Source organism: Papio anubis, chromosome 14, assembly GCF_008728515.1.
Source record: "Papio anubis isolate 15944 chromosome 14, Panubis1.0, whole genome shotgun sequence".
Taxonomy (NCBI): Eukaryota; Metazoa; Chordata; class Mammalia; order Primates; family Cercopithecidae; genus Papio; species Papio anubis.
In genome coordinates, this window is record NC_044989.1 from 12,469,697 (window position 1) to 12,541,546 (window position 71,850).

Consider the following 71,850-nt stretch of genomic DNA (forward strand, 5'->3'; position numbering starts at 1 on the left):
ACACAAGAGGTCCCCCCAAAGATGTTATGTGTGACTGTTAAGTATGCACAGAGAAAGGATGCTTAGCTGAAAGTGGGTGTCCAGGAAGACTTCCTCAAGGTCATGATGCTAGAGCAGAATTCTAAAAGCTCACAAAAGTCAAATAGTGGAAAAAAGAATTGGCACACACTGGATAAATACGTATTGAATTAATTGAAAAAATAATGAATGACTGAATGGATGAATAAGTAAATGGATGGAGGAATTCAAAATATCTTAACAAAGTTTCTGGACTCTAGGCTTTTAATGACCCGCTGGAGAGAAGAGTCAGAAACATAAGAACTCAATTATTTCCCCAGAAGAAATCTGAAAATAGGTTTTTAGTTGGCATGCTTTTGGCTGCACGAAATAGAATACATGACTACATGTGGCCTAAACAATCAATGTTTGTAAATGAATCTCTAAACACAAAAATTCTCAAGATACGAATCTGGTATTTCGTAGCTCAATTACACCAGACTTCTGGGCAACAGTTCTTCAGTACTCCTGGCTTCTCTTTGTGGTCTCAAGATGCTGCCGAAAGCTTAGGCATCATATCCTTCCACGATAATATACAGAGCAGGAATGGGGCTTCTCCCTACAAACCCCTCACTTCTACAGGAGAGGAAAATCTTACCCAGATTGAATTTACCAGATTGAAAACATTTCCCAGATTGAATTTCCCTAAGTTCCATTGGTCAGGATTGACTCATATTGCCTTGCTTATTTGCATGGAAGGCCAGAAACATAAGTATCTGGCATTTCAGCTTCTATGGAGAGAATTGGCTTTGACCATTCATAGGTGGGAGAATGGCTGCTGCTTATGCAAACAGCACTGCCTGCCATATAAGCTAGGTGAATACTGAAGAGAAGAATTATTGACATATACATATGGTGCTCCTCCACATGCTAAGGCAACACAAGTGAACATCAGTTCCTACATATGAAACAAGGAGAGTTTCGATGTGTTCTATAACTTTCACCATTTCTTGTGCTTCTGTCATGCAGAGATTCTCCTCTAGCAAAAGAAGTGACTGTTTTTACACCCTATATCAATTCTGAGAAAATCAGTGACCCCTTTGTCTTACCCCTTATATAAACTCCAAGAAAATCAATGACCCCTTGGTCTTACACCTTATATCAACTCCAAGAAAAACTCCAACCTCACTAGAAAGATGGAACAAAGAGATGGACATCTATGACATGCCAGGTTCTTTACTAAGAGTGTAATACACATCATCTCATTCAGCCCTTACGTGGATCCTGACACAGGGATTAAAAGGAAACTAAGGTTCACAGGGTCAAGTACTTTTCTCAAGTCAGAACGCTGAGAGATCCTATAGCTAGATGTGCATTCCTGGCCTGCCTGATGGTAAACAGCATCCCTCTGTTAGTACATCCACATGTCAGAGGTGATTTCATGTATGTCTGAATATGCTGAACATTCTACTTTTGTGAGCACTCCTGCTTGTAAAACTTCTGAACAGTGACAACAGGTAGAAAATGTCTCTTTTAAGTCCCTCCTTGCTTATTTATTCCTTAACACTTTAGATCCCATTTTCATAGTCCAAAAAATTTACACATTGTGCAATGACAACTATAAATCATATTCAAAATGACTTCTAGAACTAAAATACCAAGTATTTGTCTGAGGTTTACAGAAGTTTTCATTTGAAAGATTTACATAATTTGTTTTGACTCTTACACATTATTTGTTCAACAGATTTTCACTTCACATGTACCATGCATCATGCTCTATACACATGTAGATGTTTATAAATGTTGATTTGTGATCAGCCTCTAATTCAATAAATATTCCCTGATTATCTATCATAGCACCAACATCATGCTAGATTCTCATGGGTTAAACAAGTAAGCAAAACCTTGTCCTTACACTCAGAAATTCTGTTAGTTGAGAGTCATTCTTCAGCTATTCCAGAAAAAATATTTGTTCTGCTTTTTTCCCTAACTCAGAAATGAAATTTATAAAAGCATAAAACGTGTGCTGGTTTTTCTGTTTTCACCCACTCTAGATCCCACTCTCCACCCTTCTTCTTTGCTCTTCTCTGTGCCACATGAGGCCAACTCCTGTGGACAGCCTACTTCCCTTCCTGAATGGTGTCCAGTTGGATTCATTCAAAGAGCAGCACCAGGGAAATATGATAACCTTCAGGTCACTTCTTCTTGGCTCCGTTCTTGCTTAAGACTGTGTTTCTGGCAGGGGCTTCCTCCTCCCAGGAAGATGGCTCCTTCCGGGGTCGGGGGTGGAGGAAGGCTCTCCTCCAGAGATCTGGTTCTCACTGGGTTCCAGTAACACCATTTTCCCTGGGTGTCTTGACCATGGAGATGTAATAGCAGAAGCTTTTACTCATCTCTGGGTGCCTTACTCTTCCTTGTTTGTTCTCTTAACTAGCATACACATCTGTGGAGTCCCTTTATTAAAATATCTTCATCCAAACCACCCAGGGCAAATTCTGTTTCTTGCTGGGACTTGAAGTAATCAGAATATCAGAGCTGATGAAAAGTTAGAAATCCAATCTCTGTTTTTTATTTTACAGGAATGGAAACTCGGGCTCAGAGAAAGTTTCACTTGCCAGAGGTCACTCAGTCCCTGGGAAGGATGCGAACCAGCTCACCTGGCTCTCCAGCACATGCACCCCAGACCACCCCCAAGGATGTGACCCATTCCTTCTGTGGAATCTGATCTTCCAAACTTTAGACAATGGCTCCTTCTGCAAGCTTTCGAGCCTGCAAGCTAAGGACATGAATGAACTGAGTCATCCCCACAGAGCTTCATTAATTTTAAGGCAATTTAAGATTTCTGAGTCATAGGTTTCAGTCATTTAGATTTTCCCAGCTGGTACTGTACTTGCCCACACACACTTTTCTTTAAAGATTGCATCTGTCTAGATGTGTGGCTCTGCCCACCCTTCCTCAGTTTCTGAGAAGAAACCCGACCTCGTAGAGTGCTACATGCAGGGCTAAGGCATTTCCATTTGCCACGTGCATTAGAGTCTTTGCCTGAGGGATTAACGGGATTAGCAGTCTGCAGCTTGATCCAGACTCTATCCACCAGAGACATGCACAATTCCAAATTCTATATCCAACACAATATTTTACCCAGTCTCCCAAGAAAATTCAGTTATGCCATATGGTGACTCCACTCACTGAATAATATTTAGCAACTTGATGAACAAGGACTGAATCATATCTTAACCACCTTGGCCAAATATTGTTTTATATAGCAACAGTATTAGTAATATATATGTTTTATTTTTTACACTAGTACTTCCTGCTACGCCCACTGAAAATTAAGAGCTAGACCTCACTGGAAGTAGACTACACAATAAAAGAGTTCTTGCTCATTAGCAACCTCCAATTCAATATTGCATTGTATGTATGATACATTCAGAATGTCTGCTTTTTCCTTCCTCCAGAACAGCTGCTGGGATTGAGCAATAGTCTCCCAGGGTAACGCAGCAGGGAATCCTGGGGCATTTCCCAGACACTGAAAACAAAGGACATGTATCCATGGGGAGGATAGGGCTTCGGCTCTCTCCCTCCCACCAAGAAGTTCTCCCTGTCCTCAGTATGTGGGGGAGAAAATTAGCAAGCCTCTGAGTGAGGAGCCCCTGTGACCCAGGGATTTTAAGAAAGTCATTTTCCTCCCTGAGCCTCAATTCAATTGTTCAACAGGGATAATAATGAAAATCCTTTATAAACTGTAATACAACATGCAAATGCTAGGTTGGTCATTTACAATGTGCAGATTCTGTTAAAACTGTACATACATGCAACCATGAGGAAGATGCAATCTGTACCTTCAACCATCTTACAAGTGGAAAATAGAAACTTGTGGAGATAACAGAGATAATTTCAACAAAATACAACTTGGCTAAGATAGAGTTATGAAAAGTAGAGAGACTCTCAGGTCAACATGAAAGTTCCTGAGGTTGCTAGTGCCCAAGAGGAACCTTGAATGATCAGCAAGATTTATAGAGGCTATAAGAATATTTATTCCCAGCAGCCAGGGGCATAAGCATTAGTTACTAGTCAGGATAATGCATGGCCCAAAGTGGCAGGAAATAAAGCCATATTTATAGCAATTAAGAAATATTAGGTATTATTACTGTAGGGCTTTCTGAAAATCAAAAAAAAAACCAAAAAACAAAAAACAAAAAAGGGACTTCTGAGACAGTCTCATGCTAAGGCTTCAGCAACTCTTCTCACCCCACCCTGCGGGGCCCCTATTGTGCCCATCTTCTGGGAAATTGTTGTAAAATGCTCCCTTGATTTATTACTGAGTATAAAACTAACCCGATACTTACTGATGTAAAATAACCCACTTCTTTATATCATGGTTTTGTGCAGCAGGAACTGGGGCAGATGGCACACCCTGGGGTCACTTAGTGATGTTCTGTTGGTTGCTGGTGCTGCTGGAAGTATTGAGATGGTTTCATTATCATGCCTGGAACCTTGTCGGTTGGTTGGAAGCCTGGGCTCTACCAGGCCCATCTCCTTCTTCACATATTCTTGGGGCCTTTCCTGCTCATTTCTCTGGCCAGGTAGCTGGTTAGACTTATTTCCTGCCACCTCGAGGCTTCAAGACACTAAGGCAGAAGTTTCTAGGTCTCTCCAAGGCAAAGCCTTGGACTGGCTATATGTCATATCTGCCATTTTCTATGGGTCCAAGCAGTCTCAGGTCAGTGCAGATTCAAGTGGAAGGAAATAGACTTCGCTTTTTAATGGGACAAGTGTCAAGTATGTATGGCTGTCTTTACTCTGGCACATTTATCTCTCCACTTATGGTCACCCTGTGTATGTAAGAAAGTCTTGTTCATTCCTGTGATAGTAAACAAAAGAAAAAAATGTCCAGTAAGAAAAAACAGTGCAGCATAAAAGAGGCTTCTGTCCTTCTTTTGTGAGTTCCTATATGATCGACTGTCCTGTGTCCAGCACCTAGCACAGTGCTTGGCACACAGAAGGCAATCAATCCACAGAACTTAGCTGACAGGATTTTGCTACTATATTGTTATGTGAGTGAATTTCTCACACTGAACCTTCCAGGAAAGGTGCCAGGGGAATCTTATTGCAAAACTAGCAGTTTATTGGGTTGACAAAGAGAACATTCAATTAAAAAGATTTTCAGAAGACAATGGAATCATTTTAGTTGTGAAATGCGAGCTTAAAAGTTATCATTTTGAAACATCCAACAAGCATTTCAAGACTCCATGGCAAGATCCAGCTCCCTGTACACAGGCACAGATGGAGGGTCCTTGTTGGACACAGAAAAGCAGAGGACCCTGTGTAAATCCCAGGATTCTCTGCCCCAGTAAAAAGCCCAGGCTGTGTCCCTAGTGTCAGGCATCTAAACTAATGCTACATATTGATTTATCTAACAAACAGTGATGACAACCACCATGTGCCTATCACCATCCTAAGCACTGTGAGTATAGAGGGAAATAAGACAGGCTCTACGTCTCAAAGACCTCTTGTCTCCAAATTAGAAAATTTTCTGCCCATTATTAGAGTCCAGGGAAATACTCGGATGTTATGAGGTGGTAGACTAAGATGGTGAGGGGCAGAGAGGCAGAGTCAGCCCACTACCCAGCCACAGAACCACTATGCCAGAGGGAAGAATCTTCACAGTATTAGGGAGATACCAAGTGTCTCAGTGTTATGTCAGTAGCTTTTAGCTTCTGCCTCCTTCCTGTTAAACAGAATAATCTCTACCCCAAAATTAGCCTAGAAGAGGGTGTGGCTTCTATTTTGTTTATACTCTCTCTCTGGTTCTTCTCACATTTGCCCTGGATAAAACAAGCTGCCATGTGTGGGCTGACCTATGGAGAGGCCCATGTGGTCAGGAACTGAGAGTGGTTTTCAGACAACATCCAAGAAGAAAATGAAACCCTCAGTTCAACAACTTTCAAGAATCTGAATTCTGCTAGTAACTACATGAGTGACCTTGGAAGCAGGTCCTTCCCCAGTTGAGCCTTCAGATGAGTGCACAGTCCTGGCCTACATATTGATTACATTCTTTTGAATGATTCTGAGGCAGAAGACTTAGCTAAGCTATGACTGGATCCCTGACCCACAGAGATGATGATTTGTTTTAAGCCACTAAGTTTTGAGGGATAACTTGATATGCAGCAATATATAACTAATACAAGTGTATAAAAGAAGAATACAATTCAACTAGCTCAGCTTCCAGTCTACTGCACTTTCTACCACCCCATGTGATTTCTGGCTCATAAGGATCTTTCATCCAGATACCACGGGAGCATCTGGCTAGAGGAGTGAAGTCCTAGGGTTTTATTTCAAGAACTACATGTTTTCATGGTCTGACTACAGCCTTGTGTTTGTTTTCTGCAGCTTCTGTCTCTACCTCAGACAGACCTAACTGCTGTTTCTTATCTCAGCAGACCTGTGTCTTCCTGCCTCCAGGGCTTGGCACACTGTCTTCTCTTAGAAACGCTCTTCTATCTTGACCTGCTGATAGTCTACTCAAATTTCAAGGCCAGTTCAAAAGTGTTCCTTCTTTGTCTTCCTGGCTGGCAAGATTCTTTTTCTTCTCTGAATTTTCCACATACATATATATATACACACACACACATATATATACACACACACACATATACACACATATATATATACACACTCACACCCATACATATATACACACACACATATGATATATATATATATGCCCTACTCTGTAACAAAGGGTATTCTCAAGGATAAAATGGCAAATAACATTCCCTGCCTTCGTTTATTTTACATTTGATAATTAATTGTAGTGTCTACTGTTGGCTTTGCAGTAGAATTACTTTATGTAAATTTCATGTACTGCAACTCAATTATAAATTCTGAGGGCAGTGATATGCACAGCCTCTGTGATGTCTATAGTAACAGAGTCCCAAAGCAGAGTAACTGTTTGTTATGGACTGAACTGTGAACCACCACAAATTCATATCTCAAAGCCCTAACCCCCAAAATGATTATATTTTTGGAGATAGAGCCTATAAGGAGGCAAGTAAGGTTAAAATAGATCATAAGGGTGGTTCCTAATCCAATAGGACTGGTGTCCTCACAAGAAGAAGAAATACCAGCAATGCTCAGGCACTGACATAAAGACCCTAGGAGGACCTAGCAAGGAGTCAGCCATCTGTAAGCAAAGGACAGAGGCTTCAGGAGAAACCAAACCTGCCGACACCTTGGCCTTGGACTTCCAGCCCTTAAGAACTGTGAGAAAATACGTTTCTCTTTAAACCACCCAGACTATGCCATGTTTTTATGGCAGCAGAAGCAGAATAGTACTGTCATTGACAAGACTGAGCCAAGCAGTGTAGTTGACTAAGTAGATTCACAGTAGCATGACAAAGCTATAGGCCAGAGGTATCCAATCTTTTGGCTTCCCTGGGCCACACTGGGAGAAGAATTGTCTTGGGCCACACATAAAATATACTAACACTAATGATAGCTGATGAACTTTTTAAAAAAAGTTTCATAATGTTTTAAGAAAGTTTACAAATTTGTGTTGGGTTTCATTCAAAGCCATCCTGGGCTGCATGAAGTCCATGGCCACGAGCTGGACAAGTTTGCTATAGGCCATGGGCTCAGACACATCTGAATTTCGATTCTGTCTCTACCCAACAAAAGTTACTCATTCTTGTTGAACCTCAGTTTTTCTTGTCAAAAAATGGGGTTAATCCTCCCTGTCTTTCACTGTTACCACAAGGAAGATATGAGGTAGGGTTTGCAAGTGCTTGTCATAAACTAAATGCAGAAAAATGTATTACCTCTCCCTTCCTTCTTTACTCCTCCCCAGGGAGAGAGATGGAATCAGTAAGATGGCCAGGCCAGACATTTGGAGCCTGTGACAAAAGGAAAATCCATCATATTGATTCACTCTATTTATTTAAAATCTCGATGGGTTTTTCATCAGAGATTTATATTTAATAAATATAAATATTTATTAATATTTATTTTTAATATTTATTTTTAAATATATTTTTATATATTATTATAAAATATTTATTTATTTTTAAAAATATGGTGTGAAAATATTTGTCTTGACTGACGGTTTTTAGCTCTCCCTTTCAATTTTTGTACCTGAAACAAGTGCCTGGCTCTCCATACCCTAGTTGGGATCCTGGATACCTAACTAATCAAGAAAGCCTCTTTTGGTCTGAGTGCAAAGCTAACCAGGATTCTTTTGTAATATCCCTAACTCCAAGAGTCCCTGTATCCCAGATGGTGGCAGACTGTGGATGGAATACTTTGGTCTGCAATGCAGAATGATTTTCTCACCATTTGGGGACTTAGGGCTTTTCTTATAGCATCAGGGTAAAACTTTTTTCTTTTTCATTTTCTTTTTTTTGTCTGAGATGACCTAGCAAGGGACCCTGGCAGGAGGGGAGATGAGCTTCCTACAATGGGATGCTTTCCCAGTCTCATGTGTGCTTTGCCTGTGTTTCCCTGAGGAATTTTAGTGAACTTGGAGAAAAGGAACATGTTAGCAGCACGTGGGGCTGGCCTGGGAGAGGCTCTGCCAGCTCCTGATGAATCTCCATTTTCCGGCTGAGAATCCTTGCCATGCCTTCTGTCTGCCATATCTGTATGTTGAGGTTTCTGCCTCTCCCACCAGGCTGACAGCAGCCAGAAGACACGAGATCATAGCAGATCTTTAACTTTTCTTGCCTTACACAGGATCAGCAAGGAGAAAGAGGCAAGGGGAGAAAGAGAGAAAAGAGGAGAAGGGAGGTGTTAATTAGGATTCTCCAGAACGACAGAATTATTAATAACAGGATATATGTATATATGAAAGGGAGTTTATTAAGGAGAATTGACTCACACTATCACAAGGTAAAGGAAGTCCCATGACAGGTCATCTGCAAGCTGAGGAGGTAGGAAACCTGTGGTGGCTCAGTCTGAGTCCCAAAGCCTCAGAAGTAGGGAAGCCTTCAGTCTGTGGTCAAAGTCCCGAGAGCCCCTGGCAAACCACTGGTGAAAGTCCAAGAGTCCAAAGGTTGAAGCACCTGCAGTCTGATGTCCAAAGGCAGGAAGCATCTAGCACGAGAGAGTGATGAAGGATGGAAGACTCAGACAGCCAGCTCATTCCACTTTCTTTTGTCTGCTTTGTTCTAGCCATGTGGGGCTGGCAGCCAATCGGACGCTGCCCAACTACATTGAGTGTGGGTCTTCCTCTCGCAGTCCACCAATTCAAATGTTCATCTCCTCTGGCAACACCCTCACAGATACACTCAAAGACAATACTTTACCAGTTATCTAGGCATTCTTCAATCTAATCAAGTTGGCATCTAGTATTAACCATCACAGGAGGAGAAAGAGAAGTTTAACTAATGTGTCTATACTAATATTGGCCGTGGTGGTGGTGACAGCCGACACTCACTGCCAACCAGACAGAAAGTGAGCACTTTACCTGTGTGCCACCTAAACCTCACAATCACTCTATGAGGTCTGTAGTATTGTTGTGTCATTTTAAAGAAGCCAAAAATAAGATTTAAGGGTATTATATAGTTTACCTAAGGCCATACAACTACTGAACTTCAGAGGAAGTGCTTAGGCAAATGCTTGGCCTATTTAATGATAGTTGGTTGACTTCTGCATTCAGCTTTTTTCTAGATGTGGTTTCCGCAGGGTCTGTCAGAGATCACACCTTGGAGTCACTGAGCAGCTGCGCTATTTAGAAAGCTGTTTACTTCCTGGAGTCAAAATCCTGTCTAACTCACATTTGTTAGTAAGCTCTTCTATCGAATCATGAGAAATTTGAATGATATCAAATTTCATACTGTCCAGAATGTAGCAATTACATAGTTTTTAATTGCCTAAATGAAAAACAAAATGAAATCTGTTATTTGTCTACATTTTTAGATTTTATTAACCACAAAAGCAGGTGTAAATATTTGTAATGAGAATGTGGAGATATAGGTGAGCCATATTATTTATTCCATCCATAGTCTACTGAGTAGATTACATGGAGCTGAGACTCCATGCTACACTTGTTGTACTACAGTCCACGTGAGGATCCAGGACTCATAATCAGAAACCACTATTCTGTAGATGTCACCTTTTTGTTCAGACATGTTTTCCTGTTTTGCAATGGTTAATGTTGTATTCACATGAAATTCCAGGCACAGGGCCCTGGTGCATGATCCAAAAATTGTCTTAGATTTAGAATGCTATTTGGACACAGAAGGTAATAAAAAGTGGAGGAAAGGGGGCAAAAGGAGAAAGTGCAGGGGAAGAGAACAGGGAGTGCCAGGAAGGAGAACTGTATCATACAAAGATTGCAGGATTTTCCATTAGAATGACCAGGTTGGTGTTCATGGGCTAGTAAATTCCTTGAGACTCAGGTTTCTTCTATTGAGGCTAATAACAAAACCTCTTTTAAGGAATTGTTGTTTGGATTAAATAAGACAAAATGCATAAGGGTGCTTGTTAAATTGGCAAGCCTGGTACACGTATTAATTCTTAACCTTAATCTGAGTTCTCAGGGTCATCCAAAGCCAAGTTGATGATTGATTTGGTGCCCAAATGGGATGGAATCTCAATGCGTTGGTGTTCAGATATTGGTTTACTTGTTACATGCCTGATTTTCCCACACTAAAGGTTATATTGTAAAAGCTGAAGGGAATTTTAAGTGGTAATTTGATTTTGCCTGTTTTCTTCATAAGGAAGATATTATTATCTTCATTCCACCCAAGAGCAATGATGGTCAGGGAAGTTAAATACCATTCAAGACCTCTGAAGTTTGTGAAACCAGCGGTGATCTGGACCCAGGTCTGTCTGCGCCTTTGAGGTCTGTGTGCTAAGTGTGGGAACATGCACCAGACTTACCAGAACACCCTTCAAATGGAATCATTTACAGTAACCTAGCACTCTATATAATATGTAAATTTGTAGCACTTCCTGGACTAGCTGCTTCATTTTACCTGTTTTTACTTTTCTTGATTAGCTGCTCAGCAATACTTAACAGGATGGTAGGCAATTTGCAACACTCAGAAAATTCCCATATGTTGGATTTCCCACCCTACTCTAATTTAAGAACAACAACAAAATTTTCTTGTATCTCATTTCACTTGTGAGCACGCAACAGCTATTTTCCTATGTAAGAAGAAGAGTTACGAAACCAGGGCCTAGAAGGAAGTGGTGCTAATATTGCTATTTCTTCTGTATTTATACACTGGTCATTTCCCAGTGGACAATTTATCCAGAGACAAAAACACATCCCCAGCCTAGCCGTGGTAAAGTAAGCAAGCAAGCAAACAAACAAGCAAAAAGGCATAGGTCACTCAAGTGGAAAATCCTACGATCTTTGTATGATACAGTTCTCCTTCCTGCCACTCTCTATTGTCTCCCCTGCACTTTCTCCTTGTGTCCCTTTTCCTCCTCTATTGCCTACTGTGTCCAAACAGCATTCTAAATCGAAGACAAGTTTTGGATCATGCATTGGGGCCCTGTGCACAGAATTTCATGTAAATACATCAACCACTGCAAAACAGGAAAGTATATCTGCACAAAAAGGTGACATCTAAAAGGTGACCTTTTAACAGGTACTACTAAAAAGCACCTTGTAAATAAGCAGCTGCTTCTCCAACATGAGCTGTTAAAAAAATTGAGAATGAAAATCACCATTATGGAAGGATTTTATGTGGGCCATTCAATCCAAAGGTTCAGTCAACTCTAGAAAGCCTAGTGATAAGCAACGTGATATAGTAAAAAATAATCACATAGTTTCAGAATAAACCTATTCTCCTGCTGCCTTTCTTCTCAATACACACAAACACATACACACACATGCACATACACATGACCTCCAGGGCCACTGAGTAATGGGCTACCATGGAATAAATTAATTCGTCTCTCTGGGTCCTGTTTCCTCAATCCGTAAAGTGGAGTAATAATTCGAAGAGTTGTACAAGAACTAGAGAGAAACAAAGTGGCTGGTCTAGCATTCAAAAGGGATAATTAAAATACAACTATTATTAAAGTTAGTAACAGAGAATATTCTCAAAGTAATGGGGCAATTTATGACAAGCAGTTAATATAGTCAACATAAGTCAAAGCATAGAAGCAAGCCACTGACCCCATCATCACCGAATGCAGCTAGGCAGCATGACTATCTGCAAAGGATCATGTGGATCATGTGGACCAGTGGCTGCATCTATGAAGGTGTGCACCCTCTTCCCTGAACCTCTTCCTTCTTCTCTACCTACACAAATGGATGACAGAACCTCTTCATAAGTTAGCAGAACATTCAAGGAAGGCAGCAAGGGAGTATAAAGTTGAATGCAAAGTAATGCATCACTAACAGTACAACTCAGGCAATGGTGAAGGAGTCAGCTTAAGATATGGCACCTCCTAAAACATTACAGAGCAGGATGTATCCTGATTGGGTTTCCCATACATGGATTGGTTAAATCTTGCATGAAGCAGTAAGTGGGAGCACTTATCTTCTTGGTTACCTTTACTGACTCTGACACTAGGCAATCTGTAGATTCCATCATCAGGAGTATCTAGATGGGAGCTCAGGCATTAACACCACAAACTTCCTCATTATTGGCCAAGCATAACCATGTCACCTGGATTTTGAAGATGTCATTTAAAACCTGAGACATCCACATAGCCAAATAAGAGAACAGGGGAATGTAACCTTGAGCTGAGGGAGTGCAGCAAGGTGAAGGGAATGTCCTGGAAAAGATTCCAGGGAAACATGGAGGCACCAAATACGGAGGAGGAAATGATCCAAGTCCTAAGCACAAAAGTAGGAGCCTGGAGCCCATGGGGTGATGAGCAGCTGGCCGGTATGTCACCAGGAGTGAGAGATGAAGTTGTTGGGAAGTTCTTGAATTTCAGGCCAATGGGTTTACGTCTAAGGCTCTAACAGCTGCTTGGTCAGAATGTTTGTGTCCCCCCAAATTCACATGTTGAAACATAATCACCAATGTGATCGTATTAGGACATGAGGTCTTTGTGAGGTGACAAGGTTATAAGGGCAGAGATCTCAAGAATAAGGTTAGTGTCCAGAGAGTTGTCCTGCCCCTTCCACCACATGAGGACAGTATGAAGGTGCCATCTGTGAACCAGGACTCTGGCTCTTACCAGACACAAAATGGGCCGATGCCTTGACTTGGATTTTCCAGCCTCTAGAACTGTGAGAAATACATTCCTGTTGTTTATGTGACACCAACATATATTTTATTATAGTAGCCCAAACAGACCAGGACAACTGCATTTTGCACAACCTCAGGGTTTCATTCACAGAGCTGTCAATGAGAATGGAATGTTCTGGAGTTCAGCAGGACACAGTCTGAATGCACATCAGCATTAGATGGAACTCTCTACAACTTAACCTAGAAGTTTGTCACAGAGTTTTGAGTCTACACATGACTTGCTGCCAGAGTTGAAAGAGGGGAAATGTTGTCACATATGGTAAAGGTCTTAAAGTGACATAATAGTCTTATGGTTTCTTCTCAAAAACCATTTATTATTATTTGATCAACACACACAGCACTTAGTTTAGGGCTTCACATTTAGCAGAGGCCCACTGTGTGTTTGTAAATGAAGGAACTAATGAGCAATGAAGTGAATAAGTGAGTGAAGGAGCAGCTAAATATATTTCAGAATAAAGAATGTTCTAGAAAACATGCACAACATGCTACTGACCCAAGACAACTGGATTTGTCCTACTGCAGAGTAGACTGGTTTAAATATATCACCTTGTAATTATATGATTCTTTTTTAATTGCCACATATTTTATTATTGCTGCATACTGTATAGAACCATTTCTGTAACTATGTTTAACAACTCCCACACACCTTGCCATTACTGTAAACATGTTATCTGTTACTATTATTTCATGCTGGATTGCTTTCTATGAATGCATTCCAACAACAACAATAATAATAACGGCTGCCTTTTTTTTTTTTTTTTTTTTTGAGATGGAGTCTTACTCTGTTGCCAGGCTGGAGTGCAGTGGTGTGATCTTGGCTCACTGCAACCTCCGCCTCCCAAGTTCAAGAGATTCTCCTGCCTCAGCCTCCCGAGTAAGTGGGACTATAGGCACGCGCCTCCATGCCCAGCTAATTTTTGTACTTTTAGTAGTGACGGGGTTTCACAGTGTTGGCCAGGATGGTCTCGATCTCTTGACCTCGTGATCAGCTCGCCATGGCCTCCCAAAGTGCTGGGATTACAGGCGTGAGCCACTGCACCCAGCCTTTAGTTTTTATTATAGGCAAAACATTGTGCCAGCTGCTTTATAAACATCTTCCATAATTGCTATGCATTAAGGCAAAATTTCTACTTGTAATTTCACTTTATAGATTAAGATATTCTAAATTTGACCAAAGTCATATGGCTAAAAAGTGAATGAATAAAGATCCCCACCCAGATCTTCCTACTACATGTTTTTTTTTTTTTAATTTTTATTATTTTCCAATTTGCTAAGAATTACTGAGTTAACAGACATAAAAAATATTTAAGGCACTCGGTATAAATTATCTAATTTATCCTGCACTGCAATAGCTCCATGAATTTAATCAACAAACATAGCACTGAGCCATGAATTTGGCCTTCAAGGACAGGCAGGAGAATGGCCACTGTGTAATTTCATCAGAAGTCATAAATTCACTATTAATCATGTACAGCATCACTAGAGGTTTATACTATTTCTGCTCTCTCTTTCCTTGGAAGCCCAGTAGTATCGCTCCCTGTGATCTGCAGCAGGATCTAAATCCCACAACCAACCATGTCACTTCCCAATGTCAGCCTTGCTTCGCCATCTCCTCTACTGGGAAGACCACTGTTGCTAGCTGTGTCTATCAACCCCTTCCTGACCTAATCCCAATCAGTCTACTTTACCAGCCACATGCCTGGCCACTGCTCCCAGCTGCCACTGCTGGAACATGGTGCATTACTAGAAATTTCAGAACATCCCACTCCTTTGCTTTTCCACATTCCTTCCCTCTGCCTGAAATGCCAACAACAATCTCTTATTCATTTTATTTTATGACTCATAGGGCTATTTCAAGGTTCATGAAGACAGGAAATATATTTTTTAAATCACTGTATCTTCATATCCAATGTCTGGCACATAGTAGGTTTCAATAAATATTTGCTCTGGATTAGTTCAAGGTAATAAAAATCACATTTTCTGGGAAAACTCCCTGAGGTTCAGGAAAAGTCATTCCTTCCTCCATACTCCCTTGAGGCCTTGATATTCTAATTGCCACATTGTTACACAATGAAATTATTTGTTTCCCAGTCTTTCTGCGGGGCTAGACCCTGCGCTCTGGGGTGGCAGAGACCAGATCTTACTCATATTGGATCCCTAACACTCAGCACAGAGCCCGGCTTATAGTAAGCCTTCATAGATTTCCTGGAATTGAAAATATAATTCTAAAGCAACCACATGAGGTGAGCAGGGTGGGTACTGTGCTTCTCATCTTACAGATGAAGAAACAGGGACCTAGGGAGAAAAAACAATGTCTTCACCCAATTTCCATTTGAAATCAGAGGCCCAGCCAGGGCTAGCATAAAGGTCTCCCAACCCCTAATTATTACAAAGCTCTTTGGCCACTGCATAGAGGAGGCTAGGCACCTCTCTTTCTGACTCAACAGCAGAGGTTGCTTCCTAACACAGGCCACATGACTTCCTGGGGTAAGACTGGATTAGGGGACCCTGCTCGGCCAGTGGTCCTGGTGATCGCCTAGGGAAATAAATCTATTCTCCTGGGATCTGGGATTGAATCCTAGGCAGGTTTGTGGAGAGTATGATAGTGAGATGGGCTGAAAGGCACGGGGGCCACTTCTTAACTTTCCTTTTAACTCTGTGCTGCCGGGTGGCAGCTTGATAGTCAGTGGCCTTTCCATCTCTGGCCACATTCCCAGGACTCCTGATCGTTAGAGTGACTGTTGTCCCAAGTGGACATAATTATAAATAGCTCCCTTCTTTTACTGAAAGTGTCCTACAGTGGGCAATAAATAATGTAGTCCCCTCCTCCAGTGGAAAATATACTACACGCATGCAAAAGCTCAGAGGGCTCTAGGAGTCGTTCCAACTCCCCTTTCTCAGTTCCTTGAGATTTTTTTTTTTTTTTTTTAAGTTTGTCCTCTACTAGATTGCTTCTCATTCACCAGGATATCTTAGATCAAGGCTGGCGTTTGAAGCCTCTGCCTGAGTTCAAGCCCCTTTCCTCCTGTGTTCCTGTCCAAGTCCGCGGACTGGAATCTCCCAAGGAAGTTAAGAATAATTCGGGGGGTGGCGAAGGAGGGGGTGGCGAAGGGGGGTGGTGGTGGCGAGGTGGGGGAGGAGGAACTGCAGCCTTCACCTGGCAAACACAAGAGGACTCAGGATGCCCAGCACCCTGGATGGGACCCAACAGCGCTCCCTGGAGGTGTGGGTGCAAGGTTTTGTCTAGCTTGGCCTCCAAGGCCCTCCAGGCAATGCCTTGGGAAGGGAAGAGTTCGTGATTAAATTTGACCTGAGTCAAAAGATGCCTTCAGTTCCTCTTCTGCTGAAAATATTAGAAATACAAGCCCAAGGTGTGGGGATCGGGGGCAAGCGGTGGCACCAACTAAAAGGAAGCAATGGATTTCCTTTTAAATGGAGAGGAGGATGTCGGAGAGATACCATGAAACGAATTCTCGAAACTCCAAGCAGCAATCCCGATGCAAGCACATTCCTCCAAAACAAAGCTCCTCGTTCAGGGCCACATCTTAGCCTGGGGGCCGAATGCTCAGAGCGTGCCTGGCTTTCTGGGGAAAAGCGCCAGGAGTATGAACGAGCTACGGAGTCGGCGCTGCGGGAGCAGATTGTGGGGGGACGGCTTCGGAGCCGCTGCTGTTGCGGGGCGCGCAGCCGAGACCCAGCGTGCTGCGCCCGGGACCCCGGGCCGCGGAAGGATATTTCACTTTGTTTACCTCCCCGGCCGGGTGAGGGAGTTGCGAGGCCGGTGCTGGCGCCCCCGGCACCGAGCTGCAATGGCAGCGACGCGGGGAGCCGCCCGAGGACTGGCAGCGGCGGGGCTGATTGATGGGCGCCCGGCGCAATGAGGGGGGCCCGGGCGGGGGCGGGGCGGGGCCGGCTCTGGGCTGAGCCAGTCGCGGGGGCGGCGGGGGGGGCGGAGGCTCCGTGGAAATGTGTCGGTGACATTGAATGGGGAGACCGAGCGCGAGCGAGGCGCGCGCGCGCACACGCGCACACACGGCCCCGCTCGCTCCGAGATCCCCGGCCACGTAAGTAACTATTAATACCGCCTCGCCGGGGGATGCGGGCGTGCTGAGCGCGGGGATTGGCCTCGGGCACCGTCGGCCGTCCCCTTTAATTTTTAAATACACGGTCCCCTCTTTTCTCTGGGGGGGGGCAAGCAAGAAATCAAAGAAGGAGGAGACAAGCCGTCAATTTTCTTCAAAACAAACCCCACCGGGCAATTTGGGCTCGGGGTAGTGGGAGACGGAGTGGTTGCAAATTATTCCAAGACGAGATCCAGTTCTCCAGCGGGAGAGGGGCAAAGGAACGCTGCGCGTTGGAAGGGCCGGGGACGCAGCTCCCATTGCAGCGCCCGCAGGACCCCCGCAAGCTCGTGCCGGCGAAATCGGAGACCGCCGATCTGTGCTCATTCTCTCTTGCACGTCTGGCTGCATTCGGAGGAAGACCCAGGGCGCAAGCGAGCGGCGACAGCATGAGCCTGTGCTGACCTCCGCGCGGCGGGCCGAGCCCAGGGCTTTGTCGCGGTACCTGCGCCCAGCCCGCGCCGCAACTCTGTGCCCGGCTTTTGCAATCTTTTGTTGGCAGCGCTGACCGCTCCAAGTTAAATGCTCCCTTGCTATTTTTCTTTTTTTTGTTTGTTTGTTTAATTTTTGGAGAGCTCGCGATCTTGGAAAAGCCTCAGACGCCATCTACAGTTAAAACGTAGGTAACTGCCCTCTCTCGCACCCCCCCTTCCACGCCCCCCACCCTTTCCACCAAAAAAAGGGGGTGCAGCGCGGATTCTGGCTGCCGTGCGTCGCCAGCCGGTAGACCCGTGCTTGTTTCCTTTCTCTTTTTGTTTGACTTCTAACGCGTTGGGACTGAGCCGCCGCCGTGAGCGCCCCGAAGACTGCACAAACTACCGCGGGCTCCTCCGCCCCGTCTGCGATTCGGAAGCCGGCCTGGGGGTCGCGTCGGGAGCCCTGGCGCTGCAGCTCAGCACCCTAGCAGCCTGGGTACTCATCCAGATCCACGCTGGGGACACACACACAGAGTAACTAAAAGTGCGGCGATTCTGCACATCGCCGACTGCTTTGGGGTAACAAAAGGACCCGAGTTGCCTGCCGACCAAGGACCCCCGGGAGCCGGGCTCGGAGCAGACAAGGTATCCGGCGGCGCCCATTTGGGGGCTTCTAACTCTTTCTCCACGCAGTCCCTCTCCTGTCCCCTCCCCTCTCGCTCCCTTTTAAAATCAGTGGCACCGAGGCGCCTGCAGCCGCACTCGCCAGCGACTCATCTCTCCGGCGGGTTTTTTTTGTTTGTCGTGTGCGATCCTCACACTCATGAACATACACAGGTCTACCCCCATCACAATAGCGAGATATGGGAGATCGCGGAACAAAACCCAGGATTTCGAAGAGTTGTCGTCTATAAGGTCCGCGGAGCCCAGTCAGAGTTTCAGCCCGAACCTCGGCTCCCCGAGCCCGCCCGAGACTCCGAACTTGTCGCATTGCGTTTCTTGCATCGGGAAATACTTATTGTTGGAACCTCTGGAGGGAGACCACGTTTTTCGTGCCGTGCATCTGCACAGCGGAGAGGAGCTGGTGTGCAAGGTAAAGGGCCAGGGGGTTGCTTTTTGTCTTTGGAAGGGGCCCGAGGGAGCGGGAGGGCGCCAGGCCCTCGAGTCTGGGAGAGGGAGATTCGCTGGATAATTACCGTGGCCTTATTAAATGGGTTTATTTATTTATTTGCTCAGGTTCGATAAGTTGCGAAGTTTTTAGACCGTTTCAGACAATGGGGCGGGCTGCAGTGGGGGCGTTTCGGGGAGAGCCCGGGGAGGGGAGGGCGGCGGGACTGCGCGGGGGCCACGGACACGCGTGCACCGAAGGCTCCAGGAGCTCTCTGCGCGAGGCCGGGTCCCGCTGCCCGGGGGGATTTCTTCCTGTGTCTAGCACCCTCCCCTTCCAGCAAGGATTAGGGAATCCCCCGGTAGTTTTAAGACTGATGACTCCGTTCCTTTCGCAGCCATTGTTCTTAGCAGCGGGCAGGTGTTAAACCTTTGTTCCGAAGGTGCCCTTTAAAACAGACACACAAAGGTGCCCCCTCCGGCCGAGCCCAGGGGCCCAGCGCAGGGAAGGAGTTTACAAAGACCTTTCTTCTGCCTGGAGCCTTGAGAGGAGGGTTGGGGTGGAAATCAAAGCCGGAGCACTTTCTGGTGAATAGTGAATGCTTTGGGTCTTTCTCTCTGGTCTTGGTCTCTCTCCCCATCTCTAGACTTCCCTGCTTGCTCATCCCCCCTTTTCCGTTCCCCCCTGAACACACACCTTTGCCTGTAAGGTTAAGGAGCTCCCATTTGGAGCCCCCAGGGATCCGCAGTGGTAATACCACTGCGATGGACACTTAGGTTTTCTTTTTTGTCTTTAACCCTGAACAGTGACTGATTTATGTATATGTGTGTCTGTGTATCTTTATGTGCACCCACCGGGCCCCAGACAAGTGGATGAGGGGCGAAATAGTTTCCAAAAAAGAAAATAACTACAATAGAGCATACTACTACCCAGAATTGGACATAGATCAAGGATTCATTGTTACCTGATTTTAGATTTGCTGGGTTTTTTTTTTTTTTGAGGGGTAAGGGGAGAGTGGGGTGCCCATTCTGCCTTTGAAATGGTCACTGGGCACGGTTGTGCTGCAAATAACACATCGCGCTTTCGCCATTCACCGCAGACTACTTTCCTTATTTCATAGTGGACTGGAGTATTTCATTGCAAAATTTGGGTTTAGTGGAGATCTCCAGTCAGTTTTGCGATTGTTTAGTTCAGACCTTAGCGAGAAATCGGAGACTCTAAATGTTGCCCTTTGCTTGTCCTGAGCTTTGGTATTTTGCATCTTCTCTAAGTTATTGAGACTCAGAGCAACTGTGCCCGGTTAACCAAAATTCAGTAGCTGGATTGAATTCTCAGAAGTCTGCAAGGTTGCACAATAGGATAGTCATCCTTTGAAATGAATGAATTCCACAGAACTGCCACTCTTGTATGAAATATGCACAATCATCCAGCAGTGAATATTTTCATTCCTTTTGCTCAACTTCAGTAGAGCATTTTAATATTTTTCAAAGGCTGGAGATGCTTTTAAGTATAGGGACTCTGCAGCCAAATTCTGCAGGGGCATCTGGCTGTTACTTCTTTGTTTAAAACCAGAGGTGACTCTGGCCTCTGCTCTTTCTTTCTCCAGATTTTTCAAGACATATTTCACTTTGGGCTGACCTTACAGTGTCATTTGCAGACTTGTGCTCTGGCCTCAAATTGGACTTAATCTGCTGGTTTAGTTATTGCAAAGATTGAATCAGCCCCTCACCAATTATAGTGTGGCTGCAAGTGGATTTAAGTGCAGTATCATTGTTCTGCTTGACAGAGGTCATCCCTTTAAGACACAGCAGCTTCTGTTTTCCTGACTTTTTACCAAAGATGATGTGGGTGACTTCTTATGCAAGCATAGTTATGTATCTCCTAAGAAGCTCCAAGAGAGGTTTATAAGGCTGCTTCTCTGAACTGCGCTGAGAGATATATATGCTGTGGTCTCTTAGCTTACTTTAAGGCTCAGTGAAATCTACACATTGAATCCAGTTCCTTTTGATGTCTTAGAATAGAAGGTTCTTGTTTCCTAGCTGTGTGTTGACCAATGAAAAAATTCTTTGCAAAAACAGATCAAATGTAAAGATGCTATTTATTATAGAGGACTGCATAGAGAATTCCCTAGGACACTCTTTGGAGGAATAGAGATTCCAGAGTCATTTAAACAAAATAATCAAGGCTGCTTATTGTCTCCATGTGCCTACTTTTGCTAGATAAATGAATGAAGGCGTTTTAAGGAGTCTTTAACTGTATGTTTTCATGGAAATACTGGTAGCTGCTGTGCAGATTGACATAATTACTATCTTGGCAGAATGGGTACTTTTTTTTTTGCAAATGTTATTAATGATGGTCTAATCTTACTGCCTTATCTGAACTGTCACATTACATAACCAAGGCTTCAAATTAAACATGTAAAGAGGCTGGCACCAGGCTTGTAGCTTGATTTTGCACGTGAAGATGATGGTTTAAATACCATTCCAAGCCCCTAAATGCCCCTGATAGCTACTAATAAAAGTTTGGCTCCTTCCCATCTGGGAAAACATAAATACTTATTTTATTTTTCATACTCTGTCCACCATCTTGGAATTTGGTCTCTTCTACAAAAGGTATGGCTACATTTGAAGCTGCCACAAATATGTTAGTTTTTTAAAAAATTCTGTCTCCATTCAGTTTTTCAGCAGTGGAGCAGGATAATAGGCTAAAAGTGCTGAGCAAAAGTCACCTTTTATGTTTTTGTAAATGCACCTGGAAACAGGAAGTAGATTATAAATAATCATAACTCTGAGCAGTGGCGACAGAAGCTGCAACCCGGTATTTCAGAACACATCATCTTCATTATATAATGCAGTGTTTACGTTAGCCACTGCAAAGCTTATTACTCCTTGAAATTTTTGAGCCTTCCCTGGGTTTCTGTTGCCTGCAGTCAGGGTGTTAAAGTTGATTCAAGCATTGCAGATTCCTAATTGAACGGGCCTCTTAGGTCACCGCTCTTAGGTCATCATTTGACGGTATCAGTGTGTGATTTGTGGTCTCTGGAGATGTTGAAGTATTCTTTCTTAAATTCTAGGTTATAGTGGCAGCAGCTGTGCCGCTTTTCTGAGATGCCTCATTATGGTTCATTCACAACATTACTGTTAACTTTGCTTCCTTGGCCGGGTTAGCACCAACTCTCTTGAGGTTTTACATCCCTGTTTGACTCACAGATTTTGTTTCAATTTTTTGAAGCTTAGAGCAACTTAACTCGTGGATTCTTAAATAGCAGTCTGTGGCCTCGGGTGGGCTTCAGAAAGCCCGTGAATCCCCTTAAAATGAATCCGGTATTGTGCATGCATTTGAGAATGGGCATTGTCAGCTAAGAGGGAACAGAGCTTTTATCAGATTTGATGTGACATCAGGACCCAAAAAAGGTTCACACTGTTCTAAATCAACATCTTCATTTTATGAAGCGGAGGGAGGTCCGGCAACCCTAAGCTCTTTATCCATCTCATCCAGATTACTGGTGGCAGGGCCCGGATTAGTGCCTCAAGGTTGCCGATTTCCAGTCCAGCATTTTTCCCACCACACTGCAAAATGATGATCAAAGAAAGTATGCTCTAACTAGGGAAAAAGCGATTTAGGCAGCTAAATGATTGTGAACTGATAGCATGCAGTGTATTGTTAGGGCGTTCCTGTCTTAGATGCTTTCCAGCGAAGCTCACCCACGCATGCCCCTGGCTCACGCACACACTGAATAGATTCATCTTACCCACATCCCAGGCAGATAGAAAAACCACATTCCAGACCCAGGGACTTGTATTCCTGATTTAGTGGAGGTCTTGAAATGAATGAAAGCGCTTTTTTTTATAACCTCAAAAATTCTCTGTAGTGTTCATTTCTGTTAGGTCTGTTTCAAAAGGTATTGAGGGTGCCTTTTCTTTTTAAGCAACCCCACAATGAGTTGGCATTTCACAGGCTAATTTTGATTCATAGAAAATCATTGCATAACTGGTTCATTGAGTTAGATATCTGTGGAGGGAAGAGAGGAAGAAGCAAGGCTGCTGCCCTATTAAGAAGGATTGTATTGTATTCCTACCTCTGCCACTGGGGGCTCGAGTTTTGACTCATTCTCTGAGCCTCAGTTTCCATATCTGTAAAATGAAAGTATTGAATTAGAGACCACTAGACAACAGCTAGCGATTTAATCTCTTAATTGCTCATGTGTCCTATAACGCGTGTTTATGTGCATTTCTTTTCCTTTTTTTTTTTTTGTTTTTGAAGGTAAATAAAGTGTTGTTGATGTCATTTGAGGTGGATCACTTTCCATTTTTGCCTTAGTTCTATAAACACGCAATTGGGCTAGAGACAAAAATAATGAAAATTATTATTTGTGTACTGTATTACATTTTGCAAAGCACTATCACCTTCATTTTCTCATATAATCTTCCCAACACTGTAAGTCAAGTATCAGTTTCCCATGTTATACATAAAGATTTGGAGGCTCAGAGAGGTTAAGCGACTTGTTCAGTGCCACACAGCTGGTAGAAGGCAGGGCCAGTATGGTCTGGGTCCAAGTTCAGCATATTTTCTGTCATCTCAAAAGCCCATGCCTGTGGGAGGTGCAATGTTCTGTGTTTTGGTTGTACAAGAGGCACCTCTGACTCTGGTCTTACTGTTAATCCTGTTGTAGGTGTTTGATATCAGCTGCTACCAGGAATCCCTGGCACCGTGCTTTTGCCTGTCTGCTCATAGTAACATCAACCAAATCACTGAAATTATCCTGGGTGAGACCAAAGCCTATGTGTTCTTTGAGCGAAGCTATGGGGACATGCATTCCTTCGTCCGCACCTGCAAGAAGCTGAGAGAGGAGGAGGCAGCCAGACTCTTCTACCAGATTGCCTCGGCAGTGGCCCACTGCCATGACGGGGGGCTGGTGCTGCGGGACCTCAAGCTGCGGAAATTCATCTTTAAGGACGAAGAGAGGTAGGTCTCATTCCTATCCAGACCTGGGGACTGTGATGGACTGCTTCTAACAACAGCTTCCTAGAAAAGTCTTGAATGGACATTTTTTTTTTTTTTTTTACTGTCTGTGGTCCAGATGAGGGGAAGGAATCTTAGGAGGGCAAAAGGAAGTGAATATTGCAATTTTCAAGTGTTTCGGGAAAGCAAATAGCTACTGTTTTAAAGGTGTCATCTGGTGCTTAAAGGACAGGTAACAGGATATTCTGCGACCCAGTGAATACGTATGATTGGTGTCTTGAATTCCGAAGGTGGCTGCAAACCTCTGTGGCATTTTCAACGCCAGTAAAGGCAGGGCCTTGAAAATTCTACCTGCAGAACACTCAGCACCCACAATCAGTCATTTATAATTCATTCATCCATGCACTCATTCAGTAGCTCTTACCTAAGCTTATATTAGCTATTAGTCACAATTCTCAGTACTATTAATATCTAGATGAATTAGATAGTCAACTGACCGATGAAGGAAATGCTACCAGCTCAGAATAGAGGTCCGTGCTGGGTGGGATGAGAACTGGGGTGGTGGGGACATGTCAGTTCTCCCTAGGACTTGGAGAGTCAAGGAAGGTTTTATAGGAGGGGTGATTTTGGAGCCAAGACTTGAAAGATGACTGTATTTCAGGAAATGTGGGAAAGACCGCATTCCAGGTGAGGAAACTGCTGATGCAAATGCATGGCACTGCAGAGGTCTTGGTTATTTGAGGAGACAGCTGGACAGGATGCAGGCAACTGGGTTATGCCATTAACTCATTACCTTCTATATAGCAGACGCTGCTGGGGCCCTGCTTTCTCTCCCAGCTGATTTTGATTATAAGAACTCCTTCAAGCACTCTTTTTTTCTTTTTAAGAATATGAGTTTGGAGGAACAGAGGCAACAGATCTATATTCATTGCTCACCGTAGTTCGTGAATGAGGCTCCACATAACGTGGAGACCAGCTCATGTCTTGATCTTTGCTTGTGAATGCCTTTCCCTTTATTAACAAACTGAGAAGGGGCAGCTGTTGGAAGATCCAGAGTGTGGAACCACACTTACCTTTTCTCTTCCGCTCAGATGCCTCTGCCCGTGGAGCCTGGACACGTTTCCCCTGGTTTTGCCTTTGATGCCCTCTGTGATCTCGGACTGGTCCTTCGTCTGTTTCCACCCTCCCTCTGCCGGCGTCATATTTCTCCTTCTGTTACCTTCTGTATGCTATATTGGCTCTAAGGTCATTTCAATTAATAATAAATTGGCATATGTGCTTCTTTGAATATTCTCATTTGGAAGATGAATATATGTGGACTCTCAACAGAATACTGACAAAGGTATTCTCTTTACCCTTCTATGTTCCACCTTTCTTGGAAATTTAATAACTGCATCTACAAAAATAAGAGGTCGTATTTGTTTACCTCTTACCATAAGGTTAAAGTTTAACTTAATTACCTCTCCCTATTGGAGAAGTGAGTATTATCATGTCCATTGTATAGATGAGAGCTCCAAAGTGCAACATGGTGAAGTCCCTTGAGTATTATCATGTCCATTGCATAGATGAGAGCTCCAAAGTGCAACGTGGTGAAGTCCTTGAGTATTATCATGTCCATTGCATAGATAGAGGCTCAAAAGGGTCTGCAGCGTGGTGTTGATCCCAAGCTCGGACCAGGAAGAATTAAGTAAAAGGCCATTCACTAGTAAGTCAGCTGTCAAGAAATTCATTTGTCTGCCAGAGGGCATGAGGACAGCAAATGCCCTTTCGCAGGGATCTGTGTTTTTAAATGTCATCTTTGATTGTGTTTCCATAGGAAGGAACTCTCGGGCACCAACGAGTAGAAGGAATGGCCTGTTCAGGAATAGGACCCCCATAGTGAATACATATTTGTGCAGATGAGTAGAGCAGAGTGGAGGTCCCCAAGTCATAGAACATGGGAACGAAAGTGGACCCGGAGGTTGCAGAGTCTGTGTGGCACTCTCTTGTTTTGCTGCCAGGAGGCAGAACTCCAGAGGTGAAAGCATGCCCCAGTGCGCACAGCTAGCTAGGAGCCAATGAAGCCAGGCCTCATCGGGGCTGTGGAGGGCTTTTACTCCCAGCCTTTGCTTCTCCTTTATGAGTGTGTCATGGCACAGCCAAAATCCTTGATGTCCCAGGACCCAGGGAAGAAGCTTCCCACCTCAGGAGTGTGTACCTCTGACATTTCATCTGGAAGTTATGTTTGACTTTTGTGAAAGAACGTGACCCTGTCCAGAGATAACCAGCAAGGAGTATCCAATGTGAATGGGAAACCAAAACAATTCCCTGGACTAAACATGTCAAAGCAAAAGCCTTTTTTTCATTTTAAAGAGCATTTTCCAAGGTAAAAAGAAAATGTAAGGGACTGTAGGGAGCTGGCCTATGTAGTCCCTACAGTACAGTGGCATGTGTGATAGCCCCTTTGCCCATGCAGCCCTGTTGCCCCATGGGCCAGCCTTGAGGCTTATGCCCTGTAGGACCTTGGAGAAAATGGTAACTCCTCCACCTGATCAGTGAGGTTCCTTGGCCTCATGGCAGGGTCACCTTGCTTGCTCAGTTTCGCACAGCCAGTCTGAGGGTTCAGCCAGCCTAGAAATACTGTCATTTCATCCAGAGTTCTTCCTCCAGCCCAAGTCACGTGGAGGTCCCAGTGGGCTGGCCTTTCAGGAACATGACAAGTGTCTGTCTGGGCAGCTCTGAGAAGGTCGCTTCCGTTTTCAAGGACATTTTGAATGTTCTCAACAGTAGCTGATTGATAAGAGCTTTTTTGTTTTTCTAGAATCCAACTATCAACTAAGGAATCATGCCTAGTCACCTTTTTCTTCTTGTTGTTCTGTATTTTAACCTCTTGATTCCAGAATGTGAAACTTCTGCTCTTTGTCCCACAGTGTATTTCTCCTTCTCTGCCTCCTGGCAGCCTTGAGTTTCATGGCAGATTCTCTTATTTGGCCTGCATGGTGGCCTACATGGAGCCCATCGCCAGCACTTCCTGAGGGAAGAGTGTGAGGCTAAGTGTCAAGGGCCCAGAACCTCACTGGCTCCATGCTTGCTGCTGGGAACTCTCATCTTCTATCCTAATTGCATCACTTAGTGGAGCTAAAGCTTCCTTCTCCCTCAAGAACATCGAAAGTGTAAGGAAGCAATGGGTTACATTTTAAAGGCTTTTGGAAAGCTAAACCGTGGAGTCAGCGTCTGTTTCTAACCTTTCGGGCATTGGTCCCACGGTGAAAAAGCACAGAAGCGAATTTGGGGAGTGCTGCTTTATTCATCTTCTGACCATTGCACACCTCTTTTGTGCATCAGTCTTCTCCTTCCCAGTGATGTGCTTCTTGAACTCTGGTGATCTGGAAAGCGATGGAAAGTGCAGGCTTTACGTATGAAACTGGCTGAGGCCCACCTGGTGCAGAACAAGACCTGCCTATGGGCTGACTCCTTGTGCCTAAAGTTTCGATTGTGTGCCGTCTGGGACTCTGCATCCATGGCCATCCATGGAAACGTTCTTAGTGGAACTGCCAGCGCCTTCACTCCCGTCCCCCACTGGTAGCTTTGCAGGCAGACACGGATGATCCTAGTGTGTTTGGACCTGATGCCAGCGTGCCTTGTGCTGCTAGGTAGAAAGGCAGCAGCTCAGAGTCTTCTGTTTCCATGTTACTTTGATTTGAGTTTTAGGTTTAACTTCTGGCTCTTCTTAGCTATCTAATCTTGGATAAGTCATTGAATGTTTCTAAGCTGCGGTTTCCTCAAAGCAGAAATAATAATGGCATTCCTGTCGGGCAGTTGTGAGGGTGAAATGAGATGATTCTGTGACTCACTGGGCAGGGCAGGCACTCATGATGGGACATCTGTTCCTAGAGTCATGGATGAAATAGTACCATTATAGGAGAGCAGTTCCCAGGACTCAGTGGGTTCTTGAAGAATTAAGTCGGTCTCTTGGGCAGCGTATTCTGAGAAGAGTGGCATCGGGGTTCAGATTTAGGCCACATCCTCCTCTCTGTTTGGCTTAATTATAATCATTAAATTAATGCCAAAGGTCAAGTGCATCTGGTCTGGAACCTGAGGCTCAGAAAGGCCAGATTGACCATATGTGCACTGGAGTACGCGGCCACAGGCACATGTAGGGGTTGAAGGATCATACCCCACCATGCCTGGATCAGCGTCTGTGTTACCAGCATTGGACTGCTGCTTCTCCGTCGTACCCAGAGATGTTTGTGCAGGGCAGAGCTTGGTTCTTTTTGTTTATACTGCTGAAAAGGAAAACCTCAGGGCCCAGAGGCATTGAGCAGCATTTTAAGGAAGTTAATCTCCAACTCCAGTTGAACTCACCTGGCCACACCCTGTGCATCCACAGTTCCTGTAGTAAAATCTCAGACGGTCTGTGTGTAGTAGTGACCACCCTGCTGGTTGGGGCTCAGAATCTGATAGAAGGCAGTACCCACATCCCCAAAGTGCATGCCCCGTGCACTCTGCCTCCCCCTCTCTGCTGTGGCATTGGGGTGACCTGCTTGATCGGTCTGTTCTTAGAAGCCCCATGTTTCAAGCCCCTCCAATTCCATTTTAATTCATGGGAAGGCCTAAGCTCGGGAGAAGTCCTGTTACTTCTATGTAGAGTCAGAGCTGCTGTCTGGATTCCAGTCCCTGCTCTTGCACTTGTTAGGAAAGGACCTTGAGAAGTTACCTAAGCTTTGTGCCCAGACTGCCTCATCTGCAAAGGGGAAATAACAACAAGACTTCCCTCATGGAATTAAATGTATTAACACAAGAGAACCCAATGGCTAGCACACAGTCGGCCATCAGTGGACGGGAGCTCCTGCCTAGCGCACAGTCAGCCATCAGCGGATGGGAGCTCCTGCCTAGCGCACAGTCAGCCATCAGCGGACGGGAGCTCCTGCCTAGCGCACAGTCAGCCATCAGCGGACGGGAGCTCCTGCCTAGCGCACAGTCAGCCATCAGTGGGTGGGAGCTCCTGCTGACGGAAGCCTCGTCTGCACTCAGTGTCACTCTGTGCTCACAGGGCCAGTTCCCTGGCTCCCTCAGGATGCGAAGAGCCCTTTGAGCAGGTGCACCCTTATGCTGCTCAAGGAAGGTGGCTGGGGCCTTGTTCCCACAGCACTTCCTGTTTGCTTTTGCCCATTGGATTTCTCTCTGGGTTCAAGGCTTCCTGCCATCCGCCTGCCACTCTCTGCCTCCAGTCTCAGTTCAGTGTTGACATTTCCTTGCACAGAAGGACCCCATGTGAACTGAGAAACATGCTTCTTTACGTGTTTCTTCTTTGGGTAGAAGATCTTTATCTCTTGATGTGACAGGTTTCATTTCCTCTGCTTTGTGGAAGCCAATCAGTGCCTGCTTCTGCAGGGTGGAAGCTGCGACTCTTTGCAGGAACTCAGTGGCCCGGGGGCTTTCGGTATAATAAACGCCACCTGCCCAGATCCACAGACCTGTGCCTCCCCGTGGGGTGGAGGCCTTTCTCCTTCCCCCACCAACAGAGGTCAAGGCACTCTTTCTCAGCTCTTAGTATCTTTATTGGCTCTTCCTTTAGATCTTCAAGTTGCACCCGCCTCCATTGAGGTCTCAATATCTAACAAAGTACAGAGGGCAGGCATCAGAGCCCTGGAGACCAGACTCAGCTTTTCTTTCATTAAAAGCTGTGTACATTTTTTCAAGTTGTGGGCACTTTGTGTTTTGGGAAAATACCTTTCGTTTTTGCTTTGAAGGAAACAGAGCTCCTGGAATTCCCTCATTTATAAGGAACCCCTTTATGTACTTGAGGTATTGCCAACTTTTGGGGAAGGCTGGCGAGCCTCCTGTTCCCCACGGTGGATCAGTGATGTCTCTCCCATAGCACTCCCTTTCCTCATCAGAGCTCATCTCCTACTGTATTGTGATGGTCCGTATGTGCATCTGTAGACGGTCCTTGTGCCCTGCTGGGAGCTTCCTGGGGACATAGGCTGTCTCATGTTCACTGCTCTTGGCACAGGTTGGGCCTTGCTATTTGTTGACGGAATGTCTCCTTTTTTGAGTGGGAGCAGCTCAGGTTGGATGCTAATGACAGAGAGAGAGAGAGGCAGGGGTAAGTAGAGCCTTGGTGTCCGAGTCATTGCCTGGAATCAATCCTGGAGTCATTGCCCAGGAAACTTACACATCCCCGATGGAGATACCTTTTCATAGAGAGCTATTTTCAAAGTTTCCCATCAAGTGAGAAATTTACCCATCATTTCCCTTTTAATGATTTATGCAAAAGTGACATTTATTTAAGACATTGTTTTCAGTGTCTATGGCAGGCTGTAATTTTATTCATGAAGGGCTTTTCTAATCACAGTGAGAGAGGGGAGAGCTTCCTCCAGGTTCCACGCTTATAAGTAGACTAAATAGTAGATATTATTCAGCAGGATTTCTTGCTGGGGTGCTTACTACTTGTACTTTGTAACTAGTTGATGGGCTAGTGTGTGTCCCCAAGCAAACCAAGCAGACCACTGACTAAAACAGTGGTCAGATTTTTTTATTACTCCATTTAGCCCTATGGTCTTAGGCTGTCTTCTCTGAAATCATGAGAAGAGACAATGTATTAACATGTTAAGTGTCCGGCACAGTGTCTGGTGCCCTGCAGCTACTTGAATACATAGCCGTCATTATTGCTCTTGGGCATCCTCTGATGTCGTTGAGCCTCATAACCCAACAACCTGGAGATTCAATTATTTATTTAACAAATATTTATTGAGCACCTATTATGTGCCAGGCACTATTCTTGGTGTTGGGGATACTACAGAGCCCAATGAGACAGAAACCCTGTTCTCATGAGACCTACATTTTGATGAAATTATATCTAGGGCCCACCATGTGTTTTACCCGTAATGTGATTCACAAATTTAATTCTAATTACCTACCATATTTAAATTAATCAATTTAAACCCAATGAGTAAGATACTCTTATTTTCACCGTTTTACAGATAAGAAAATTGATTCTCAGAGTCTACTGGCCAACCAGTGGCAGACCTGGGGTTGGTACCCAGGTCCCTGGCTCCAGAGCCCAGGCTCTCAAATACTAGGTTGTCTCCAGGAAATAGACAACAGGTAAACTACCGTCTCTTATGCCCAACCCTGAGAAAGAATTTTCTCATGCAGTTAGGCAACAGGTGTGCACCAGGAGGACCTGACTAGCCAGGGTCAAAACTAGGCTTACGACTCGGTTTTCCTGAGCAGTCATGGACTGGGCCACCAATGAGCCAAGCCCGCGGGCAGTCCTAGGTCCTGTTTTCGCATTCTGTGGGTGTTGTGTGTGTTTTTTTTTAATCCCAGGGAACTATACAATGGGCTTCATTTCTTTTTCTATCCCCCATGCCTAGCACTAGACTTAGCAGTACTTAGGAAAGTATAACTGTTGATGCCGTGGATATACAAATAGCCCCTTCTGTACCAATGGCATGAATATCATAAGAAAAATCCACTAGCCATATTGACAGTGGAAGGCAGTGGATGGAAACTCATTTTCAATGTTTTTTTTTTTTTACTCAATACTCTTGGGAGTTTCTCGAAATCATGGAACAGAGTCCAGTCTATTTGAAATTTCTTTGGACTCTAGCCATTGCACTGCTTAAGCAGAGTCTTGCCTAGATGCCCTGAACTCCAGATAGAATGTTGGAGTTGGGGGATCTTAGATATGGGGGTCATTCTATCTCGCAGACATTTATTGAGCACCTACTCCGTCCTCCAGTGCTAGGTGTTGATGGTACAGGAATCAGTACAAGAAAGTCCTTGCCTAATGGACGTAATCATGATTCAATAGTTACTTAGCTGTAAGCATTATTTAACAGTTCCAACAGTGGAGTATGGTGTGGAGAATGGTCACCTCTGGGAGGTGATGAGCTCCTGCGCGAGGTTGGCCTGAGTGCTGTAGTACGGATGGGGAGGTGCCAGAAGGCATGAGTCAAGCCAGAGGCACAAAGAACCATGTGTAGGGAGGGCTGTGCTGCTGGAGGGTCACCTGTGCTAGGACAGAGATGAGGCTGAGTCCAGGGCCTGAAAGACACACCCCTCACCTCCAGCTTGACCTGAAGCCCAGAAGGAACCATTGAAAGGTTTTTCTGGAATGCAGGGACAGGTTTGTGATTCTGGAAGTATATGTGAAGGATGGACTGGGTAATAGCAGCCGGGCATGGGTTCCAGGAAGAAGTGGCTCAAACCGAGACTGTGGCAGTGGGATTGAAGAGGTGGGGGCAACAAGTGGGGCTTTAAAACCGACCCTTTTATCTCCAAAAAAATGAGGAGGAGAGTGTGCGTACCCAAGGTCCCAGATGTGTTAGTGGCACAGCCAAGAGCAGGACCCAGGTTTTTCGACCCGATCTCATTCATTACGTGCCTGAGCGCACAGCTCCACAAGCCTGCGTGGGGCTCCCTGTCGAGGGCAGCGTCCCCATCTGGCCCTGCGAGTGGGTGCAGAGATTCACTTGCAGGCCTCGCTGAGCTCTGTGAGCTCCCACCCCACACCTGGAACAAGACTGGGAAAATTCTGGACCCTGAAGCACTCCTAAGCCACCGGGCAGGGCAGCAGCACCACCGCTGGGTGTCCCTGGCCAGCACTGAGCCTGCAGAAGCTTTGTGGAGAGGTCAATCCATTATACAGGGGAGGAGGGATTCTTCAGGAGCCGTGGCTGAATGTCTCAATGCAGGGAGTGAATGGAGTATTGATGAGGAATTCCTGTCAGCGTGGCATCCTCTTTCTTGGGTTTCCCTTTCTGTTCCTATGGCGACAGGATGGACTTCCTCTGTGAAGCCCCAGCGGCCTGCAGGCTGTGCTGTGTGGTGTCTGCGTGGGGGCGTGGGAAGGTGTTCAGGTACAGTGAGACTCCCCTGTTCATCCAGGTACCACAGATGGGAGTCAGGGGCAGGAACATGCCCCTGCATGCGGACAGGGCAGGGGTTCTGTCGTGGCTGGGTAGATGGCACTGCAGAAAACACCTGAGTATTTGAGTCAGATTGGGTTTCTTATCCCCACTGTGCTATTTCCAAGCAAGTTCCTTCATCTGTCTAAGCTGCTGTCGTCTCCTGCATCAAATCGGTGTGGGCACACCCACCTTCCAGATTGTGTGGTGTTGTAAGGTAACGACGCATATTCTCTCCCTGTAGACATCTCTCCCTCCACCACGACACCCTGAGATGCTTCCCCTGTGGCTCACCTGTTGCTCTCCCTGCTAATTTATGGGCCACTTGAGGTAGGAGTTGGGGTGGTTCACTGACTCTACAAGACCTGCTGCAGAGGTGGCTCTCAGAGGTGACTGTTGGAAAAGTCTGTGCATACAGGAACCAGAATTAAATGCACGACAATTTATTTGGAATCGTTTAGCGGCCTGTGAAGTTCTAATGAGGCTGCCAGGCCAGCATAATGGTGCCTACGGTGCCAGGTGGTCCTTCCCAGGCCGTTGGTAGCAGTCGTCCCGGGCGGGACCCTGGCTTTCACAACTGGACTGGCTGCCCAGAGTAGTGTTTCAGTAACAGTCAGGGCAAGGTCAGATCTGGCAGCAGCTAACCTTTTCACTTGACCCTTAAGCCTATCTGGACCGCCTGACCGGACGGCCTTCAGTGATTTCTCTGGATTTCACTGACCTTAGGCCACCGGACTTCCCATCCCTGCCAGGCCCACTTTGTCTGGCTGAACTCCCAGCTTAGCCCCACCCTGGCCCACCCTGTCCTGATCTCTTCCTGCCAAGAGCCCAGGGTGCTGTTTAAAGATTTAAAAGCACAGCATAATTTGCTCGTGGAGACTATTTTTTGATCTTGTGGATCAAGCACTAAACTTGGAGTTAAAAACCGGGGTTTGAATCCCAGCTCTACCACTGGCTTGCGAGGTGGCCTTGGATAAGTCAGATCTGCTTTCTGTTCCCTCAGTTTCTTCATCCAGTAAATGGGCAGGTCTAACCACCTGTATCGACCTCATGAGCTATAGCAGTTAGCTGTGAATGGGATGGTTTTGTACCAGATCTAGTGCTGAATAAACTGGGCCACCAATGAGGCAACAGATGGAGACAGATTTGTCTCCATCATCTCAGGGTCTCCCTTTAAAAGTTTTTCTTTCTTTGGCCCTAAGTAAATCAGTGATTTTAGTACCAGAATGTATTTTGGAAAGAGCAATGGCAGTAGAGTACAGATGTAGATTTCAGAGCTCAGCTTCTTCAGCTTCTTTGTGTACAGCCTGGGGCATTTAATTCCCTGTGCCTCAGCTTCCTTATTTATTAGGAAACATGCGTATATCATACTTGTCTTTTACTTTGTTATGAGAAATAAGGATGCAGGCTGTTAATAATCTTAGCATCTTGTAGATGCTTCACACATAGTTTCTATTATTGTTACTATAATTATTATTAGGATATTATACGGTGTGTTGTAATCACTAGAGCTTAAGAATTAAAGGAAACTTTAAAATCTGGAATTCTGAAGCTAGAAGAGCCCTTTTCAGGCCCTGCAGCTATTTGTTCTTATTTTACAGAAGGGAAATTGAGGTCGAAAGAACCAAGGGCCACACTGGTAGTTCAACTTACTGGCCCAAGGGAGCTCTGGAGCCTGTGCTGAGAGTGGATGGGGGTGCGGGGAGAATTGGGGCTTTCAGGGCCGATCTGTGCTGCTCCACAGATGCTGGGAGAGGAACCGCACCCTGCTGGTTTTGGCTTCCTCACCTGGCACTGGGATCCGGTGACACAAGGCCTGGCACTGGGCTGGGCCGTCATTGAGTACACAGGCTGCCCACGTGTAAGCCTTGTTCATTCAGCAGGTTGAGAGCAAAGCAGGCTGTTCTCTTCCCATGCCAGGCACAGTTTGCAAAAGGCCTGCGGGGATCCAGCTTCTCTGGCCAAACCAATCCTACCCCAGGCTGGTGGCTGGCAGGGAGATGTCTCTTCCCCTGAGAAGTTACTGGAGATAACCATTGTCATTTACAGCGTTTAGTCACAAAAATTACCACACACACCCCCCCACCCCTTGTCACTTTGGGGAATGTTTATTCTTCTCGGACTATCTCTGGTACCACCACTTCCAGGAAGCATATCCTGATCACCGTAGTCATAACTGAATAAAGTGAGGGGACTGGGCTGGGCACGGAGCTGGGGAGAAGCATTCCAGCCCGCGGGAGGAACAAGAGCAAAAGACTCAGGAAGGAACGAGAATTCACATCTACTGCCATGTGCTGGGGACTTGCATTTCACGCTTCCTCACCTGTCTTCTCCACGAGGCTTTTGGGTTGAGGGTAGGTGCGAAGGTTCATCTTAATAATAAGATCAGTAATTATGGTTGCCACTAGTTTTTTGCAGATCTACCACGCTGGGCTCCTCGGTAGATACCGTACTTGCATTATTACAGTTAATTCTCACAAAAACTGAGAAGATGAGTGTTCCTTGTCATGTCTGTCTCCGCAGTGTCTCCCCAGTGCCTTGAGTTGCCTGGTTGGGCAACTCAAGCAGAGTAAAATGCTTGGTAAATGTCTTTTAAATGCCTGCATGACTAGTGGGACATTTGAATTACTAGGTCCACAGATGCTTCTGTTGGTTTTTATGGAAATCAACTCCTTTGCCTGGAAAATTCATAGTGCCCAGACTGTGAGGGGACGTGAGCCATTGCAAGACTGTTCATTCATTTCTGCTCCCATTTCTGACATGTGCTAGAGCCCCACCAGGGACTCCCCATACACATTCTTAAGACTCGTGACTGGCAGCCCTGTTTCCCAGAGGAGGGAGCCAAGGTCCAAAGACCTTCAGCAGCCTCCCTGCAGTTCCACAGCAAGTCCACAGTGACCAGAGCTGACACTCACCCCCGCCTGTCGGACCTCCCTCCATTCCTCTCACGTGGTATACATCCTGAAAGGTCCTTGTCGAAAGACGTAATCCAGACCAGTTGCCTCAACCCTTGCCTAGAAGTGATGTAAACAAGTTCACAGTGTTCTGAGAAGGAAGCAAGGTCAAAAGAATGACCTACCAAGGCCAGCAAGGCTGCATCTCCTCCCCATCCTTTCTCCCGGCTTCTCTTTTCTTTTGCCCCTGTCCTGCCTGGGATGCAGATTCTCCCCTAGAGAAAGAGCAGGCTCCTGTCCCAAGGACTGGCTGTCCCCTGACACTGGGGAGGCACATGTGCTGCGCGCCTTGATGGAACCTAGTGAACTGAGCAACCCTGGTGTGGTCTCCTCCGCCAGCTTCTTGAGTAGGTGGGGTCAGGCCTAAGAAAGGTGAGCACCCAGCCACTGCCTTGCCTTGCCAGCCATAGGAGCCTATTCAGACTCTGAGCATTAGGCTCATTGCCCGTGAGAAAAGGAATCGTAGTACCTGCCTTGGAAATGGATCTCCTCAACTTTGAAGAGACGGTATGTGTAAGTGCCTTGCACGCATTGGGTACATAGATGATATCTGACATTTGGTACTTTGTAATTTTCAAGGCCTGATCTTGAACCCAGGTGTCTGTGCCTTAGGACACTGCTTTGCTCTCTGACCTGGGCTGGTTTCTGTGGTTGTCCTTCTGCAGCATGTGCTGAACCAAATGTGACAAGCAGACCTGGGCCCTCCCCACTAAAATTGCATCCTCTGAGGGAAAGGAGCGTGAAGTGTTGGCTAGATGAGCTTGGGGGCAGCTGGTATTTAGCAGCATGTGGGATGGTCTTTTCATTTTATTCTCAAATTCATGAAGTATCGGGCCTAGATTCTGTGTGCTCATCTTCAGATAGGAAAGGTGAAAGGTAAACTCCAGCTTGGGGAGGGTCAGTGTTAGTGGACAGAGTGGAGGCCTTAACCATTTTCTGAGGCTTCCAGAAAGGGGTTAGGATGCTTTGAATGTGGGGACACCTGGCAGGAGGAGGTGAAGGAGAAAGTCAGAATCTAAAATTGTGACCTGGAAGGGGATAGGAATGGAAAAGGGCCTCAGATTTGGTCAGAGACGGGACAAAAGTGAGCTGACACAGTCGGGGAAGCATAATCCGGGTGGGGGGACACTGTGGCAAAGGCCTCAGAAGGACTGGGGTCAAGCAGGGCATGTGAGGAACAGCAAACAGGCTGGGAGGGAGTGAGAGAGCGTGTGGCCCAAGAGATGGTCAAGAGTCCCTTGCATAAAAAGCTTGAGGTGGTGAGCTCTGCACCCTGCCAAGGCTGAGCCAGGAGAAGTTCAAGTCCCTGTAGTCATATCTCCCTCCCACCTTTACTGACAGATGCCTGATATCCCCACCCCCTTATCACCATGGGAGATGCCTCAGTGCTGTCATTTACAAAGCCCATCTTCTGTAGAGCTCTCACTGACTGCCACTAAACCCTGGCCAGGGAGGCAGATCATCGGCCCTTGTTCCTTTCCCGGTGAGCACACTGAAGCTCCCCCTGGGGTCGACAGCAGGACTGTCCCTGTCATTGATGGATTGCGTATCTGCTGTGTGCCAAGTACTCATGTAGGTGCTCAAGGTACAGCAGCAAACTTCAGTGTTGTTCTCTACGTACAAAATGACATCAGCTGCATGCCCATGGGCTCTTGGAGGTGGGAAGTGAGGTGATCATCTGGAAATGATGACCATAATGATACATAGTAAATCATGAAATGTAAATGTACAATATATCCCATGCTGAAAAGAGGAGGAGGGCTACGTAATGTAGGATGGACAGGATGAAGTTTAATAACCTTCATTCGAGCAGAGACAAGACAAAAGTGAGCTGTCATACAGTTGGGGAAGCACAATTAGGGCAAGGGGACACTGTGGCAAAGGCCTCAGAAGGACTGGGGCCAAGCAGGGCATGTGAGGAACAGCAAACAGGCTGGGATGAAGAGAGAAGGGAGTGTGGCCCAAGAGATGGTCGAGAGTCCCTGGGGGTCACCCTGCAGCCGTGGCCAAAGATGAGCTGCATCACCACTGCAGGTTTGGGGCAGGGGAACCTGGGCAAAACCTGGGCCCTTTGATACCAAGATCCATGCTTGTTCCACCGGACCGCCCCTTGTCCCACAGATGGAAGAGCTTGTTTTTCTTCTTACTATTATTTCCACAGTTGTAATTCTTTCCATAGCTATTCCGCTGCTAGAACAGTGAAATTGGAGGTGAGGGGTCTGGCTTGCGCTGGGTGAGAATGGGGTGGAGGAAGCTGTGGGGAAAACTCACCGTGCCTGTGGTTCGAGATCCCGGCCTTCCTCCTCCTTTCCTCTGCCCCTTGGGTTTCACCTTTTCACCTCCATCGCATCTCGACAGCTAGTAAGTCTCATGGGCCAGCTCCACCTGCCACCTTAGATTAGGAAAAACAAAAGGACAAAAGATACTGGTTTTTAATCAGCTCCATTCCGGATTAGCACATGTAGATCCTTCCTGTTTTTGTAGAACATTAGCTATAGGTGCAGAAGAGTATGTATTCTATAGATTATAATAGAATGTAAGTGAGCACATAAAAAAGGGAGAGATGGGTATTACAGAATCCCAGAATGATAAAACTGACAGACTTTAAGACCGCCTTGTCCAGATGTTTGCATGACAGTGTAAATGTACTTAATGCCAATGAAGTACACTTAAAAATGGTTTAAGTGTACTTCATTGGTCTTATGTTGTGTCTATTTTACCACATAACTTTTTTAAAAGACTTTCTTGTCCAGTGCTCCTCCTTAGGTCTGAAAAACAGAGAGGTTGAGTGACTCAGCCATAGCCACACAGCAAGTGAGAGACAAAGCCTTGCCTGGAAACTGCCTTCCTAGCTCTTATCCCCGTGCCTTTTCCCATGATCACAACTATTGTTTGTTGGTGGAAATTAATACAGGAAGTAGTTACTCCTTGAGCTTTGAACTCCTGTAATCCAAATATGAGGTCTTAGAGTCAACCCAGGATTTCACCAAACCTTTTGCTATAGAGAACTCCTAGCAGCAATCTTTTGGTTAATTTGAACCTTGCCCCCACTTCTATGACTCTTAGTGGCTGTGGTGATCACGCTGAAAGGCAGATGGAGGAAGAGAAACAGCAGGAGATGGACTTGAGTCACAAGCTCTGACTTATGACCCAATGTGGTTTTTCCAAGCTCTTTCTTATTCTCTGCTTATTTGAGCTTTTTTTGCACTTCGGGGCAAACAGGGCAGATGCTTGCATGTGTGCCTGCATGTGCGCTTTTGAGATGAAGGAAATACGAGATGCGAGTGAGACAGCCCTTGTAGATGCTGTCTTAATCCTAACTCCAACACCTCCCCATCCCTCCTCACCTTCTCTGCAAGCCCCCAGGGGTTTGATAATGGGATAGATTAACTAAGTTTATGAGACCCAAGGACTACCTATAACTCTGTGAGGCAGTGCCCCAGCCAGGAGAGTCGGAGGAAGATTTCAATTTCAAGTATGGGAAGGTAGCAATTCCTAGCTTTCCACTCAAAGAACAGTGGGGCAGGAAAACAGGAATTCCTAGGAGGCCCCTGAGCTAAGGAGAGGAGGCTGGTTTAGGACTTGGGGCGCTGGGTGGAGGAAGCTCTCAGTGACTTTCACCGTAGCCTTGAACAAGTCACTGCCATCCCGGCCCTCACAGTAGATTAGGTATAGTTAATGATAAGAATTCAACTCACTTCCGAAAGTATTTCCTGAGCACTTAATTTATGTCATACACAACAATGACATCAGATCTTACTGCGTAAGGATGCGTGCTGGATTCCAGGGACTTTAATGCAGGATTTCTTTACCTCTATTCTTGAGCATACGCTGGAGAGTCCCACTTTCCTGTCAGCAACCACGATGGACCTTAAATGGCAGGGAAAGACTGGGGGTAGGATGCCTAGTTTGAGTTGGATCTTGGACTCATGGTTCTGTTCACACACACCCCACGCACACAGACGTGGGAAATTGGAATCACAGATATGCACAGGCAGAAGATGTGGGTGACCTTAGTCAGATGTTAGAACCTGGTCAAGGACAAGGTCTTGGGAGTATGAGGGGCAGGACCGAAGATAAAGGCAGCAGGAAATCTGGGAAAGAAGACGGTTTTATTTTTCCTTTTTGAGACAGATTCTTACTCTGTCACCCAGGCTGGAATGCAGTAGTACGATCTCAGCTCACTGCAATCTCTGCCTCCCGGCTTCAAATGATTCTCCTGCCTCCGCCTCCTGAGTAGCTGGGATTACAGGTGTGCACCACCACGCCTGGCTAATTTTTGTGTTTTTAGTAGAGACGAGGTTTCACCATGTTGGCCAGGCTGGTCTCAAACTCCCAACCTCAGGTGATCCGCCTGCCTTGGCCTCCCAAAGTGCTGGGATTACAGGTTTGAGACACTGGGCCTGGCCAGGGAAAGAAGGTGGTCTTGATATGAGGATGTCAGCCTCAGAAGGACCAGGTGATGGGAGTCCACTCCTGCTTGAACATTCCCTGCTTCCTTTCTGGTCCTAAAGAGAGGCAGCTGGTATAGAAGAAAGAGCAGCAGCAGCAACTTAGGAAGATGTGAGATCAAGTCTTCTCCATTTCCCAGCTAACAGGTTTGGGGAAGTTACTCAAACTCTCTGAGTGTCGATATTCTCATCTGTAAAATGGGATATTAATATCCTACATGTCTAATACAAAGGGCTGTAGTGAGGCCAAAATGCAAGTAAGGTGAAAGCTCGTTGTGGACTGTGTTCTGTCACGTTAGTTACAAGTCTGCTAAAAGTTGTAGACAAAGCTGTGGGCTTCCTGGTTGGTTAGATCTCGGTTTGAATTCTGTGGTGCCCTAGCATTATGCAAATGTGACATTGAGAAAGCTACTTAATCTCTTGTTCCGTCTTCACAAGGGTGATGATAATGTGATTCATGGTTCGCTAAGGTGCTCAAGGTTTGAGCTCCCCAGTGGATTGTCAGCTGCATGAAAAGACCTTGTCAGTCTTGTTCACCCATGTGGGTGTCGTCAGCCCTGGAATAGTAGCTGGCAGCTAGAGGGTGCTCAGTGAGTAATGTTTGGCTGGTCAGATGAATGAATGAATGTGAATGAGGAGTCTTCGGAAACACTATAGTCGGGTGTGTTATGATGCTGGTGGTAACGTGTCTCCGAGCACCCTCAGGAGCTTATGTTTTCCTCCTTTCTTGCAGGACTCGGGTCAAGCTAGAAAGCCTGGAAGACGCCTACATTCTGCGGGGAGACGATGATTCCCTCTCCGACAAGCATGGCTGCCCGGCTTACGTAAGCCCAGAGATCTTGAACACCAGTGGCAGCTACTCGGGCAAAGCAGCCGACGTGTGGAGCCTGGGGGTGATGCTGTACACCATGTTGGTGGGGCGGTACCCTTTCCATGACATTGAACCCAGCTCCCTCTTCAGCAAGATCCGGCGTGGCCAGTTCAACATTCCAGAGACTCTGTCACCCAAGGCCAAGTGCCTCATCCGAAGCATTCTGCGGCGGGAGCCCTCGGAGCGGCTGACCTCGCAGGAAATTCTGGACCATCCTTGGTTTTCTACAGATTTTAGCGTCTCGAATTCAGGATATGGTGCTAAGGAAGTGTCTGACCAGCTGGTGCCGGACGTCAACATGGAAGAGAACTTGGACCCTTTCTTTAACTGAGCTCATGCCCCACAGAGACTTAGCAGGTACCAGGAGTGAGCGAGGGCAGCGGAAAGGAGTTCTTCCAGGGGACACGAATTGCCTGGCTGAGTAGCAAAAAAGACATTCACACTCTTAAGTTTCTTGGTTCAGAGAAGGATAACCTTCAAGGAGCTGACTGACCATGTAGCATGGGCCAGGCAAGAGGCGTGGGATGGGGGTTGGGGTGAGATGGATGGGAGCCCCCCTGGAGCTTGTCTTCCCTAACATAGCCTGGGAGACCACCCCTTGCCACTTGGGCCACTTCCGCCTACCCCACTTTTCATTTTGTTCCAAAATAGTTGCAGATCCTCACAGAATGAAAACTCTCTGCCTCAAACACACATCCTGGCATCGCACTGTTAGCATTTAACTTCTTGTTAGGATTCAGGGAAGGAACAGTTGGCCAAGAATTTGTTTTTCTTTGAAACAAGCCAACCACCTAGCTGGTAATTAATGAGGTTCACTTAAAAAAAAAATTCGGTGCACACAGACTGACATGAAACCTGGGTGCTACACTAAAAGAAAACAAAAGTCCAGTTTGTGTCTCTTAATCGCTCACTTCAACTCATTTCTTCTAAATAAACTATTTAATATCCTGGTCAGGAAATGACATGTTAATGCTTTGCTCCCTGAAGGGGAAAAAAAATCTGTCCTTTAACAAGCTATTCTGTTTTGTGTCAATTGGTTCGTGGCAGGAAGCTATTAGAAGTCAAACGTCCAGATGCATTACTGCTATCTTAGTTTAAAGGGGGAAAGAAAAGGGAAGAAGAAAGGAAAAGAGAAATCCAACTCCTTTTTCATGTTTTGCTTTTGAACGACGAGGGTTTGTGTGACAGGCATTCCTCTTTGCTGAGGTGATAGCAATGGCCTGAGATTTTAGCAAGCTCCTGGAGTCTGACGCTTTTGCAGCACTCTGATCGCAACTAAACATTTGTCTTTGTTTTATTAGAAACTAGTGAAACAAAGCAGGTTGTCCCACGTGTATAAAATACAGGGCAGCTATTTCGTTTTCTTTACGGAGAATGATCCTTTTGGCTTGTAAGGCCCTCTGGTTTGGACAAAAAACCCCAGTAGAGACGAGCGGGAAGGATAATTAGCTGAAAGCTATGATGATATAAATAAAAACAGCTCTCTATCCCAATACGCACCTTTGTATTTTCAAGAACTCTTCTATTTATTAAGGAAAATGTCACATTGTGATGTATTAAGCCAGTACTTCAATTACGGGTTGACTTGGGATGACATATTACATGCTGTAGTTAACATTTATGATTTTTTTTCCTTGTTTGAGTATTTCTGTCTCTGAAATAACCTTTTACTTGGCTTTTCTAGATAGCTTTATTTGATTTCGAGTGGCAAAATGTTTTTTATTATGGCTTTTCTATTGCTGTATGATACAGAACTCTTTTGGCATAAATATTTGTGTTCCCAGTACCTCACTTGTTTGGATTTCACTGCCTGTATATGTTTTGTGAAATGGTCCTGTTTTTGGGTAGGTGACACGTGGACTCTAGTATGTAAATGTTACTTGAATCTGTGCTTCATTATAGTGTGTGGCATGTATGTGCGGCCTCTTGGATGCTTTATGCCTGCGCAGCAGGAGCCCTGTCCTCACGTTCCCAGGAGGGCGGCTTCACCCTTCGTAACCAGGAGACAAGGCGGCCATGGATTTGCCCTTGATTCTATTTTGCTAATGGAAGATATAAAGGAGAGAAGGTTTTTTTTTTTTTAACATTCTGAAGATGGTGCTGTGTCAAGAAGGACCTTTTTTTCTTCCCTCTCCCCTATTTTTTAAGTACCTTGGAGGAGGAGAGATTGATGACATGCATGGTGGGGATCTATGGCCTCTGGTGCTTTGTCCTGTATTTGGTTTAATGTTTTTGTCCTAATCTCTTCAATCAATAAAATTGTGCGTATTTAACTAAAATATTAGAGTCTGGAAAATGATGATTTTTTTTTTTTTTTTTTTTTTTTTTTTGCCACCTGTGCTTTGTGATCACCACACACCAAGCAGAAGCTCACATCTTCTTACAGGTATTTGCTCTTTCAGGGTGAGCCACTGCTACTAATTTAAGACACGGAATCTCCCTTTCATCATATCGGGGCATATGCTGTCCAATCTGGATGCAATAGCTCACACTGAATCGTTACAACAACTGTAGGTGACCTGACTTACGTTCCTAATACAGATTAGGAAATAAACCCAGAAATGTGCATGCCTTGTCCAAGGTTAAACAACTTGTAAGTGATAGGCCCAAGACTGGACCCCATGTCTGGTTAGCCACCAAGCTTGTTTACTCTTGCTACAATGTTAAGAGTCCATATGTTCTTAGGGAGAGAGTAACAATAGCTGTGGAGTAACCAGGATTACATAGGGCACAAGTAATCCAGGCTTACACATGGTTTCCCTAGGAAAAGCCGTGTGCTGCAAATTTGATTGGAACTCTCCTAGGAGACCACCCAACTCCCAGCAACAACATCTGCCCGGCAGCCCTTACTTGAGTCTGAGATCCGTGAATATCAAGGTTGCTGGGGCTTGATAGACAGTCGCATCTATAGTGTACCTTACTTAACAGAAGTAACTACAGCCCAGAGAAGCTCATTTCTCTCCTGAAATGTTTGCTAAGCACCCCTGTTATTTCAGTGTGTGCTGTGAAGAGACATGAAAACAGACAAATGCAATGAGTAGAATGGAGTGGTGGGGTACACTCAGGATTGATGGCAGCCCATCAGATGGGCAACTCCTGTCTAGGTCTGTCAGGAGGTGTCCTGGAATGGGTAGCACCTGAAGCAGAGTCCAGAAAGAAAATAATTTAGATAATAAGAGAGACAGTAGCAGCACTCTATGCAGAGGATGGTGTGAGAAGTATTTAGAGACTTGTCCAAGTTAACACCATGAATGCCAAGCCCTGGATGGAGTTCATAAAAGATCTTGCAAAGACTGGATTTTGTGGTGTACAAGAGGATGTGGCCGAAGCAGAGGCTTCCTGGCCAATTGGACCAGTCTTCTAAATTCACAAAGTGCTTATTATTCAGTGACATCCCCTCTGTGTACTTAGCACCTGGCTCAGCAGCAGGCACCTGACCCAGTGCCTGGCACATGGAGGTGTTTAGTAAATAACTTCATGGATATAATTTGTGCCAGGGGAGGTGTCCTCTATATGCTCCAAAATTTCCTTCCAACCCCAGGTGTCTTAAGATGCACATTATTATAATAAGAGCAGCCTTTTGCAAGTATTGATGCCTATCATTGACTTTTGCTAGGGCACATATAGGTTGATCCAATTTTTTTGCTCTTCTCCCTGCCTGTGATTAAGCTGACATGCGTCTGTTGCCTAATGAATGCCCGTCTGAATTGCGCACTGTCAAACATTCACCTGTGTGGTTGCTGGGGGCGGGGGGTGGTGGGTTGCTGGCACGCACACCCCAAGCCACTACATAATGAGCTTCCACCTCGGTGGAAACCCGGACCCAGGAAGCTCCTGGCCCCTTTCCCTCTGAAGACTTAGCCAGTAGAAACCTTTCATTTTCTAATCCCTTTGGGGATAGACACTTTATCCTTTTTCTACCAATCTGGACCTGGGACAGGGCAAGGGGCCTAGGCCACAGGAGTGAGGACAGAGGCATGGGGAGGTAGCAGGCCTGGGCTCTGAGTTTCTACGCTGCTGTGAAATACTTACCTATTGTGAGGACCAAGGCTGTTGGGAGGGTTGACTAAGCTAAAGTGTGTGAAGGGCTTAGCCCTGCCTAGGCTGGAATAGTGACTGTTACTATTATCAGCCACAAGGATTCTAAGGCAGAGTTCTTCTGACTGGGCAGTGGTACCGGAATGGAGACTCTATTAGGATCCATTAAACAGAGGTTACAGAGACCCTCCCCTGCTGCAACCGAAGCCATTCCACTTTTATCAGTTTTTACTTATCAGTTGTTATGTAGACTTCTAGGGAGGAAAATGAAAAGTTTCACTTGTATATATGTGCTATGATCTGAATGTTCATGTCCCTCCAAAGTTTATATGCTGGAAACTAATACCAAATGTGATAGCATTAAAAGGCAGGGCCTTTTGGAAGTAAGTCATGAGAGTTCTGTCCTCATGATTAAGATTAGTGGCCTTATAAAGGAAGTTGAGGGGAGCTGCCTTGTCCCTTCCACCATGTGAGGACACAGCAAGAGGCACTATCTTGAAGCAGAGAGTAACCCTCAAGAGACTGAACCTGCTGCCACCTTGATCTTGGACTTCCCAGCCTCCAGAACTGGGAGAAATACATTTCTATTATTTATAAATTACATAGTCTAAGGTACTTTGTTATAACAGTCTGAATGGACTGAGATGATATGTTTGAAAACCACTATCAAGTCCAAGTCTTACAACTTTTGATAAAACAACTAAGGTCTAGAGAGGAAACAAAGGCCGAGAGTCACCCAGATAATGGAGTGTGACCTGAAGGACCAAAGTGAGCAAGAGCTTTGTAAATGATGGCCCTGTACAAACTCTAGGGGTTCTTACTAACCCAGCTCTTTTCACTGTAATCCTAGGTCCCTTTCATTGTGGCCTTTTTCCCTGACCCAGCCCACCCTCTTCAGTGATTAGCTCCGTGACCAATATCTTGTAGACGTGATCTTTCACAGGTTTCAGATAATATCTGTAATAATTATGAATTATCAGTTACACACCAGATGTCTTAAAAAGTGTGCCTATTCATCATCTGTGGCTCTTAGATGTATACAAGTTGGATAATTGTCCAGTGTCCTAACAGCAAACAAGGGCCAAAAAATTCAACTTTGGAGCCTGCATCCCTCACTGAGCCCATAAATGCCCCTTGTCAGGTAGGTGTCATTTCTGTGCACTTGAATCCTCAGCCATATATATGACCCCACTGTAGGAACCAAACTCTGAAACAAAGACCTTTCCTAAGAAATGAAGGGAAAGACAAAATAGGAACCAACATTCATTTAATCCACAGATCAGTCTTTCAAGAAAGGTAGCAAGCTTCACAAATGAGTAAAGTGAGCCTGAGAGAGGTTAAACGAATTCAACGAGGCCATACAGCTAATAAATGGTGAATCCTTTATTTAAACCCAGTTGTCACCATCCCCAAAGCTGTTCCATGCTGATACCGCTCGGCAAAGAGACACAAACACTAAAACCTGGGAGCTATTAACAGAACCCCTCCTCTCTCTTCTTCCCACCCATTCTGGGAATGCTATCTGGAGCTCCCAGACCCAAGGGAATAGAGAGGAGATGAAAATACCATTGAAACTGAATGAATTTTTCACCTTTCCCTGAACTTAATCACAATTCAACCAGATTTGGACAGAAGCCTTTGAACACCTAAATCTTCTTCCTTCTTCAAGGAGAAACTTCTCTTCACCAGACTGTTATCGTTTTTAAAGGATGAGCATGATTTTAGTCTGCTCGAGTGGTGTAACAAAATATCGTAGATGGGGTGGCTTAAACAACAGGTGTTGGTTTCTCCCAGTTCGGGAGCCACAAAGTCCAAGATCAGAAGGAGGGCAGATTTGGTGTTTTTTGAGGACTGGCTTCCTGGTGGGCAGACAGCCATTTTCCTGCTGTGTCGTCACATGGAAGAGAGAGGAGAGGGGAAGCAATCTCTCTCCTGTGTCTTCCTGAGAGACACTAATCCCATTCATAAGGGTTACACTCTCTTGACCAATTACCCCCGAAGGCCCTACTTCCAAATCCCATCATCTTGGGGATTAGGGTTTCAACATACGAATTTTGAGGGGACACACAGATTCATTCCATAGCAAGCATCTGATGTAGGGAAAAGAGAATAGGATTTGGAATTGGAAGACCTTAGCTCCATTTCCTGTTCTGCCCATTTATTTACTATGAGATCCCCCAGCAAGTCACTTCACTTGTTGAATCTCTGTTTTCTCATATGTGAAATAGAAACAAAGGGTTGTTGCGAAGATAACTAACTTCTTGTAAATTACCATGCTGCATAAACTGTAAAGTGGTCTACACATGTAATTACAAGGACAGATGGCCTCAGCAATATGGCAGCTTTTAGGTATTAAAATTAAAAATCTAAGTTGGATTTAAGGGTGAAGGTAAACTAGGACTTGACTGGAAGTGAGTTAACAGCAGTAGGAGATGACCCCTGGGGTTTCCCATCCAGCGAGCATAGGTATCCCCACAGCCCCTAATCTGCAAACCCAGGCTCTGAAGACCCACATGAGATTGATAGGTAGAGGTTGAGGAAGGGCCTCACAGAAAGGAGCCTGATCCATCATGCTACGCCTCCCAGACTGTACTGTCCATGATATTAACCTCAGAGACCTCTAGCCCAGACCGTGCCTGCAAGAACCTCCAAGAAACCTCCCAGCCCTTCATTCATTCTTGTGTTCTAGGCACTACTATCTGCATGTAGACAGACAAAAGGTGGAGCACCTTTAACTTTTATTCTCTATTTTTTAGTTAACTCATAATATTTCCTGGTATTATGGGTTGAAGTGTTTCTACCCAAAATATATGCTCAAATCTTAACCCTGATACCTATAAATGTGACCTTATTTGAAAACAGGGTCTTTGCAATTATGATCAAGTTACGATGAGGTCATAATTAGGGTGAGCTTTAATCCAATATGACTGGTGTCCTTAAAAGAAAGGGTGAAGAAATAGAGATACATCTAGAGAGGAAATAGCCATGCGAATATGGAAACAGGGATTGGAGTGATGCTGCCATAAGCCAAGGAAGGCCTGGGACTACCAGAAGCTTGAAGATGCAAGGAAGCATCCTCCCCTAGAGGCTCTGGATGGAGCACAGCCCTGTCAATACCTTGGTTTCAAACTTCCAGCCTCCAATACTGTGAGTGGACAAATTTCTGTTGTTTTAGCTGCTCCATGTGTGATACACTAAGAACAAACACACTGGGGATTCTCCTGGAATTCCAGAATATTGCTGAACTATAGGGCTACAAAGAAAAATACAACATGATTCCTCCTGTAAAAACTTGCATTTCATACTAGTTATGGTATTCACAAGCAGCATGGCCTTGACAGGTCTAGTGCTCCTGTGGGATAATGGAGAGTGTTCTAAATATCAGGTTGCTACCATTGCTTGGGGATCAACCTGGAAGACACAGACCATGAGGAAAGTAAACGTCTTCATTTTTCAGTCAGATAATATCTACAGAAAGTGATACTGGCAGGTAAAAACGGAGCCGCTACGTGGCTATGCAGCTATGGGTGCATACCAACGTCACAGGTATGTTTCACATCCAGAAGTGCAGTGAACACAAGTTAGCCCATTTATAAGAATTCTTTTCCTCAAGACCTCACCCCTTGTTTCTGGCAGAAAACTCTCCTGTACTCTCATACGTTTTCCCAAGACCATGTGGGGCTCTACCCTTGATTACTATTTACTAAATATTCATGAAGTGTTTCTCATTATGATATTTTCAGAGTAGAGGTCCCATTTTATAGGCACGTGTGTGTGCATACTTGAACTTCAATTATCGCACTCTCTGCTGCATTCGTTCAATCTTCAACTGATTTCTTGGTATACCTCATTGTGTAATTTAAAAGTCTAACTCACTCCACAGTTCTGCCAGCTATTCCTCCCTTTCGTATTTGCCTCTTTTCAATGTCTTTCAAAAACATTTTTTGAGGTACCATTGACACATGGTAAAGTGTACGTACTTGTATACAACTTGATAAGTCTGGCATATGTCTAGACTCACAAGACCATTAAATTTTGTATTTGACGTGGTATTCTGCGGTTTTTGTTAAACAAACTTGTATTAGTTGCTTTGGGGCAGTTTTCTACACAGATGATCATGTTGTCTGCAAATGGATAGTTTTATTTCTTTCCAATCTTGATGCTTTTAATTAATTATTATTACTATTTTTGCCTGTTGCACTGGCTCAAGCTGCCAGAACAATGTTGAATAGACATAATGAGAGCAGAGATCATTTATATATTTCCTAAATTTCAGTCCACTTGTTATACCAATTATCGAGAAGTGAAGTATTAAAATCCCTGACTATAGTTGTTGGTTTTGCTCTTTCTCTTCTCAATTCTATTGGTATTTGCTTTATGTGTTTTGTAGCACTGTTATTAGGTGCAAAAATGTTTTGTACTGTTATGTTATTTTAATGAATTGACCACTTTATAATTATGAAATCACCTCATTGAATTTTGATAACACTCTTTGCTCTGAAATTTATATTGTTTTATATCAGTATAGCCACTCCAGCATTTTTATTTTTAATTTTTTTTTAATTTTTTTTTTTATTTTTTGAGACAGAGTCTTGCTCTGTCACCCAGGCTGAAGAGCAGTGGTGTGATTTTGGCTCACGGTAAGCTCCGCCTTCTGGGTTCACACCATTCTTCTGCCTCAGCCTCCTTAGTGGCTGGGACTACAGGCACCCACCACCGTGCCCCACTAATTTTTTGTATTTTGTTTGTTTGTTTGATTTTAGCAGAGGTGGGGTTTTACCATGTTAGCCAGGATGGTCTCAATTTCCTGACCTCATGATCCACCCGCCTCAGCCTCCCAAAGTGCTGGGATTATAGGTGTGAGCCACCGTGCCCAGCTGCCACTCTAGCTTTCTTTTGGTTAGTATCATCATGATATATCTTGTTTTCCATTTACTTACTTTTAACCTATTTATATATTCATATTTATGGTAATTTTCTTATCAGCAGTTTATAGTTTTCTCTTGCATTTTTGTCCAGTCTGACAATCTCTGCCTTTTCGTAACATTTAATGCAATTATTGGTATGATTGGTCTTGAATCAACTAATTTGCTATTTGTCTGCTATTTGTGCCATTTATTCTTTCGTTTTCCTTTTCTCTTTCTTATTACATTTTTTAAAAAATTAATTGAGCACATAATTCCATTGTCTCTCCTTTGTTGGTTTATTAGCTGTAGTTGTGTTTTGTTATTTCAGTGGTTGCTGTCAGATTTTCACTATACTTCCTTAACTTGCAACAGTCTACACTCAAGTGATACTGTGCCACTTTACATATTGTATAAGAACCTTATAACAATAAGAAGTAGACTTCTAATGTTTCTTTTCGTATCTTGGGCTCTTTTTGACATGCATTTTATTTCTTCAGGTTATAAAACCCACAATACGTTGTTATTGTTTTTACTTAAAACCAACGATTATTTTTAGTGTATTTAAAATAATACAAACAAACATCTTTATATTTACCTGTGCCATTAACATTTTTTATTTCTTTGTGTACCTAAAGAGGCCTGGTAGACCTTGTGCTTCCTTTTGAAGTAGGAGATGAAAGATGCACCCATTTATATTTTATTCGGAAAAGAACATCCTTGATGATTGGATCTTTAAAACTTTGCTGAAGTGGCAGGCCCTAAATTGTCTTAAGGTTTATCTCCCACCCTCTGAATGATAGGTATCTTAATAAGGCTAGCCCATCCATCTTGATCAGCATAATGTCATCAATGTAATGGAATAATGTGATGATCTGTGAGATGTTCAGATGGTTTTATCTTTTCAGACTACATTGTGAAAGAAAGCAGCAGACTTAACACAGTCCTGGGAAAATTGGTGACTATATGTTGTTGTCCGTTCCATGTCAGTGCAAACTGTTTTTGATCTTCTTTTTTTTTTTTTTTTTTAAAGAAATGGAGACATTTATTCTAAAATTTACATAGAAATGCAAAATGATTAGAAGAAACTTTGAAAAAGAACAAAATTAAAGAATGGATACTATAAATATCAAGACTGAAGCTAGAGTAATCAAGGCAGTATGATATGGGTATAGGAAAAGACAAATAACTCAATCTAATAGAATAAAGTCCAGAAATAAACATGTACAGTCAGCAAAAGAATCGTTTCAAAAAGCATTGCTGAAACAACTGGATATCCATATGTGGAAAAAAATTAACCTAAATCCCACCACAAACCGTATACAAAAATTAATTCTAGATGAATCTTAGACCTGTAAATCACTTAGACATAAACATAGGGTAATATTTTCACAATTTGAGGTAGGCTAATACTTCTTAGAATACAAATATTTGCAATATATATTTACATGACAAAAGTCTTGTATGTAGAATATGTAAAGAACTCCTACAAATCACTAATAAAAAGACAAATCAATTTTTTAAAATGGTCAACATCTTAACCACTTCACAGTGGCTGGCAAGGTGGCCAAATAGGAACAGCTGTGGTCTTCTTTTGTGAGTTTGATAGAAAATAATGCAGTTACGAAATCAGTGGCCTCTTATCCTGTGCCCGAGGCCATTTAATCTTCTCTAGCAATGACATTACATCTGGCAAAACATTTTTGATTGAGGCTAATGATTGGTTGAGCTTGTGGTCATCTATAGCCATCGCCCAGGATCTATCTGGTTTCTGCAGGAAGCCAATTACTCTATCAAATGGAAATGTGACAGAGGCCATCGCTCCTTCATTCTTTAGACACTTTGGGGTAGCATTGATTACCATCATCTGTCTGAAAATGCAATGTTATTTTTTATTTGCTTTATTGACTCAGGGAGGAGTGGGTGGGTAACCAATTTCAGACCCCTTTATTTGGCCATCTCTACTATGCTGGCCACAGGCCAAAGAGCCAGTTTGGGGCTTATTACAACTGCTTAATATGTCAAATCCAATTATACATTTTGGTAATGGAGAAATGACCATCAAGTATGTCTGCAGAGCTGGTGGCTCCAATTTGAGCTGGACTTTGGCAAGGACTCATGATTCTTTGGCTCCAATATGTCTCCACTTTAATAAGGACTCATGATCGCACTTTGGGTTTCTGAGTATCCTGCCCTGAGTTCAGAGGTCCTTGAAGTGTTTCAATATTCCTCTTTCCTCAGTGATAGTCACCCAAATGAATGGCTTTAGTTCCATTTGGAAAGAGACTTAGGAATCATTATAGTATTTACAGTATATAGGAATAATTTATAGTATTACACAAGACGAATAGTATATATTTCTTGTGGTGTTCATGGCCCTTTCTCCTGAGGATCCAGCTGCCTTTAATGGTAATGGGTCTGGGTCTAAAACTTTACTGAAATATGGAAGCTCAGCAAAATTTTGTGACATTCTATTGAAGTCATTTTATTGCCCTCAGTCTCTCCTGCTCATCATTCTTATTTCCTTTGTAATGTCTTACAGACATCATGGTAACTGTGGCCTCTTAGGTTTTGGCAATTCGTTGTCAACAACTTACCTCTACTGATTCAGGCGCCATCCTCCCTATCACTATCTGAAAGTTAGCTCCATAGCAGCCTCTTTTCCACCCTCAGCTGAGACCTCTAAAAAAATGCTACCAAGGATCTCCTTAGTAATGCCTCTCATCAGCACATTTCAGTACCAAATAGCCCTATTACAATACAGTACACTCTTGATAATCTTGATGGACTTTTGAGCCACCATAAATCATAATCCTCTGGTGAATTTTCTGACCTCACATAATACATCCACTCCAGCAGCCTCTCTTCCCTGAGCCTTTAGCCCCTTTTCTATTGTGCCGTAATAATTCAGGCATTTTAACATGGCTCATTCTTGGCCATTACCTTCTCCAGGTTTCCAGGAACCTCCCTCTCAGCATGTTTTCACCATCCCCAAGGATCCTTGCTGGGTGTGTTTTAACTTTCTACTGCTGCTATGCCGAATGATCACAAACTTAGGTAGATTACAAGTCAAACACAGGTCTCACTGCGTTACAATCAGGGTGTTGGAAAGGCTGTCTTTTTTACTGTAGGTTCTACAGGAGAATCCAAAATCAAGTTGTTGGTAGGGCTGTCTTTTTTTCTTAGGCTCTACGGGACAATTCATTTCCTTTCCTTTTCCAGCTTTTAGAGGTCAACTGCATTCATTTGCTCTCCTTCTCCAGAAACGCAGCATCTCTGACCTTGCTTTCATAATCACATCTCTTTCTCTGACCCTTCTTTTGCCTCTCTCTTCAACTTTTAACGACCTTTGTGATTAGATTGGGCCCACCTGGATAATTCAGGCCAATCTCCCTATTTTAAGGTCAGCTGATTAGCAACATTAATTCCGTCTGCAACTTTGATTTTTTTAGTATATAACCAAACATATTTACAGATTCTGGGGATTAGCACTTAGACATCTTTGAGGGGTCATTGCTTTTTCATTCACAGGTAGCAAATTCTGTATTCAAAGGAAGTGTCACCAAATCAGTAAACTCTTCCCTATCAACTTTTATATCCTAATCACCTTGATCCAAGAATCTTTAAAATCCAGGATCACAAATATTTGCTGGTCTTCACTAACATACAGTGGCTAATTATTGTACCTGGTTTTGGATTGTACAGACAACCTTCAACTTACATATTTCAACTTACAATTTTCCAACTTTATGATGGTGCATTCAGTGGAAATCATACTTTGAGTACCTATACAACCATTCTGTTTTTCACTTTCAGTATAGAATTTAATAAATTTAATAAATTACACAATATATTCAATACCTTATTATAAAATAGGCTTTGCGTTAGATGATTCTGCCCAACTGTACACTAATGTAAGTGTTCCAAGCACAGTTAAGGTAGGCTAGGTTAATCTATGATGTTTGGGAGGTTAGGTGGGTTAGATACAATTTTGACTTATGATATTTTCAACTTACAATGGGTAGTAAGTAAGGATATCACTCACCATAATTCAAGAAAAAAAGAAGTCCCTTTCCTCCCTGATCAGATGCTGTAAGGAGCCATTATGGCACTCTGGGTTTCTTGGTATCAGTGTCAGTCCTACCTTGTGTCCAAAGGTCCTTGAAATGTGTAGATATTCCTCTTTCCCTAGTGTACAATTGCCCACGTAAATGACTGGAGATCTCTGGGTGGAAGGAGTGAGAAGTCATTAAAGTGTATATGTATATAGATTATATATTTGGGTTATGCAGCTAGTAACATAAACTATTGACCTGACATCCAAAAGAGGAGGTTTTGAAAGGAGACATGTTGTCTTGCAAGGGAAATGCCTTTGCAAATGTCTGTTAGGTTAGGACAAAAGTAATTGCAGTTTTTGCCATCAAAACTACACATGAGGAATGCTGGTTCTTAATGGGCAGGGGAGAAGCACTTCTTTGGGCTTTGAGGCTCCAGGATTCCCGGGAGCTAAAATCATCAGGGAAAATGCACCAAGATGTATCAGGAATGCAGATTTTCCCCAGCAGGGCGAGGAGTTTGGCAAAATAGACCTGCATTGGCTGAATGTTCAGTTGCCACTGAAGCCCTGCACTAAGTATTAAAGCCTGAGTTTGAACTCCCGCATTTTGTGTTTTCCCACCATAAAAAAAGGAACACTGATGTCATTCCAAAATGCACATGTTGAAATCTTAACCCCTAAGGTGATGGTATTAGGAAGTGAGGCCTTTGGGTTATGATTAGGTCATGGGCGCAGAGCTCTCATGCCCTTATAAGAGGAGGCCAGAGAGCTAGTTTGTCTTCTCTTCCTCGGGTGAGGATACCCTTAGACATCTGTCTGCAAACAAAAAGAGAGGCCTCACCAGAACCTGAACATGCTGACACTCCAATTTTAGACAACTTCTGTTGTTTATAAGCCATTCAGTTAAAGGTATTTTTATTATAGCACCCTGAATGGACTAAGATACTCGCTAAACCATTTGAAGAACTTTTCTGTAAGCTACCCAAGAGATCCTCTTAACTTCACACTTTGCTAATGATCCTCGATTTTTCATTTTCCTTTGGTACTGCAATGCAATCCCGTTGTCCTTCTACACATTGTTTTTTCCCACACTTTTAAAACGCTTGAATCAATGTGTTGGTCGTATCTCTTCACCAGAACATTTTTCTAAAGTTACCATTAGTGGAAATGTTAGCAACTGAGTCACCCCTTTATGCTAGGGATTATCTGTACCCCACATACTACCTGGTGTGGGGTCTTCACTGCCCACAGACTGGCAAGTGATCCAGTCTCCAAAACCCATCTAACCACGTGCTTTCTTGGACCATCCCACTTTGGTGTCACTGTGTCAGCTGGGTCTTCTCCAGGTAGAAGCTAAGCTGCAATCGTATGTGCAGGTGCTCTGCTGGGGAGGAATACCTGTGAATGAAAGCCAGAGGAAGCAAGGCTGGGCAGGAGTCATCAGACATTGATGCAGACCTGAAAAAGTCTCTACCATCCCAGAAGGGAGCTCCACAGCAAATATTGCCCATTAGAGACAGGGTGGGTCTTTGTAACATCATCCCTCGCTTGGTCATTGTTGGGGCCACTCTGAGAACAGCACAACTTTAGCTCCAGTGCTGAGATGGACCTGAAAGAATTAACTATTAGAGGTTGCTAACTAGTTAAACTCAACCTATCCTTTCTTGAAGTAGAATCTGAGCTTCACCTTCCTGGGTCTGCTGCTTTGATCCACACTATTTGTGGAATATGTCAATGCAGATAATTCTTAGGAAAATGTAATTTCCACCCTGAAGATTTGGTTTTCCAGTTTAAATACGTCCTGCTCATTTCTGTGTGAGGCTGGTGTGAGGGATAGCTCAGGTTCTGAAGGGGCCTAAAAGCTAGTTGGAGAGACACAAGTTCAAGGCATTATGTATTCAGAGCCAATAGGATTCCAAGGTCTGCGATCATTTCTCATTAAAAAATAATCATAATAAATTAAGACTTCAAAGGGAAGTTGAAGTTCCTTCCTGGAACAACCCAGCCCATAGGAAGGAGAAACAATGGAGTTACATCCTGAGGCTAGCTTTTCCTCTTCTGGGAAGGAAGTGTGAGGTCTATGGGCCTGGCAGTAATCTGAGGCTCCAGGTCCTCCCTCTGCCCTGGCTGCAGAGGCAGAGGCTATAAAGGTGGCCTATGGAGACTCTCCTGGGGATGACCCCGGAAGAGGTGTGGAGGGAGAATACCCACCCATGCATGACAATTGCTGAAGTGTATCCTTTTCTGCTAGCACCGCTCCTATCCCCACAGTGCCCTGAAAAGCAGAGACAGGGAGATGAAGAAATTTGCCCTGTGAGGCCAGCATACCTGAGATGTTCTCTGTTTCTCATCCCTCCGCAGAAGTCACAGAGCCAGGGTCAGGGGCCAGGTCTTTTGACTTCAGGTATATTGCTCATCTAACAAAACCAGACTAAGGGCATAACAAGATATTTAAAAATATAATATCCTTAATAACCATAAAAACTACCATTGAACTTAAGTCTTCTCTGTGTATTACCACTCAGGTGCTGTCTTTAAATAGTCCTCATCTGGCAAAGGAACTTAAGAGTTATCTAGTTTGGAGCCCCATTTATAAAGATGAGAACACTGAGGGCCGAGGAAGGGAAGAGACATAGTGACTTGTTCTCACATCATTCCTCCAGACAGCTGTGGAACTGCCTCCAGAAAATCAGGCTTGCCTTCATTTCTGTATACCCAGAAGTCCACATGGGTCCTCGCACAGCAGCACTTATCAAAAATATGTCAAATGCATGAAAAAAAACCAGAGATATCCTTAGTGTCAAACCAGAGAAACAAGTCTAACAGTTAGTTGGAGCATGGGAGCCTGATAAGTATCTCATGGCCAAGCTGGTTATGGCAAGGGCCGGAAGGCAGCAATGGAGGAGGAAAGCAAGAAGCAACCGGTGAGTTGGAGATTGCACACAGCTTTCTTCATTATCTAGGAGACTTTGTCGTTTTTAATATATTGGATTCTGCTGGCTGCTGGGATGGTATACAAAGCTGTAAATACTATAAAGTACAGTCATGATCTGATTGAATGTCTAAGCTCTTTATACCAGTTAAAAGACTGAAATCTAGAATATATGAGTTTCCTAAACAACCACCTGTAACTTTTGTTTCTGAGCTTTCACATAGGTCTGGTCAATGGCTGGCCATCTACAAGTATATGTAGAAAGAGCGAATATTAAGTTTAACAGATTGCTGTACCTTCACAAAGCTGTTGTGGTTTGATACCTTTTTGCCAGGAACAATTTTCAGGAGAATAGTTTAGAAGTTGTCTCAATGTGAGTAAGAAGGGTCTTTTGTATGGTTTTTATGTTGTTAACCAGGGTCAGATTGAAATTTCTAGAGACTTAGAGACTTAGAGGACTGGTTCAGGGATGTCCAGCCCAGTGGCTATACGCAACTGCTCCCAGTAGCTAAGCCTCCCATTGGACTGTGCTACTTTAAATAAGTTTAACAATCTCTCGACTCCACCCATCTAGCTGGATTTTCTGATATTTCCGCCAAGAGTTTATCTTTAGCTTATAGTCATTATAGGGAGAATTTTGTCAAGCTTTATTTTCTCTAGTTTGCATTTCTTAGGTTGCATATCTCTCCTTTTCCAAATATAAATGTGCAATTTTTTTTAATACTTTTTTAAGCCACACACATATCATCCATCTCCAAAGAGATTCTGACTTTACTCCATGGGAAATGTTTCTGTGAGTCTTAACACACCAGAAGGCCAGATCAGACCACTTGACTCAATAACCCATATCACTGAATCCTACAGAGGTGCTCCTTGGCAATTAAAAGGCAGTGTGTTGTAGAAAGATCATGGATTTTAGAATGAGAAAAGCTGTGTCTTATATTTCAATACTGTAATGCTCTCAATATGTGAATTTGGCTGTCACTTAGACTCTCTGAACCCAACTGTCATTTATACAATTGAAATATTGGTAAGCTTCTCCTTAGTTTTAAAAATAATCTGTTGATAGGATTAGCACGGTAGGTGTGGTGGACAAGAATTGCAGAGATCAAGGATTGGGGAAAGGGCCAGGCTGACACATGGCCCTGCCTTGTTCTTTAGTTTGAGCTGTTTAGTTGCAGATTGTCCCAAGAGGCAGTCTCAAAGTCTTCAACATTCCTACTGGCTTGCAAATACCTTTCCCAGGGAGAAGGGCCTGGAAATTGTATCTTTGATATTGGACACAGCTTTGCAGTTCTCATCCATGAAGGCTATTGACTCAGCTTCCCTGTGGCCCATTTGCTAACAATAGGTTAACTCCCATGGTGTAGGTGCATAAGCAATTCACTTCCATGTCTGGTTAGTTCTGGGGTTTAGCAAAGTTGTCATTGTGTTTATCATGATACCTAAGTCATTCCACGGAGATCTTATACATATTTACAAATATACATGTTACTGTACTTTTTTCTTTATTAAATAATTATATATAATTTTAGGAATAGAAATCAAAAGATCGAAAGGATAAAGGGGGAAAAAGTAAATATCTTAAAAATCCAAGGTGATAATCTTTAGGACTGAAGATAAATTTAGTTCTTTCTCTTCTCCATCTTCATTTTAAATTTCATCTCCCTCTTTCCTTTTCCTCTCTCCCTTCCTTCCTTTGTGTATTTATTCAGTCAGACAATCAATCAGCAAATATTCCTGAGAAACTTTTCTGCATCACACATTGCACAGGAAATACAGGCATCAGAGCTAGAATATCCAGAAAATCCCTGAGCTCAGGCTATAAAGGAGAAGCTGACAAATTACATGACCACTGTGCTCCGTGAGAATTTCTGAGGAGTATGGGAAGACTTGATCCAGCCTGCACAGAGATAAAGAAGGACTCACTGGAAAAGATTATGACCAAATTGAGTGCTGCAGAATGAGTAAGCGTCCATGAGGCAAAATTGAGTATTTTTAGGTAAAGATATCAAAGGCCTATAGGTAGGAGACTATGGTGTGTTCCAGGCAGCTGCTATCCAAATCCAAAATCAATTGGCTGTAAAATGCACCATGGTTGAGTCAATAAAAGTTATTCAATAATCAAAGAAAATACACTTTCTTGTTTTGAAACTGAACAATTCTTTTTCAGGAATTACAAAGAGCATACAGTGATATCATAAGCAAAGTTCTCAAGATAAATGTTGTCATAGACATAGATGTAGATATTGCCTAATTACATCTTATAGTCTCTTAGGGGCCTTAAAAAGTATGTTCTCAACATTGAAATGGGCGGTACAACATGCCAGAGAGTATATACGCTTAAGGAAGAGAGATAGCTTCATGGGGACCGGGGCTTTCTAGGAAGACTCTCTGGAAAGATACCTCTATCCTTGAGCATTGATTAATTTCCCAAAATTAAAATACGTACCAAAGGGGTGATAAATGACCCTTTGCTTCTGGGTTTGCTGACAGCTGAGCCTGAATTTTGAGGTGTTCATGTTGTAGAGCACCCCAAAAGGCTAACCCCAACTGGGCAGAATCAATGCAGGCGTATTGACAGAGGATTCTCCTCTGACAGAGGATTGACAGAGGATCAGCTCAGGGAATTAAACAGGACTTGGTCCACTTGGGCCGTGTTCCCCCGGGATCCCAGGTCTAATGAAGTGGCTGCTTTCACCAAGATTCATATTTTACACTGTCAGTATTATACCACCTGGAGAAAATTGTTTCTTCCTTATAAAAAATAATTTCCAGAAGCTTAGTCCTTTATACATACTAAGGAAAACATGGCTTCACATGTCTACAGACATAATAGGGGATGTAATTCATATGTTCATATCCTAACTTCCTAAGTGATGGTATTAGGAAGTGAGGCCTTTGGGAGGTGATTAGGTCATGGTGAGGGGGGGAGGGCAGGCAGAACCCTCATTAATGGGATTAATGCCATTATGAAAGAAACCCCATTGCAACCTCCGACCCCTTGAGCAATGTGAGGTGACAGTGAGAAGACGGCTGTCTACGAGGAATGGGCCTTCACTGGACACAGAATCTGCCGGTGCCTTCATCTTGGACTTTCCAGCCTCCAGAACCATGAGAAATAAATTTCTCTTGTTTTATATGCTACCTAGTCTACGGTATTTTGTGATAGAAGCCTGAATGGACTAAGACAGGGGTTGAAAACACAGGAATGGGGTAAAATGTTCTTGGTCTGAATTTTGGTTTCACCTCTTTGAAGCTGAATAATGTTAGGCAAGTTATTGAAATTTTCTGTGTTTCAGTTTCTTCATCTGTAACTTGGGGATGATATGTGTGTGTCTAATGTAATGTTTTCCTGGCATAGTGTACACAGAGATGCAATAATGACTTTATTATTATTGTTGTTGTTGTTGTTGTTGTTATTATTATTATTATTATTAGATGACCATTTTAGTCTATCTTAATTTGCTTCCTGGGAACCTCTGGGACAGACATTTCCTTAGAGGAGAGAAAAAGAAGGAGTAATTACAAACTGGCTGCCAGTGGACCCATAATCTCCCTGGGAGTCCATTGTAAGGGAGTCCTTATGTTTCATGTACCTAATGGGCCTGATAGGCAGAAACAACAAAATGCAGAAGGTATGCTCAACTGGTGGAGCCAGGGCCAGGGCTAGAAGTGACCTCAGGTGTCCCCATGCATAGCAGTTAAATCGCTCAGGAGAGATCCTATGGAAACTAGGATGGGATGCCAGGAGGTGTTGCAATATTATTTTAGAGGATTCATCTGCTTAGTATTATGCTTCCCCTCATTTAACCCTCAGAGGTTTTGGATTCTGTCTGGTGTGAAAATTTCTTTCTGTTTAGAAAGAGTTCCGCTCATTACTTTAGCAGACGGTACATGGGGAGAACTTGTTTATCCTGCTAAGTGAGTCATCAATATCCTGCTCTATACTAAGCCATGGAATGGCAGACTTGGAAGGGACCTCAGGGCTCATCCAGCTCAGCTCCCTCATGCTACCATTGCAGAAATTTGGGCCCTGTGAAGAGAAGGACTTGCATTAAATGACACCACGATGGAGCTGGCCCTAAAGTACAGGTCTCCTGATTCCACCTCATGTGTATTCTAGTAAATGCAACAGACACCTACTGAATTTTGGGGGGATGAATGACAAAGGGAACAGTGCTAGACATCATACGCATTGTGTTCCAAATTAACCTTTCAGCAGCTCTTGAAGCAATTCATATTTAAGAAGGTAAACACACCACTTTGTTAAGAATATGTAAATGAAAAAATAGCACCATCATTCACTCTACATAAAAGTATTTGTGCATTTACACCCAGCCACTGTGCTAGGTGCAAGAATATGGCAGAGAATAAAGCAGGTACCAGCTACGGTTTTGCCCTCATTGAGTTTATAATCTGGTGAGCTCTAGAATCTATACTACTATACCGGCGGTTTTAAAATTGGTTACTTGAAGTACTAGAGTCCCACAGAGATGCCTCAAGGTCTACTGTGAGGCCATTGAAGTCAGAATTCTTTTTTAGTTAATCCACTAAATGAGTTCATGCTTCTTTCCTTGTATTACTCAGAAAATCTTCAGCTGTAAGTGCAAAAAGTTAAATTCTCTTGACAGCAACAATAGAAACAATGTAATATATTGGAAATCTTCTATCAAATAAGCCAAGATCCAAGAACTTGAATGAGGACATCAGGATTTTCTCTTTCTCCCTTTCTCTCTGCCTTGCCATTCTGCTTATCTCTACTTGGCTTCATAGTCACAATCTACCTCCAAATGGCGGATAATATGACTGTTGGCAGCCCCAGGTTTACAACCTTCCATCAGAAAGAAACATTCCCTCTCCCTATATCTATATACCACTCTCAGGGAAGAATCTTGTGGGTTCTGCTTGAGTTGCTTGCTTGTCTCTGGACGAGTCACTGGAGGCAAGCGTATAGGGATGCCCTAACTAGTTCTCTAGTGCTCAGGTGTCAACACCTGTGGAGGGTGTACAGGGCACTATTATTGACAGTCCCACCAGGATCAAAAAGAATGGCAGGATAGTCATACAGAAAGACAGAATGAGAATGTGCAGGCCAGTGGGAGACTAAAGGTCTATTACACATTTTCTTTCTCTTTAAGTTGATATAGATATCTATGACCTTATTCTACTCATCTTTTTTTTTTTTTTCAAAATTAGTTAATAGCAAAGATGATTCCAGGCAGCTCAAAATAATGCACAGAAAAAACTGAAATTCAAACCCCTTACCTCATGTAAAAGGCAAAAAAAGAGTGATCATTGTGCGATACTAGACATCCTAGCTGGGAAAATACATGAACATTGAAAACACAATGAGTTTCAACACTTTAGGCAAAAGATAGAAGAGTGGGTACAAGATTCTTATTGTCTTTGTTACACACTTTGCTCATACAACACACTTTTTGCTAATACTGCAATCTTGTTTAGTTTTCCATAGCCAGTTTTGTCTATGAGGCATTCATGTATTTTGGTTTTTTTCTGAACCAGCAGATGGTCCTTCCACCAAATCCCTGCCACCGTTGGTGGCCTTTTTATCAGTCTTTTGTGAAAAATGCACCCATCCATCATCTTTTAAAGATGTTATTCAAATGAGAGAGCCATGCTTTTAAGAGCCAAGAGTGTTGAGGAAAAATGCCTGTGTTGCAAATTAAATAATCAATTTAGATGTTATCAGACCCTGAGGAAGATTAGCTACAACCACTTTCCCTTTGGTGCAACTGTTTCCTTCCTGTCTCGTAACAAGATGGAACCACGACAACTCATAAATAAGGTCAATTTAATTGAGAAAGTCACTGTAAAGAAGTTTTCTTTAGAAAATTTTGACATCAGTGATGGTGATTCTGGATGCATTTCCTGATGTCCTCATTCAAGTTCTTGGATCTTGACTTATTTGATAGAAGATTTCCAATATATTATATTATATTGGAAATATATTATCAGAGGCAATCCCTCCACTTTCCAGACAGGAAAATCCATAAAAATTTTATAAAAAGGCAAAAAGAGCTGTCTTGTCTAAAAATGAATGATCCTAAGAGGCAAGTAACCTAAATTCTGTTTGTAGTTCAGCTTCTTATTTGCTATGTGGCCCTGTCAAAATCCCTTCCTTATTTGGACTTTGTTTTCAAAATCTGTAAAAGATTTTGAAATTATACAAACCAAGTCCTGGTTTGTATAATTAATTACTAGGATTTCTTCTGGCTTTAAATGGTCATATATGGATCATATTTTAAGAGTATTGGTCTTAGAACACTAGGCCTATTTGATTGTTACATGACAATATTGTTTTCACATGCAGTTTTTGAAAATTAGTCTTAATAACAAAGTCTCATTTCTAAAAATATATTCCTTTTATCCTGTTTTTCTTAATAAAACTTACATTTTGCTGAGAAGGATGTTGAATATTCCTCACTCCTAATAATTTGCTTTATATGAGTAATCATCTTCCTCAAGAAATAACAAGAGATTTAAATTTTCCTTAAAGCGATTTTTCTCTGTAGCTTGTCTTTATGACATGCACTTAGGCCTGTCAGTGGTCAAAGAGACTTGTTCTACCCCATCCACCTTATAAGAGTGGATTCCAAAGTCAAGGTTGCCTTTCCCTGCCTCCAGAGAAGGTGCCAGAGATCCCTACATGAGAAGAGGATTTACTTTGTACATTTGGTTCTTCTACCTTCATGAAGGTGGTATGTTGAAAATGGGAAATGGAGGATTCGTCTAAGAAGGCTAAGATTCGTCTTCCAGTTCTGCCAATAAACTAGCTAAATATGTAAGAATTATTAATACCAGTAAACCATTTTGTGGTTTACAATACCCTTCTATACAAAATATTTCAAATGACCTTCCCAAACAACCAGGCAAATAGGCAGTATTTGCTGTATTGCTTAGATGAGGCAATGGAGCCTCAGGTGGTTTGACTGAAGTGCCAAGACAGCTAGTAAGAGGGGAACCAGGCCTGCATCCAGCTCTCACCAACCTACTGAAGGAGCTTGGGCTAGCTCTGTGTAGCCTGAGACTCAGTGGCCCCACAGGTACACCAGAAACCATAATCCCGGTCTAACTCATTCACAGGTATGAGTGTCTTCTGAGAAAACAAAAATGCCATTCATTTATTATTGACGAAAACCCAAGTCTATTTCAATAGCTCTGAAACATGGTCAAATATCAAAGACCTGAATTTAGCAACTCTTAAAGTCAAAACAAACCAAGCGCCACACAAACTCTGCCTTCTCCTCGTAACAAGGTAGTAGTATTAAGCTTAGAGCCTACCTAGGATTCTGTCCAGTGGGGCCTGAGAGGGGTGAAATGAACTTTACATTTGCAAGTCTGGTGAGGTTTGAGACTCCATTTGCAAGACGAAGTTCCTTTCAATGGAGGAGAGACATTCTTGTGGACACAAAAGCTGGAGACAAAACAGGAAAAAAAAAATCATAGATTTGAAACCCTTACAAAAATAACAAATGAATAATTTACACTTTCCCTTGGTTTATTGAAAAACATTGGAACATTTTCTTACTCAATGCAACTCTTGAATTCTCTTCCCGCAGCTATTACTCACTTAGTCATCTCCATTTTTTAAAGACATTTATTTGGAGTCTGTTGCTCCTGGCTTTTTGTAAGACACCATCAGGCAAAGTGTGGATCTGAGCACCCGCCTCCAGACTCCTGCCAGCCAAGGCTGAAGCCTTCAGAGACAGTGTCTTCTTGTCTCTGTCATCTCTCAGGCTCCCCTTCTGGTGTCTCTAGCCCACCACGCGAAGCTTACATCCATCCCTAGCCTTAGATCAGTATGAATTCCCTTTACATCCTTCCTGCTCTTCTAAAGTTCCCAGGTCTTATTTCTGTGCCCCAGACTGCCTTGCATATTACATTTGTTGATCCTTTTAGTTTACATAGAGTTGCTAGATTTAGCAAATAAAAATGCAGGATTTCCAGTTACACTTGAATAAGAGAAATCATTTTTCAAGTTAGTACATCTTCTACATATTTGTGATCCCGCACTTGCAAGAGAAACAGAGAAGGAATTAGTTTTTCTTGTTGCAGAGGGAAAAACTGAGATCCAGGAGAGTTAAAGGAGTGGTCCTACATCCCACAGCTGGGGAGTGGTATCTTGGAATTAGAACTAAGTCTGGCTGACCTCAAAGCCGGTGCTTTTCCATGGCAATGCACTCCCTCTATTAAATATAACAGAGTATCTACAGCACTTGACAGTTTTCAAAACACTTTCAGATGCATGATCTTAATTAATCCTCACAGGAACCCTCTGAGGTAGGGGACATGTTTCATTTGCTCTTAGACTTTTTTTTTTCTTTTTTAAACACTTTAACATCTCTGATTTTAGGATGTATTTTATTGTTGACAGTGTTTCCATCTAACTGGCAGCATTGCTTTTTTTTTTTTTTCTTAGGCAGCATAAAATAAGGGCATCTTGGATTTAAGTAATGCAACATTATTATGTACTTTCTACAGCTGAGGAAACAAGCTCAGGGAAGCTGGTCTCTAATCTAAGGTGGTATACACTGTAGTTAAACCTATGTCTTTCTGACCTTCTACTACTCCAAGGCTGAAAGGAAATTACACAGACTTTCCCCCCAAGACACACAATGGAGCCAGGGGGTTCAGTGAACTATGCCAGAAATCAAATTCTGCTTCTAGCAGGAGGGGAGCATTGTGTATCCCCTCCCCACGTTTCTGTGTAAGCTTAGATAGCTTAAAGACTTGGTAGGTAAAGAACCTGGCAAGGGAGGGCTTCCCCCCATACTGCTCTAAATCTTCCAGGGAAACTTTACAGAAGAAACCACAGCCAGCTAGCTACAATGTCACACAAATGAAGGATTCAAAGAAATGAGATGTGGAAGTCCACCTTGGTAAAATCATCCTGTGCTGGACCCCTCCAGCTACAGAGCACTCCTGACAATGTGCAAGCTGGTTGCTCTAAGCCTGGGTTCTGGCACAGTTGCCTAATGACTCAGGCAGCACTGCTACCACCACTTCCCCTTGGAGGCTGGCTCTACAGTCTAGACTGTGCTGGAGGCGATCATTTTTGGTATTGGGCCCACATTTTCCAGCATGTATTCACAGAACCTCATTCCAAGTGCTGAATTTTTGGGCCCCAAACAGCTATCAGCAGGGAATCTTCATTAGAAAAGAAAAACACATTTTGCAGGAAAAAGAGGAAGAAAAACTAGGCACTGATTGCAAGCAATTGATTGAATCAATTGCAAGCACTGATTCATTCTGCAGCTGAATTGATATACACTTCCGGAGCCTATCGGCAAGGGGCATCTGCCTGAAAGATGATCGTTGCAAAAAAAATGATTTAAGACCTATAGGATTAAAGGCATTCAACACAGTCCTTCCTTTAAAGAAAATGAGAGCCCTCCAGATCAAAACCATATCTGCAGATTGCACTGTATGTTAGTAACAACGGGATGCCTTACACTTGACTTAGCTATCACTAATAAATCATATCACTTGAGCCTCACATCATGCATACAGGGGTCAATGTTAATGTTCTCATTTTAGAGACAAAGAAACCGAGGCTCAAAGACCTCAGTAACCTTGTTCAAGTTGACAGACTATTAATGGCAGAGTTGGGAGCAGAGTCCAGGTCTCTGACTCTGTGAGCTGTTCTTTTCACTCCTCCAATCCTCAGATAGTGAACTTCAGGGAAATAAGAATGGAGAGCAAGTTTCGTTGTGTGAATTTGGGAGAAAGTTGAAGGCCAGTGAGGTAGAACAGAAAGAACAGAGTAGAGCCTAGAAGTGGCTTACAAGTTTATACCACTTTCCTGCAGGCACTGACCTGATGAAGTCTGTACAATGTCTACGAGGAGGAAAGATGAGCGCTAGCATCAGGAATGCCGTAGTCTTCATCTAAGAAGCTAAAGGCTTAGCCTGGGGACAAGGCCTTAGAATAAAAAGCCTCTCAGTGTGAATTAGGGTACAACGAGGATGATTACCTCCTCACTCCAATAACCTTGATATAGAATTTTCCTTTAATAGCATCATGCTTCCTCCCATAAAGCCAGCTTTGCTCAAAATGGTAGAATGGAAAGAGAAGAAACTGGATAGAATACAATTGGGTACAGGCTACACCACTTCTTGATTTTTGACCTTAGGCAAATCATCCAACCTTCCTCAGCATCAGTTTCCTCACCTGTAAAATAGAGTCAATATTACCTCTCTCAGGAGGCTTCCATTAGCTCCTTTACCTAAAGCTGATCAGTTGCTTTCTCCCTGGGCTTTCTGAATCCTGCACTTGCTCGGAGATAGCCTCACACACCATGTTTGAGTTTCCTTTTTGTTTTTGCCTCCCTTTTACACTTTTGGTTCCTTGAAGATTTCACATCATTGTGTCTCTAGCACCTGCATCAGTGTCTGCCAAAGCAATGCTCAGAGTCTCTGCTAGGAGGAGCGCTGGGAGAGTAGGGAGCAGGAAAGATGGGAAAGAAAGGGCTTAGTTTAGCAAACTCCAGAAACCTAGAATCTGCCCCCCATTTACTCTGAGACCTTTAGCTTCCTCTCTCCCTCTAATCTCTCGAGCCCTTGTCACAACCCCTGCCTCCAACCCACATTCTGGTGACATCTAAAAGGAGCAGTTTTAGGAAAAAAGGAAATATCTTCATGGGGGTTAGTAAGCTATAATCACCAAACACTGGTGTTTTACAGTTGACAAAGCTCTTTCATAGTCATTATATTCTCTCTTTTGAGTCTAGAAACAACATTCGATGGCAAGATGAGCAGGCAGTACTATTGTCATTGCATGGATGAGGACAGTGATTCTCAAAGAGGTAAAAACAAATGTCCAAGGTCACACAGTTACAAGCGAGCAAGTCAGAACCCGAAGCCAAGCTGCCTGGCTGCCTCTCTCTACGCCTTCTTTGTGCTTCATCTCTCAAAAACAATGCAAAACTAATGAGGCTAAAAATAATGACAGGAGAAAAATTCCACCGACATCTCAGATGTGAGTTGGCTCTCCGGGAGTCTCAGCTGGGAGGACTGCACAGCCTACACTTCCTGCTCACTCATTAGACAGGCCTTCCAGTCCTTTGGAGGAGAGTGGGTCCTGCAGAACTGGAATGGAAGCTGAATCACGGCAAGTCCGACTGTTTGATCAGAAGAGAATGGTGTGGGTGGTCGCGTCCCAGACAGAAGATGCTTGGCCAGATGGAGACGCGCCTGCACACTTGGATTCGGATCCACCGGTGCTGCTCTCTTTTGACTGAATAGACTGCTGCAGCCAGGGAGCCACTCGCAGCTCACAGAATCCCCGGAATCCTCATGTAGGGACGTGTCCCCCAGGGTGACCAAGGGCCACAGCAAGTCAGGGCGAGGACTGGGGTACCCACAAGTGCAGGCGCAACCTAGTTCTTGGTAAGGAGGTTTGGGCAGTAGCAGTAGTGTGGCAAAGACGCTATTTATACAACACCCATCTGGTGAGTACTCTGTGTGCTCCCCGTCAGGCACACAACTCAAAGACAGCAGGTTCTCCGGCTGCAGTGCAGGACTCACTCTGCCCATGCCCAGGGGCCTGCAAGAGTTTCCACTCCAAAATCCTCCCACTTAAATGAAGGACTATGGAAATGGCCCTCCCTTGTCCCTCTGTGTAATAACCATTCTGTACTCCATGCTAATAATTTCTGATCTTCATAACAGTCCTGCTAAGTAGATAGGTATCATCAGACCCTTTCTATATGTGAGGAGATGAGGATTTGCAAAGATTAAGTAGCTTACCCAAGGTCCATCTGACTTGGGTGGACCTGAGACAATAAGGCCAGCCAACCTACCAATTGCCTCTGCTACAGTCACTCAGGTAGTGGGTGCCAGAGCTGGAGTTCAGATCAGGTCTCTGGTTTCAAGGCCCAGGCCACGTTGGACCTATGTTTCATACCCTGCCTTCCCCTCTTTGCCCTCCTCTTCACTTCCTTGAAGAGAAGAACCCCTGAAATTCATCTCCAGGGCAAGGCAAGATGATGGTTGCTCTCATTGGCCCAGTACTGAGATTTTATATGGCTTCAATCCACTGGAATTTGTAGGCAAATGTTACCCTTTTGTCTTTGGCAAACCCAACCGCACATTGCATATTCACAAAGCCAGACTGAGACACTGAGAATTGGGAACTCCTCCTCCTACCACCTCCATCTTCCTCAGCTCTTTCTCTGCCTATCCTATTCTTTCTCCTGAGTGCACCCTGGCAGTGCCAGCAGTGCGGTGTCTTCAGCATGCCAGGAGCATGTCTGGCTCCTTGGTGCTCCTTCCAGATTCCTGTGGAAGTTTATGCAGGGTTTGAATATTATCTGGGAAGTCATTTGTTTAGCTTCGCCCCCACTCTGTGTAGAATGGGAAGAAAAGAAGGTCAGAGAAAGGACCTCAGAAGCCCTTTGAGTACATTTATAGACATGAATGAAAGGAGAAAAATATAGATCTATAAATCTAACCAAAGTTGGAAAAATCCCAGGCAAACAAACATTGAGTGCTTATAGCTCACTTTAATCTGAGGAGAAAAAAGGAAAGGCGAGCAAAAGGAGGGAGGAAAGGGAAAATGAATGAAGAAACCAGCATTTACTGACTTCTGTGTCTCTCACCCAATGGTTGGTGTTTTGAGACCGGAACAAGAGACAGACTTTGTTTTCAGTTTAGATTCATCACTAAATGATGTGCGACTTTTGGCAAGTTATTTTCTTCTCTAGGCTTTGTTTTACATTCCAAAAATGTTGGGGTAGATATCTCTAAACTCCCATCTAGGCTGATGCATGTAGAGATATAGAATCTTTAGAGACTAATGCTTCCTCCTGCAATAACTCAGTGAAAAAGAGCAGTCCCCCATACCTCATGATTGCACACAAAGGCAGATGGGGTCCCATGATGAATGTTTGCTCTGGGGCTCAGTGCTGGTACTGATGGGGTTGACTCTTGTCTTTTCACTCTAGCATGATAGTCTTTCTTCTTATTCAGGACAAAGATCTGGCTAGGTGTTGATGACCAGTAGACTAGGAAGGCCACCATATGTCATTGGCAGATCTAAGCCATCAGCTAGAATAAGGGAAGACTAAGTCAGTGAAGAGGAGATCGGGTAGAAGAGGCAGAGAGGGAGAAAAAGGAGACACGGGTGTGAGGTGGCAGAGGAGGATAGTTGCGGAGCTGCGTTTGTGTGGAAGGTCTTCAGCCAAGTATTTTGGTAAGACCGACTTGCTTTATTTTGAGAGATGAATATTTAGCTGAGTGCAATGGACTAAGGTAATAATAACTGTTAAGGGGCTTGAATTCTTGTCTTGGTTCTTGCACTAACTGACACATACGTTTCCCTTTCTCTGCTCATCTACAAAATAAAGACAGTGCATGGCCTTTTCAATGGTCTTTCTCCACAATAGCATCTCACTCGCTTGTCCTGACACCCTAGTGAAAACCTAGGACCACTTAATTCACCCAGGTCACTTTGCCACACCAATTTTGAAGCCTGTCAGTTTTTCTACAGATCCAAGTGATTGTCGAGAAAGAGTGTTCAGCTTAGAGCTGGCTGCCTTCTCTAGGGCCTCCACTCTTCAGGGGGACATGGGTGCTATGCTGAGCTGCCTGGCCCTCGTCTCTCCTCCTCAGACTCTCCTCTGCCACATCTGCATCCGTTTGACCACTATCTGGAGAACACCTGTTGAGGGTGTCGTCAAGGTGATTCCTGCACCAGCTGGGAATTTAACTAGCTGTTCTTTGGAGCTCCCTTTAATTCTGAGATGAAGACTTAAATCGTTTTTAGAATCAGAAGGAAGAGATACAGAAGAGAGAGCACGACATGGCTTCTGATTTTTTTAAAACTATGGTTGTCTTCTCTTTCTTTTCTTTTATTTTTTTTTGTAAAACTGGGCAATGTGTTATGCAAAACATCTTAGTTGTGGACTTCAGAAAGCAAGCAAGCAAGCAAAAAGACAGAAAAAGAGAAAGCAAGGAAAGAGAAAGAGGGAGAAAAAGAAGAAAAGTTAAAGGAAGAAAGAAATGAAAGAAGGCAAGAAAAAAAGGAAGAAGGAAAAGAGAAGGAGGGAGGAAGAAAAGAAAGGAAGAAAGAATGAAGAGTAACTTGCAGCAAAGGATGTAGGGAGGCTGAACAGAAGAGACATAAGGGGAGAAAGGGGACAAAAGAGAGGAGAGAAAGAGAAAAAAGAAGAGAAGAGAGTGAAAAAAGGAAATCAGAGAGACAAATGTGGACGGGTTTCCAGGCAGCTACTGTCCTGCCCGCCCCCACGCGAGGCGATGACTTTCTCCAAGGAAGAACTTGTGCAACTGTGGAGCTGATCAGGCCGCCCGGGCTGCCTTTCAGCTCACAGTCACTGCTGTCTCTGAACGATGCTAGAAGTGGAAAACTTCACACTTGCTCCCTTGCCAGTGCTTTACCAGGAGAAACAGGCAGCTGGAGAACACTGTTGGAGTGATGGTTTTCTGACCTCTTGTGCTGCCCCATGGCTTGTTTGTGCATCCGAACTTCTCAGCAAGCATGGAGATAATGCAGGAGGAGGAGGATGCAAGTGAGCACTCCAAGCCCACACTTCACATTTCTGTAAAGAGTCCAAAAAGACTAAGCGAGGCAATGAAATGAAGTAGAGAAAATTTTGAGAAGAAAGATAGCAAAGCTCTGTGCAACCTTCTTTCAGAATCATCTTGACTAATTTTGTTAAAATTACTTTAAGGAACCTTTAAAAAAAAAATTAAAGCAGTTTTCTTCAGCACCACACAAACCCGGATGCAAATCCTACTGTATTTTATTCTGAGCAGGTCATTTAATCCTTCAGAGTCTCAGTCTTCTTACTTCAACTGTGGTATAACACTACCAGTTTTGTAGAAATTGTTGCAAGAATGAGAGACTTAGGTTTTCTTGACTAACACAGATCTGTTTCTGGAG

At 43.9% G+C, this 71,850-nt stretch overlaps 2 protein-coding genes across 3 annotated transcripts; both read left to right on the forward strand.

The window, feature by feature from the left end:
* The first annotated feature begins 16,349 nt into the window (after positions 1 to 16,349).
* Positions 16,350 to 17,076, forward strand: LOC116270372. The gene has a single exon (XM_031655592.1). It carries the CDS (start codon positions 16,537 to 16,539, stop codon positions 17,074 to 17,076), a length of 540 nt encoding a protein of 179 aa, XP_031511452.1. The 5' UTR covers positions 16,350 to 16,536.
* Positions 17,077 to 17,141: 65 nt separating this feature from the next.
* On the forward strand, positions 17,142 to 43,273 carry TRIB2 (tribbles pseudokinase 2). 2 transcript variants are annotated; one of them, XM_009183714.4, is made up of 4 exons: positions 18,278 to 18,396; positions 18,589 to 18,844; positions 23,532 to 23,824; positions 40,857 to 43,273. In XM_009183714.4, exons 3-4 carry the CDS (start codon positions 23,670 to 23,672, stop codon positions 41,323 to 41,325), a joined length of 624 nt encoding a protein of 207 aa, XP_009181978.1. In that variant the 5' UTR covers positions 18,278 to 18,396; positions 18,589 to 18,844; positions 23,532 to 23,669; the 3' UTR covers positions 41,326 to 43,273. The 2 variants fall into 2 exon arrangements, with proteins under 2 accessions (XP_003908341.1, XP_009181978.1); XM_003908292.2 differs by having other exon boundaries at positions 17,142 to 18,844.
* Positions 43,274 to 71,850: the final 28,577 nt, after the last annotated feature.

What these genes read in the sequence shown, in the direction of transcription:
- LOC116270372 (XM_031655592.1), top strand. Translation starts at nt 16,537, where the DNA reads ATGCCTTCAGTTCCTCTTCTGCTGAAAATATTAGAAATACAAGCCCAA.
- TRIB2 (XM_003908292.2), top strand. Translation starts at nt 18,575, where the DNA reads ATGAACATACACAGGTCTACCCCCATCACAATAGCGAGATATGGGAGA. An exon ending in GAGAGGAGCTGGTGTGCAAG is followed by an intron (nt 18,845 to 23,531) that starts GTAAAGGGCCAG and finishes ATCCTGTTGTAG; the next exon opens with GTGTTTGATATCAGCTGCTA. An exon ending in ATCTTTAAGGACGAAGAGAG is followed by an intron (nt 23,825 to 40,856) that starts GTAGGTCTCATT and finishes CCTTTCTTGCAG; the next exon opens with GACTCGGGTCAAGCTAGAAA.